The sequence below is a fragment of the Sus scrofa genome, chromosome 15 (assembly GCF_054392235.1).
Source record: "Sus scrofa isolate SSC_HxYL_T2T_F1_AM1 chromosome 15, Sscrofa_HxYL_maternal_Yorkshire_Landrace_v2.0, whole genome shotgun sequence".
NCBI lineage: Eukaryota > Metazoa > Chordata > Mammalia > Artiodactyla > Suidae > Sus > Sus scrofa.
Genome location: NC_139397.1, coordinates 138,177,673 through 138,249,761, shown reverse-complemented (window position 1 = coordinate 138,249,761; position 72,089 = coordinate 138,177,673). Strand labels below are relative to the sequence as shown.

The 72,089-nt window shown below is 38.4% G+C and overlaps 2 long non-coding RNA genes across 2 annotated transcripts; both read left to right on the top strand.

Annotated features, from left to right (window-relative positions):
• Window positions 1-18,215: 18,215 nt before the first annotated feature.
• On the top strand, window positions 18,216-32,058 carry LOC146396156 (uncharacterized). Its single transcript, XR_014829430.1, has 3 exons — window positions 18,216-18,326; window positions 27,350-27,389; window positions 31,979-32,058. It is a non-coding gene; the product is annotated as an uncharacterized LOC146396156 (long non-coding RNA).
• A 527-nt stretch (window positions 32,059-32,585) lies between these two features.
• LOC146396155 (uncharacterized) lies at window positions 32,586-51,990 on the top strand. Its single transcript, XR_014829429.1, has 3 exons — window positions 32,586-34,042; window positions 48,620-48,940; window positions 50,875-51,990. It is a non-coding gene; the product is annotated as an uncharacterized LOC146396155 (long non-coding RNA).
• Window positions 51,991-72,089: the final 20,099 nt, after the last annotated feature.

The window sequence follows — 72,089 nt, the reverse complement described above, 5'->3', positions numbered from 1 at the left end:
TGGACTAGTTGGTCCAAAGAATGAGAATTTAGGCTTCTTTTATACTAAAAAGGGAGGGAATGTGGCTGGTTGTTGCAAACTTCTTGGTATCAGAATCCTTTGTTCTTGCAGCTGGTCACAATGTTCCTAAAAACTTCCAACAAGGCAAATGTTGTTCTTTGCTCTGCAACTTTTAATTTCTATATGAATGGAAGTTTAAGGTCATGACCTTGAGAATGGGCTATTGTGTATAGTTCAGGCTATAGGCAATATCTTTTTATAACGGTGTAGAACTCATGTGATGCACAGACCACAGAGCACAAAGGTTAGAAATAAAAGACTAGATCCATTAAGAAGTCAGGTTTGTTCTTCTCTGTCACAATGGGTTTGTTAGGATTAAATGGTCCTTTGTGTATATGTGACATGTTTAGAGAAAACTCACAAAACGATGCTTAACGCATTTTAAGTATCCTGTGAATGTTAGCTTTTTGTATGATTATTATTATCGTTCTCAATGAACACTAATTTCCTTTTCCCGCCTTTACTCTTGGGCCTTGCTTTCACTTTCTGCATTTCCTGTTTTTAATTTTCTCTCAGTGTTGGATTAAAATCTAGGCACTCATTGCAGGAACCTCAAAAATCTTGGCTAATATAACCCTCGTATATCCTGGAGATATTGCCTCACCGTGGCTCAGCAGGGTCCTGACAAAGACTCCTCATGGGGCCAAGCTGTTATTCTTTTTGAGGCTCCATTTTCACTTTTTCAGAATTCCCAAGGCTTGGTCTCAGAGGTGGCTGGATCTTATATATTTTTATAACTGCTTGATTCTATTTTTTCTGAAATGGAAGATAGGAGATAAAAAGACATATGGTAAAGACACTACAGCTGACATGTAGAACAGGAAAAATAAGTAATTTGGGGTAGTTATTGGCATTCTGGATGGAAGCTAAGTTTTTGACCTCCAAGATTTCATAGGTCAAGCTTCCACCCCCAGAGTCTCATGAATAAACACAGGTAGTTCTGTAAGAAAACTTACTTGATTTATTCAGCTTCTGGTTGTCTCACTTCTGGGTTATTCATTCAGAACTGCTTCTAGATAAAACTGACAGCTTCAATTACCCAAACCCCAGATCTGTGTATTGATGCCTATAAATTTGAGTAATTTGAGGGGCAGCTCTTTGAGTCAAACCCAGAATATATTGTGATCGTATAAGAGTCTCAAATGTTTTTATATTTTACCCCCAATTCCCCTTGTACAATAGCTACGTTATCATTACACAGTTCCAAAATTCAACTGTTGAGAGCTTAAATACTGGTAAGTAAATCATGCCCAATCAACAATGAAAAGTCAAGCCAGATCTTTCATGGGACTTTATGTTAGCACTGGTAGATATGACCTCTGGGGACAGGAGACAAAAATACTATTTGGAAAAAATAAACTTAGAATAACATCAGGAAGGAAATCTATATAAATAATGCCTCTTACTAAATACATTTTTCTGTGCTTTACAGTACATTAGCTAAGGATTCTTTCATAGAATTGGATAAAGTGACTCATTGATTCATATTTTTTTTTCAGTATTTAGTGTAGATTAAGTATTCTGGGGCCATAAAAATACTTTTTTTAAAATATTAAACCTAATTCAATGGTCAGGATAATTTTCTCTACTGTGTTGAAAATCAACCTCGTGCATGCCTAAAGTCAGAATTTATGACATCTCAGATAAATATGGAAACATAGACGAAAAATAGAGTTACCATATGATTCAGCAATACCACTTCTGTGTATATATTTGGAGAAAATACTAACTTGAAAAGATACATGCACCCCAATGTTCACAGCAGCACTATTTACAATAGGAAATACATGAAATCAAACTATATTCCAGTCACAGATGAATGGATAAAAAAAATGTGAGATATATGTATATTATTTATGTATTTATATGTATATAATGGAATATCACTCAAATATAAAAGATAATGAAATAATGCCATTTGTAACAACACGGGTGGACCTAGAGATTATCACACTAGTAAAGTAGTCAGAGAAGGACAAACATCATGTGGTATCATCTACACGTGGAATCTAAAAATATGATACAAATGAATTTACTTACAAAACAGAAAAAGACTTCCAGAGACAGAAACCAAACTTATGATTACCAAGGGGGAAAATGGGGAGGGGGGACAAATTTGGAATTTGGAATTAACAGATTCAGACTACTATATATAAAATACATAAACAACACTTACTGTATAAGACTGGGAACTATATTAAATATCTTGTAATAACCTATAAAAGACAAGAATCTGAAAAAGAACATACATATATGCATAAATGAATCACTTTGCTGTACACCTGAAACATTGTAAATCAACTACACTTCAATAAAAAATAAATGCAAAAAAAACTAAGCTTCTTTATGTGTATATAAAATAATAACAGAAATAAGTATTTTTATATTTTTGTTATCTGAAGTTATACAGAGAATAGAGGCAAGTGTTTTCCATGTGTAAAATGTATCTACACTCAAATAGAAGTATTTATTTTTTGTTTTTAACCTCTTCCTAATAAAATCTTATGTAATGATTTGTCTTATATAATAGTGCATAATAGTGCTAAAGCTTATCTCCCTGTTAAGACAATTTTTAAAAGTTTCAGTTTCACAGCAACATTGAGGGGAAAGCACAAAGACTTCCCATGTACATCCTGCCTTCAGATGTGCATAGCTTCTCCCATTATCAACATCTCCAATCAGAGTGGCACACTTATTACAATAGATGACTCTGCACTGATACTTAACGTTGTTCTATGGGTTAGGACAACTGTAGAAGGGCAAGTAGTCACTATTACAGTACCATACAGAATATTTTTACTGCCCTAAAAATCCTCCGTGCTCTTCCTGTTCATCCCCCAATTCCCATGCTCAGCCCTGGCCAGCAGTTTTGTCTTTTTCAATGTCTTATAGTTGAAATCATAGAGTATGCCTTTTCATCTCGGTTTCTTTCACGTAGTAATATGCATCTAATGTTCCTCCGTGTGTTTTCATGGCCTAATAGCTCATTTCCTTTTGGTGCCGAATAACATCCTATTGTCTGGATGTCCCATGGTTTATATAGTCTCTCACTGAAGGACGTCTTGGTTGCCTCCAAGTTTTGACAATTATGAATAAAGCTGCTATAAACATCTGTGTGCAGTTTTTGTGTAGATGAAAGTTCTCAACTCCCTCGAGTAAATATTAAGGACACAATTGCTAGATCATATAGCAAGGGTGTGTTCAGTAAGAAACTGCCAAGCTGTCTCCCAAAGTGACTGAACGATTTTGCATCCCCACCAACAGTGAATGAGAGTTCTCGATCCACATCCTTGCCAGCATTTGGTATTGTAAGTGTTTTGGATTTTGGCCATTTTAATAGATGTGTACTGGTATCTCATTGTTTAAATTTTGAATTTCCCTCATGGTATAAGATGTGGAATATCCTTTAATATGCTTTCTTACCATTTATATTTTATTTACTTATTTATTTATTTTTGCATTTTTAAGGCTGCACCCTTGGTACATGGAAGTCCCCAGGCTAGGGGTCAAATTGGAGCTACAGTTGCCAGCCTACGTCACAGCCACAGCAACTTGGGGTCCAAACTGTCTGTGATGGCAACGCCGGATCACCAACCACTGAGCAAGGCCAGGGATTCAGCCTGCATCCTCATGAACACTAGTCCGATTCGTTTCTGCTGTGCCACAATGGGAACTCCCCATTTATACGTTTTCTTTGGTGAGGTGTTTCTTAAGGTTTTTTGCCCATGTTCAAATCGAGTTTTTTATTTTCTTATTGTTGACTTTTAAGAGATCTTTGTATATTTTGAATAATGGTTCTCTATCATATTTGTCTTTTTTATTTTTATTTTTATTTTGTCTTTTTGAGGGCTGCACCCATGGCATATGGAGGTTCCCAGGCTAGGGGTCTAATCAGAGCTGTAGCCACCAGCTTAGGCCACAGCCACAGCAACAAGGGATCCGAGCTGTGTCTGCAACCTACACCACAGCTCATGGCAACGCCAGATCCTTAACTCACTGAGGCCAGGGATCAAACCCACAACCTCATGGCTCCTAGTGGGGTCTGTTTCTGCTGTGCCACGATGGGAACTCCTATTTGTGTCTTTCACAAGTATGTTCTCATAGTCCCTGGCTTGTCTTTTCATTCACTCGACATCGTTTTTCACGGAGCAGTAGATTTTAATTTTAATGAAGTCTACCTTATCAGTTATTTCTTTCATGGATCAACCTTTGGTGTTGGATCTAAAATAGCATCACCATCCCTACAGTCGTCTAAGTTTTCTCCTATTTTATCTTCTGGGAATTTTATGGTTTTGCATTTTATGTTTAGGTTTGTAATTCATTTTGAGTTTATTTTTATGATGGGCGTATGATCTGTGCCTAGATTTTTTTTTTTAAATATGGATCTCCAGTTGTTCCAGCACCATTTGTTGAAAAGGCTGTCTTTGTTCCATTGTATTGCCTTTATTTATTTGTCAAAGATTGTTGGCTATATTTATGTGACTCTATTTCTAGTTTCTCTATTATGTCTCATTGATCTATTTGCCTATTATTTTGCAAGAGTACCTCTTATTTTATTAAAAAAACACATTTTTGGCTTCATACCCTTCCTCCCCTTATTCTCCTTCAAAAAGGCAAACAATTTGTGTGTGGTGAAATTTCCTTTGCTGTGGAAAACTAAAGTTCTATTAAAAAGTAAACTAGAGAAGATGAAAAAATGTATTTTGGGGGGCTATCTTTTATTCCTGAAAGGAACATGATTTTATTAAGGGCTCCACAATCAAGGTTGATAAAAAGTGAAACGCCAGAGATTAATTTACCTGACAATTCAGTCTGGAAAGTATATAAATCTTTTTCTTTTCTCTAGGAAGCTGTATAACTCAATATGTTTGGGAATATTAAAAGCTATAAAGATCAATGGAATAAGAAGACATGTCATAGATTGGAAGATAATATTTTTAAAAGGCACATCTGATAAAGGACTGTTTTCCAAAATAATACAAATCTTAAAACTCAATAATGAGGAAGAGACAACTTGATTGAAAAATGGGCAAAAAAATCTGACAGACACCTCGCATCAGCAGAGATGTACAGATGGCAATTAAACATGTAAAGAGATGTCCAACCTTATGTCATCAGAGAAATGCAAATTAAAACAACAGTGAGATACACTACACACCTATTAGAATGGCCAAAATCTGAAACAGTGACAACATTAAATGCTGGCAAGGATGCAGATGGAGAGGAACGCTCATTTATTGCTGGTGGAGATGCAAAATAACGCAGTCACTTTGGAAGACAGTTTGGCAGTTTCAAATACAACTAAACATACTCTTATACAATCTGGCAATTATCTTCCTTGGCATTTACCCAAAGGAGTAGAAAACTTATGTTCACACAAAACATGCACATGATATTTATAGCAGTTTTATTCATAATTGTCAAAACTTGGAAGCACCCAACCTGTCCTTCAGTAGGTGAATGGATAAACTACAGTACATTCAGTTAATGGTATATTATTCAATGCTAAAAAAAAGCTATCGAGTTATGAAAAGACACAGAGAAACTTTAAATGTATATTATTAAGTGAAAGAAGTCAATCTGAAAAGGCTCTATACTGTATGATTCCAACTAAATGATATCCTGGCAAAGGCAAAGCTATGGAGACAGTAAAAAGCTCAGTGGTTACCAAGGGTTTGGGAGGAAGATGACTAGGCAGAGCACAAGATTTTTAGGACAATGACACTACTACATAATTGTGGATACCTGTCATTATACATTTGTACAAGTCCATGGAGTGTGCAGCACTATGTGTGAACACTAATGTAAACTGTGGATTTGGGGTGATAATGATGTATCAGTAATGTAGGTTCATACATCAAAACAAATGTACGACCACAGTACAGGATGCGGATGGTGGGAGAGGCTGTATGTGGGGTGGGATAGTGGGTAGATGGGAACCCTGTACTTTCCCCTCAGTTTGGCCGTGTACCTAAAACTACTTTTTTAAAAAAAGTTTACTAATTAAACAAAACAAAACTACTAAACTTACTCTAAAATCCTCTCTTGTTGAGAAAAAACATTATAATGAATTCTATTAATAGTAAAAACCCCCAACATTCTCTTTAGTGAACTATAATTTGGCTGGTATTATGCTATAAACTTAGGATGTGGAATTAAAAATGATCCTAACATAGCAAAAGAGATTTACAGGTAGCAAAATAGCTTTTAATCTGTATTCTTCCTCCTCCCGTTCTATTTCTCTTTTTTCTTCTCTGCTACTTACAGGATAAAGCTAAACTTTCAGGGCTTTAAAAATGAGAATATGCATGTTTGCATTTTCTACTAAGAAATGAGCCCATCCAAAATCTCGAGAGAAAAAAAATCTGCTTGTTGATTTTTTAACCAGATATACATGTAAATATGCATATTTCTCAGAAGGCTCATGTTTTGTGGTTTTTGTATTTCTAAAATAAAATGAAATATTGAGAATGGATGCAAATAGCTCATCTAATGAGCAACCCTGTCCTCTCTTGAGTAGTGTGAGGATACTCCAGGAAGGGACCAATTACCTTGGAGTAACATCACTCTGAAAGGATGGGCAGTATTTGAGTGCATATGTGCTAGTGTTTTTCAGGAGAGGGGAATATATGTGGCCTGCATCTAACGTGTCTTATACCAAAGGATAGGAATATGTGTTTTAGAGTTTTCAACTGTTTCACACACTGCAAGTTATGACCCATTAATGGCTCATAAGATCAACTGTATATTGCAACTAGATTTTTCAAAAAGGTAGAATAGAAAATGTCAGAGACATGACACATAGGAAAGGTAAATCCTATTACATGAAACTTTAGTTGTAGGCTTATTTCTTGAGTTAAGGTTTAAATTATGTTTTTAAATTATGGCTTGAAAGCAAAATAGATTGGGAACCACTATTTTAGACCACCTGTCTCTCCCCTTGGCCATTAAGAATAAAAAGTAATAACAATTTTAATGTCTTAAATTTACCTGGTTGCTTTTCCCTCCTAAGCACTCTCAGCACTTCATGAATGATATGCTCTCATTTATGGTGACAGTGGTCTTGTGAACTACGCAGACAGCAGCTGCCACAGATGGGAAATGGAAGCCCATGAGAGATCATCCAAGGGCTGCAAGTGAGCTGGCCAAAAGCCTTTAATGGATGTGCATGAGAACAAGGGTAGAGACCGAGCTAATCACCCCACCTTCTTAATTTCATGCAGCTCTCTCCACCACCTGTCCAAAGTATGCATCCAACGTTATAAATACATCCAAACATCTGGTACACGAGAGAAATGTCTAAGCCCTACTGGAAGCCAGAGAGAAGCCTGGAGATTCAGGTGTGCATTAAATACACACTAGGTTTGGATTATGTTGTATTAGATCTTAGAATGAGCTTTCCTTGTGAATCCTCTGAGGTCTAAGGACAATCACTGGTGCTTAAGTGGGTGTTATCCTCATGGAAGTTTTATTTAACAAAAGAGGAGAAAGACAATTGTGTGGGATTCATGGACTCTGGATTGGATTATCTGACTGGGCCTCCAGGGGCTGCTCAGCAAAAACCAGAAGATGTTTCAGACAAGAAGAGCCTCACCCTTAAGGATGATCATTCCTCAAATCCCTCAGTAGCCCTTTGCCTTTAATTCTGTGAACATTAGGTTGATTCCACAAATGGATCATTTGCTCCTTCAGGTTCATGGCTCATATTTCATTCATAGCACCCTCACTGGACAAACTCTGAAATATCTTTAAATAAAGTAGTGGGTGTTTCCTGGTAAAAGAACACCCAGGGGAGTTCCCACTGTGGCTCAGGAACCATGAGGTTGCTGGTTTGATCCCTGGCCTTGCTCAGTGGGTTAAGGATCTGGCATTGCTGTGAGTGGTGGTGTAAATTGCAGACATGGCTCGGATCCTGGCGTTGCTGTGGCTGTGGCACAGGCCGGAGTCTACAGCTCCAATTAGACCCCTAGCCTGGGAACCTCTATATGCCACTGGAGTGGCCCTAGAAAAGGCAAAGAGACCAAAAAGAAAAGAACACCCGGGATCAATAAACAACTGGAACTCCATGATAAGTGCTGAAGAGAAGAGAGAAGCAAAGCAAGGGAATGATAGCACAATCAACTGACATTCATAGAGTGCTTCTTACATTCCAGACACTTGACATGTCAAGAGTCTGAGCGTCTGGTTCCACAGTAGGGAGGGGGTTCCCCACACCAACATGCAATGCTCAGACACCAGCCAGGTGTCCTGCAATTCAACTCGATTCTGACACTATCTACTTGGATACAGTGTCAGAACCCATGTTAAGGGCCCAGTCGCATGAGACTGCCTCCCTCCCCCATTTCAGTTGCCAGTGCAGTTATCATGGGTGCTTCTGACCTACTGGCTATAGATTAGAGGTTCCAGTGACTTCCTCTTTGTGTTTGATTAATTTGATAGAGTGGCTCACAGAATTCAGAGAAAACATTTAACTTACCAAGTTACTGGTTAATTATAAAAGGATATAACTCAGGAAGAGCCAGATGGAAGAGATAACTAGGGCAAAGGGTTGGGGGTTCCTTGCTCTCTCCAGGCACACCACTCTCCCTGTATCTCCACAAGTTCAACAACCTGCAAGCTCTCTGAATCCCACCCTTTTGGGTTTTGTGCAGTCTTTATTACGTAAGCATGGTTGATGAAATCGCTGCAGCCCCTTCCCCCTCCCTGGAGGTTGAGGGGTGGGACTCAAAATTTCCAAACTTCTAAACACATAGTTGGTTCCCTTGGCAACTAGGCACCATCCATAGGTGGCCTAGGGGTACCCTCAAAATCACTTTCATCTCTCTCACCATTTAGGCGATTCCAAGGGTTTTTAGGAGCTTTGTGCTAGAAATGGGGGTAAAGACCAAATACATATTTCTTATTATAAACTGTAATATCACACATGCATTATCTCCCCACACCCTTTTCTATGGGTAGTACCATTATCTCTACTTACAGAGAAGGAAATTGAGTCTCAGAAGAGTGAAGTAATTCACCCAAACTCACACAGTAGCACAGTGGCCAAGCTGGGATTCCAGGGGTATCTGGCTTCAGAGCTGAGCATTTACTTTCTTCTTTGTGCAAAAGTCAGGCCAATGACCACATTCTGTCCACCCAACAGGCAGCATCACATCAGGTCCTGCAAAAGATCTACTATTCATCAACACGTGACTTAGGGCAATTGCCTTCTCTTTTTGAGAACTATTTCTCCTATTAAAGGAAAATGATGATAACTCCATAGTTGACTTGTGAGAATTCATTTGAGTGAGGAAGCATAGTCAGTGCCGGGCACACAGACAAGTCTTGTTTTTCCTAGACAGAGTGTTCCTCAACCTCAAGTGTGGCAGTCAGTAGTTACAGACTGTGGACCAAAGTCCAGCCTCAATCGGTGACTTGTTGGGGGGAGATGTGGATTGAGTGCTGCTCTAGCTCATCCCTGGTAGCAGTAGATCCTTAGACGTCTACCTTGGACTTGACAAGTCTTTCAATTGCTGTTGAGGACTCCTAAGCCTGGGCACATGCTTTCTGAAGACACCGTCACCTGATCACTCTGTTACAGGATCCCATGGCACTGTCTACAGGATTGAGTCAGACTATGGTGGGTCCTCCTTTGACTGCTGCTACTTTCCTGGTGTAATTGTGCATCATCCCTCCCCCTCCAGACACCTTCAGAAAACACTGGAGCTGGGGACTTGGCTCTAATGCACATTGAATAAAAACTGTCTCCGTTTCATCCATCTGTACTGTCCAGGAACATTCACCATTGGCTTCTTCTTTTTTTTTTTTTTTTTGTTTTGGGCCATACCTGTGGCATGCAGAATTTCCTGGACCAGGAATCAAGCCTGAGCCACAACAGTGACCTGAAACACAGCAGTGACAATGCCAGATCCTTAACTACTAGGTCATTGGGGAGCCCCCACTTTGGCTTTATGATGCCCCAGACACACATGTTTTTTCTCTGTTCCTTGAATTCTCCAAGTTCTATGCTCCTAGCATTTGCACCTACTCTCCCTTTCATAAGAAGTCTCTTTCCTTGGTGTTTTGTGCTTCTGCCTTCTTGTCATCCTATAGATTCCATCAGAGATGCCTTCCTAACAACCCCATCTGTGGGGCCAGTGTCTCTTACCCGTTACTCTCAAACAATTTATCCTCTTTTACTTCTTTCTTTTCCTTCACTCATATTTGAAATTGCAGCATAGACTTCATGAACCCAGGGATTCTTGTCTGTTTTGCTCACAGTTTGAATGCCTGGAGCAGTGTTTGGCAACTGAAGTTTGTTGAGTGAGTGAGTGAATGACTGAATGTATTAGTTTACCTAGACATTACTTATTTTTCTTCCCCTGTTGGATGTCAGCCTTCTTTGAGCAGGATCTTATCTGTCCAGTTTACTCCTGTCCCCTAGGACCTAAAACAGTGCTGCACACAAGGTAGAAACATAATAAATATTTTTAATGACTCAATTAACCTTGGACTCTAAAACCTAGTAGGCTCACTGCTCACACTATCAAGGTGCAGGGTGAAAGTACAAAAGGACGCTCACATACCATGTGTCTAAATATTCATAAATCAAGCTAATATATTAAGATATGTTTTATCCTTCTCCTTGATTGACAATCCTTTTTAATGATCCAGGAAAAATAGAATTTTGGACTCTAGGGCTCCTTACAGTTCCAAAATTATGTACGAGTTGAGATTCCATGTGGCCAATGACACTTGTGGCCCACACGTCTCCAACCCTCTGCTACAATTTAGAACTTGAGGATATTAAATAAACATATATTTTTTTTAGTCCATATATTCAACCCTCTTGTAAACAGTTTCCTGTTGGATGTAGCTTGGGCTTATTCGTCTGCCAAGAGAGGAGTGGACCCATGGATAAAGCCCTACAGAGGCCCTGGTGGTGGACTTGAGGGATTGTGTAAGCTGCAAACTCCAGAATCATGGACCATGGTGCGTGTGGGGGTGGTTCCAGGCTGTGGGTGGGTACAATCCCTTCGCTCCATTGACTCCCCACCCTAGGTACAGGGGCACAGCTGGAAGAGGGGCAGAGCAAAGCCAGTTAAAATTCATGGCCTTGCTGTGTAGGCAGGAATGTGTGTGAGGCTGAATGATTAACAGATCTGGATTTAAACAGGTACAGAGGAGTGGAGGGAGGGAAGAAAGCAGAGAGGTTATCTGGGATGGTGGGTGGTGAATTTCGCTGCTGTGCCAGTCTCCCTGTGTGTTTACGATCCCTGTCTGCTGCTGGAAGACAAATGGTGAGGGAACACCATCACTCAAAGCAGACAGAGGCAAGAGGACAGGTTTTGAGCTCAAGGTGATAGGCAAGTGCTGGAGCATAATTTCATTAACATTATCCAAATCATACCAAATAGATGAGTAATGCTGGTGAATCACCTAAATTTATTTCTCAGTGAAGTGAAACTGATGCTAAAAAGAGTTGTCTCCATGATACTCAGTAAAAACTTAAGGAAATAAAATCCATGTGAGGAAGAATAACCTTTGCTATTGAATGTGAAACTGAGAAGAAGTATCCACAATGAACTCTTGGAGGCCCACGATGCTTATTAGTTTAGAGGATTTTATACATATGTAAATTCAATATCTTAATTCAATTTGACAGTTTTGTTTTTTCAAGCACTTTTCAGGTGCAGACACATGCTGGACACTGGATATCCAGCAATTTCGGAGCCCAGTCCTCAAGAAACCCATGATTTTGAGATGATCTAAAGAGAGATCTGTTGCATGCTCTTCTAGATTCTTGCCTCCTTCCTTTGCTATTTATTAGGTATTTTATAAATAAAGTCTTGAAAGCATTGAAACTTTGCCTCTTAAAAGCTTTTAGGTGAAAATGAATTGATGGTAGGCTTAGTTAGAAGAAATAATTTAATTTTTTAAATCAAATTTCACCAATGCAAATATCGAGCCTCTTTCATTTTCATTAATTTGACGTAAAGCGTCTTAAAAAATGCATTAAGGTTCCTCAATGTTTCACTTTGATAGTAATTTATGTTCCTCCTCTCCTTTAACCTCTATCTTTCAGGCTTTCTTTTCACTCTTTATTTTCATTTTACCTCAGAGCAGAGTTACAAGTCATCACCTTTCTCAGTAACAGGGTTTTCTGTAGTCAATAATTATGTGATTTTTAAAAATGATAAGTCCCTCTAATTGCTTTAGCTAATAAAGTGGCATGGAATGGATAAGCCTGAATAATGCTGCTTAATTGCCTTTGCTAAAGATAGAGTTGGCTGGTATTAGTTATAGTCTTTTAACTTTAAAAACACAATACAAATGTTAGAGAAAAGGATTAAAAACTCTTGAGGAAAATGGTACTTAAATTCTCTCCTTATTTGTAGGGAAGAAACACAAAAGAACCTCAGACACAACTCAGTTGTATAACTTTATAAACTTCAAAAAATATTTTTTCCTAAATACAATAAAGCACAGCCACAAAAAATACATCAATTGGATATAATCAAAATTAAGAAAATTATGCTACCAAAAAAATAAAAGAGAATCCATAAAAGAAAATATTTTGTTAGTGACGTATCTGATAAGGGACTTTTATCTCAAGATTATCTTAGAGCTCAACAATAAACATTAAAAAATGGGTAAAAGAAACAACATGGCTTGTTAGTGCATGAAAAAATAGTCTTCATTAGCCACCAGAAAAACATAAATCAAAACCACAATGAGACATCCCTTTATACCCACTCAGACGGCTATGGGAGTTGGGGAGGATGTAGAGAGACTGGAGCCCTCATACACTGCTGATGAAAATGTCAAAAGGGGCCACCCTTTGGGGAAACAGCTGGGCCATTCCTCAAATGACTAAATGTAGAATTAGATGTGACCCAGCAAGTCCACTTCTAGGTATTTATCCAAGAGAAATGAAACACATGTCCACTCAAATGTGCATGAATATTCATAGCAGCATTGTATACAGCGGCCCAAAAGTGGAAACAACATGAACATCCATCAGTTGCTGAATGGATAAAAAAGGTAGTTTGTCCACACAATATTATTTGGTAATAAAAAGGAATGAAGTACTGATGTATGTTACAACATAGGTGAACTTTGAAAGCATGATACTGAGTAAAAGAAGCCAGTCAAAAAAGGCCACGTATTATACGGTTCCATTTATATGACATGTCCAGAATAGGCAGTGGCATAGAGTAGTGGTTGCTTAGGGCTGGGGTCATTGGGAGAAGGGCAGAGGCTACTGATGGGTATAGAGTTTCTTAGAATGATGAAGATGCTCTAGTATTAGATACTGGTGATGACTACACAACTCTGTGAAAATGCTAAAAAATGTTGAAATACACATTTAAATAAATTAATTATATGGTATTTGAAATATATCTCAAAAAGCTGTCATAAGACAATTGTTTGCTAGCAAAATTTTGTGATCTTTATTTTTGTTTCAAAACCTCCTTAGTGTTTTCTAAGTTAAATGTTCAACTAGATCATTTAAGAGAGAGTTTTGCTATTTCTCCTACATTATATAATTTCATCCTTTGCCTTCCTTTCAATAGCAGCATTCAACCAAATCTCTTTTTAACAAATTTATTTTATAATAAACTCCATAGAGTAATTGTAACTTTAGAGTGACATCTTTTTTTCTTTACACCACCTGAGTATTTAATGTGAGTGATTAATCTGTTTGGTTCTTAGCAGTTCTGAGAAAGATTCAATTTGAACTCACCCAAATTCTTCTCATCTGCTCCATCACTCCCTGATTCAAGCTTCATTATTATTATTTTTTGTCTATATAAATAGCCTCCTAATAGGCCTCCCCACATCCTCTCTGGGCTTTGTCTATTCTGCACACTGAAACTAGAATTTTTACGTAATGCAAACGTAAAAATCATGCCATATCCCAGGTATAAAACTCTTCAGTGTCTCTTGATTATTTTTAAAATTAAAAGTGAAAGTCTTCTGGGAGGTCTCCAAGGCTCTTCAAGCTTGGGTCTTACCTACCTTTCCAGCCCCATTGCCCACTACTCTCCTGCTCATCCACATCAGCCACATGGGCCCCTTTCTGTTCACAGAAACACATGCTTATGCTATGGAGCTGCTGCAGTTATGGTCCCTGCTCATAGATCCCTGTTCCCCACTCACACTTCCAGGTCACTGGTTATCCTCTACTCATGTATCAGATCTCAGCTCCATCTAGACTTGGTTCCCTGGCACTGTGCTCCTTTCTGCCATAGTTCTTACCTTAATTTGCAATTGCATGTTCATTACCAAAGGGATAGCAGGTGGTGTGAGTCAGAGTCTGTGCTTGCATTCATCCTACCACACCACCTCCCAAGTACATCAGAACATGTCCAACAGAAGACCACAGAGAAGGCTGTGAATGGCTCTGTGTTAGGAAGAAAGAGAAAGTCCTTCAAAGGAGACATTTTTACAGAGTTCAGGAGAGGGGTTTTGCTCTGCCAACAATGAGGGTGGGAGATCATGTGCACACAGAAGATAATGTGTTTAGGGAAAAGCAGGAGTCCAGTGTGTCTGCCTTCTGGATACTGGGGCAAGAAGTGAGTGCTGAGTGAAGCAGAAAACAAGGCAAGGTGACAGAGGGATGGTCAGGCTGGCCCCACGTACAAACGTCCTGGTGGGTCATGGAAAGTCCCTGAGAATTTCCACAGGAAAATGATTTGAATAGGGCTTTCTGCTAATAGGACCTTAGGAGAAGGGCAGAGAATGGGCCAAAGGGAAAGAGACTCAAAGCAGAGTGACTGGTCCTAACAGGGGAACAGTCCAGAACCATGAGGCCACATTCTGAGGCCCCAGTGCAGGGGCTCTTTGAAGCTTCAAAGAGCAGGTCAGACCTCTGGGCAGATATCCAAGTGCCTTTTAGTCACCCTATGAATAAAAGAAGGGGAAATATCTCCTTCCTAGTAGGTTTTGAGAAATGTCTACCTTGCTTCTGAAAAGGGTTATATTTGCAGACAAGCGTTAAATTATAGAGTTTGATTCCTTTTGTCATCTTAGATTTATAAAAGCACTGTAAAATAAAGTGAGAGAATTAGTATTAAAACTACACAAAGATTCGTTCATAAGCAGCCTTATCGGCGGTCATTAGAATGATGACCTTAAATATATAACTTTAAACTCTATATAAATCTAATTATATATAATTAGTTTAAAAGATTCAAATCATGAGGTAAAGCATGAAATGTTTTTTCCAATCTACTAATCGCCACTAGACTTTGTATAACCCATGTTTTCCACTGGGTGGAAGGTACTTCTAAGTTCAAATTAGTATGATTCCACAGTTTAAAATCATATTCAATTATTAAAAATCTATTTTCAGATATTACAACTTAGTTCTACTTAACTTACAACCCTTCCCCTGTTTTCCCAGCACAGGCTAGATTGTGGTTCCAACAGCCAGCCAGGGAGCCAGAGCTGATAAGCAGTCTTTCATTTCCCCTGCACCCCTTTCCCCCTGTTTCCCCCCCCCATTTTTCTTCTTTGGTTTTGGGGAAGGGAGGGGCTACAGGGATGGTGCTCACCACTGACACGACTCACCATCATGTGCCTACAGAATCCTTATGGATTAGTGCAGGTCCCTAATGACTGCGACAGAGGGACTTGGTTCTGAGCAAGGTCCCTGGGTTTTGATGGCTGTATGCCAAGCTCAGCCATCCCTTTCCTTTGGCACCCAAGTTGACCTCTCATCTCAGCTCCTGCTTCACTCCCTTCTTTAACTTAGGTTGTGGTGTTGACTTGATTTGGAGTCACATCCTCAAGTTGACTCCATTTGGTCCACAATCTGGAAACTGGAGCTGTTTTCAATGAACTGGGAATAGACAAAGTCTATTCCTGGATCCCTCTCGGACAGGCTGTTCCCAGCCCTTCTTGCCCTATGCTCTCCTTTCTCATCACACCAGGGCCAGAGATGTCAGACTGCTGTTGAGTTAATTTTCAACCTAGTAACCAAATAAAGAAGGCACCCTTCTTGCAGACACAAGTGTCTATTAGAAATGATAATCCTGGGAACTTCCCTCCCTGACACTTGGTAAAGGGGTACCCTACCTCTTCTGCAAGGGAAAGGCTCACTTCATGAGCCATTGATATTGCTGTATCAGTAAGAATTGTCTTGTAACTTTCATGAAAAATCTGTCAATCTTGGTCAACATCCCTTACTCCAAGGCATATGGGAAACACAAACTTAGAATGGAGAGCCTGTTTTGAACTAGATTTTTCGGATTTTAGTAACTTTACTCACTATGGACAACATCTCTACCTCATCCTGCCATTTTCAGTCACCTCAGGGGAGCAGATAAATGTCCTAATCAGTGTCTTACACTACCAGTAGGTACTCCCTCTCCTGCCTCCTTAGAGATGTAATTTATTTTATCTAAGGCTAATCTTTCCAAATTGCTCTTTTGAATAGGTGGATTCCTGAAGATATTTCCAGAACTAGAACTAGAGGTCTTGTTCTATCTGTTAGTGCTTCTCTCTCATGTCTTCAACTGGCAGCTTTCCTGCAGCTTAAAGTATATTCAGGGAGTCCCTGCTGTGGTGCAGTAGGTTAATGATCTTGCAAGTCTCTGTGGCATTGCTGATTAGATCCAAGGCCTGGGAGCTGTGGGTTGATGATCCAGCATTTTCATAGCTGTGTCATAGGTCACAGATGTGGGTTCAGATTTAATCTCTGGCCCTGGCCTGGAGCACTGCTGCAACAGAAGGGAAAGAAAGAAAGAAAGAAAGAAAGAAAGAAAGAAAGAAAGAAAGCCAGCGAAGAGAGAGAGAGAGGGAGGGAGGGAGGGAGGGAGGGAGGAAGGAAGGAAGAAAGAAAATGCAAGTCATTTTCAGCTTTAAAAGGAGAAAAAAGGAAAATGAGAAAGTCCCTTTCTTGACCCTGCATCTCCCTCTTCCTGCTTCACTATTTTATTCCTTCCCAGCACAGCAAAGTTCCTAGCAATGAGAAACTATTTTTGGCCTTCATTTTTTGTCTCATTCACTTTTCGTTTTTAATTTTTTTATTTTTTGCTTTTTAGGGCCACACCTGTGGCATATGTAAGTTCCTAGGCTAGGGGTCAAATCAGAGCTACAGCTGGCGACCTACACCACAACCACAGCACCAAGGGATCCAAGCCCCGTCTGCACCCTACACCACAGCTCACGTCAATGCCAGGTCCTTAACCCACTGAGTGTGGCCAGGGATTGAACCCACATCTTAATGGATTATAGTTGGATTTGTTTTTGCTGAGCCACAAGGGGAACTCCCTCATTTACTCTTTAATATACTTTACAATTATATCAGAAATATATTGTCATTGATAAATTTGATATACACAGGAAAAGCATGAAGAAGGAAATGAAAATTTCCCAGACTCCCATCATCATAGGTAATCAATCCTCTCTACCATTTAAAAATATGAGACTCTCATCCTGAGTGCAGTAAGTCAGAAAGAGAAAAACAAATACCATATGATATCACTTATATCTGGAATCTAATATATGGCACAAATGAAACTTTCCACAGAAAAGAAAATCATAGACTTGGAGAATAGACTTGTGGTTGCCAAGGGGGAGGGGAAGGGAGTGGGATGCATTGGAAGCTTGGGGTTAATAGATGCAGACTATTGCCTTTGGAATGGACAAGCAATGAGATCCTTCTATACAGCACTGGGAGCTATATCTAGTCACTTATGATGGAGCATGATAACGTGAGAAAATAGAATGTATTTCCATGTAAGTGTAAATGGGTTACCATGCTGTACAGTAGAATAAAAAAGTGTATTGGGGAAGTAACAATTAATTACAATTTAAAAAAATGAAAACATTTCCTTTTAGTCTTTCAGTGGTCATCTTCCAGGTGTCAGCCTTTTCATGAAGTCTTTCTTTTTAGTCATTTCTTCTGAGCTTTGGGTTGACCCAGCACACATTCTGCTTACACACATGCTGAACCCATCTAGTGCCCCTCCATATCCCGACCAGTTTGTAAATTGGCTTAGAGGAGGAACGCTGCTGACCTTGTCTTTCTATCTGCAACATTTAACAAAATGCCTGAAACACAGTATATGCTTACGTTTTTAAAATGTCAAGGATATGTCTATGTATAAAACAAATTCAAAACTTTATTCATTGTGAAATACCAAGGCAGGAAGGACAAATCGTGTCATTTTGAGGACCAATTCTGATCCATTTGTGAAGGCTTTCCATGACAGTTGAGAGCGATTTGTTCCCGTGTCTGAAAGATATCAGCAGCCTCTAAGCCCAGGGAGATGGAGGTATCAAATAGTATCAAAGTATAGCTGAATATTATTTTTAAAGATAGAAAATTTTGTTACTTTTGAGTGGGTGCTCTCACTGTAGCTAGGCAAAGTGTGACTCTGTAAAGGACCTACTTCAATGACTAGATGAGCTATTTGAATTCAGCATCTATCAGGATTGGTCTTTGCATAGAGGGCACCTGGTTTGTAGAGAAGTAGGTGTTTGTGTGTTTTCTCCAATACTGAAAATTCCTTTTGAGAATCTTATATATATTGTCACTGCACAGATTTTTCTTTTGTACATAGTAGAAACGTCAGTGCTATCCCAGCTCCTTCTTGAATTACAACAGATTCTAAATGAAGAAAATTAGAATTAATGAGGTCTGTTGTATGTCATTTATTTACAGAATTTTGTGTTTTTCTGATTTGTTGAACATCTGTCACTGTGTCTAGTGTTTGTTTTCTTTGTGAGTGTCTGTCTTGTGTTGTCTGTTTTGGAGTAAAAACTAGAAAGGGTTACAGACATCATCATTTTAACTACCTCAATGGTCACTGGATGCAATTAAGACCAGAGGTTAAACACTGGGGTCTGAAGTAAAGCTACCGGATGTAAAATTCCACTCTACCAGGTATCATGTTGGGCAAGTTTTTAAGCCTCTCTAAATCACGTTTTTATCTGTTTTTTTTTTCTTTTAAAGCTAAAAAGTAATGATTAAACGAGATGAGAAAAATAAAGTTTTTTTTTTCTTTTAAAAGAATCACAGTGCCTGGTATTTAGTAAACATTAGCTATATTTGTGATAGTGGCATAGGATCAACTCATTATGATAATGTACATATGAGCACCTTATAAATATTATACAGTGATTATGGAATAGTAATAAAACAGTGATTCTCAACCAGGGTTGATTTTGCCTGTCAGGGGACATTTGGCAATGTGGAGAAATTTCAGTTGTCATAATTGGGAAGGTGCTAATGTTATCTACCAGACAGAATCTGAGGATGCTGATAAATAGCCTACATTTGCACAGGAGAGCCCCCAATAACAGGGAATTATCCTGCCCCAAATGTCAAGAGTGCCAAAGTTGAGAAACTCTGTAGCAAAGGTGCAAGATGGCTTATAGGAGGCACTTCAGGAATCCTGAAATATACAAATGTATCTAAATCAAAGGGTTTCATTTTTCTTGGTTAATATTAAAGGTTAACAGAATATTACTTCCTATGTGTAGTTATTTCTTGATAATAAGTGCTACCCAAGATTGTGCTCCAATGACCCAGAAGATGTTGTCCAATTGCTGTATGGGTATGAAATACACTTCTCAGCCATTCTAGTGGATTTACACACAGGAAACAAAGTTTTAAAATTAAATCACTGGGCATAGGAAGTCTGACTTTGCATCACTAATTTCTAGTGACTTTTTGGTAATTGCCACATTAACCACTTTTATTGGAACTAAAAAGAAGGAAGTTATTTGATTATATGCTTATTTTTTCCCTTTACTGGTGCCAAGTAACAGAAAAGTAGAATTATGTTTCTTTAAAGTATGATCCAAAGACATCTGGCTCAGGATCACCAAACATTCCAGGGTTGGGGGAATTCCTGTGTTCTACATGAAATGGACTCAATCAGCATCTTTGGCAAGGGGGTGGGGTGGGGTGGAGTGGGGAGGGCAGGGAATCTATGTTCCCAAAAGATTCCAAGTGATTCAAAGCATTCTAGTGTTTAAGAGACAGTGGAGTACAATATATAATAGATGCCAAAGTGTTGCAGGCAGAGCAGTGGTCTGTGTCATCTTATTTTTTGCATCAGATGGTCTTTGAGCCTGGATTAGAATGTGTAGATCCCTAGAGCTCTTTGGTTTGGCATTTTCTCTTATTTTTGCCCTGGCCAAAAGGCAAAATATTTTGTACCTGAAGATACTAGTTCCACTTTCAATAAAGGTAGCTGCTCTTTGAGCCCTTGGAATGGAACAGCCGTGGACAAAGGCAAGTTGATTCCATGTTTATAATGTCCTGTGAGGCTGAGTCCATGACAAATTCATTCTTGCTCCTCTTAGAGTTGCCTGAGTTTGTAAAGCAGAGAACCATTAACTATATTCCAGCCCTCCAAGGGAGGTAAAATTTAATGTTATTTATGTGTCCCTTAGGAACACATAAATATCTGCTTTATAAATTTGCTTTATATCTAAAAGCAAATTTCTCTTCCTTCTTCATACACCAATTCTTAAGTTAAAATAACATCACACCTTTGGTTCTTATTTTACGAATTGGTATACCTTTCCAAGTGCCAATGTAAAGTCTACTGATGCTAATTGCTAATGGGAATTAACATGTTTTGAGAATCGAGTGGGAGGGGAGAGCAAATTAATTCAACCCTAATTTACATTCCTCTGCCAAGTTTGAATTGGGACCAATTTGTAAACTGAATTATCTCTCTAGCCTTGATAGAGTTTATAATAATGCTGAAAGTTTCTTAACTCATGGCAGTGCCTTTTTAATAAAGACACATTCACAGCTGCAGTCTTCCTGCTCTGTGACATATTGCTAATAATTGGGCTAATAAGATTTTAAAGTTAATTAAAAGGAGGGGAAAACCCATAAAAACTGATGCAGCTCAAACTGGGTAGTGTATAATAGGCTGACCAAGCAAAACGGCAAAGACAGAAGAGGATAAAACTTGTTCATTTGTGATTTACCAATGATGCTCCCCCCTTTTTTGGACAAAACGTTATCACATTTGCATTTCTTTTAAAACAATTGAAAACCACTTAACAAGGATTGTTCGATGCCTATTATCTAGTTTATTTTTACAGAATCCCCTAAGATAGTCAGGAGGTGACACATAGATAACTTGTCATTTTGTAAAATTGATGGCCCATAGAGTCTGAGGCATATCCAACATTACATCATAGGCTGAAGGGAACCTGAATGCTCTAGCTTGGCTCTGATGGTCCAGTGGCAATGCTCACAGCACCTCTTAACACAAGGGCTGCAGGACAAAGCTGGTGAACATTCATATGATACTGTCTGATTTTTCAAAGGCCTTTCAAGCCTCCTCATTACAAGCTTGTCTTGTCTTTTCTATATGTCCTTTTTCAAAGAACAATTCTTCCTACAGCTACGTACAGAGTAGTAACCCTGATTTCCCTGGTGTGCTAAGTTCCAGGTGATCCACAACATAAAAGAGGTGCTTGCAATGTAGGCTTATTTAAAAATGGCACATGGAAGGGGGATAGCAGAAGGGACAGATCCCAATCGTATCCTTCCATCGCTAGATGGTAAAATTCGTGCCTCTGCCTGGTTTTTGAGCTGATTTGAATGGCTGCTGGTCTTCAAGTTCCTTAGGATACAATCTTCTAGTGCACTTTAACCCAGTATATGATTTGGAATTTTTTTTTTTTTGGTCTTTTTTTAGGGCTGTACCCACGGCATATGGAGGTTCCCAGGCTAGGGGTCTAATCAGAACTTTAGCCGCCAGCCTGTACCATAGCCACAGCAACGCCAGATCGGAGCTGCATCTGTGACCTACACCACAGCTCAGGGCAATGGTGGAGCCTTAACCCACTGAGCAAGGTCAAGGAATGAACCCACAACCTCATGGTTCCTTGTAAGATTCGCTAACCACTGAGCCACGACAGGAACTCCCTGATTTGGAATTTTGAAGTGTTTTTTTTTTTTTTTTTCCAGGATATTTCTAGATAATTCTTTTGAGCACTACTCCCAGATTACCCTCACATAAAATGCACTAGACTCTGTTCTGAAGGTTTCTAGTTTGGATATCCTTTATAACCAGCATTATCAAAAGAAACACATGTATAACATTCCAGTATGAGCTTAAATTGAATTTAGATCACCTATCTTTTGAAAACCTGTCTTCAATTCCTGTCCCTTTTGCCCTCATTCTGTGACTGTGACATTGTTGGTGGATCGATAATAGATATTTGCATGATAATCCATACCTACCTCTTACTTATCACATATATATTCTATTTTCCAGCAATGTATTTTGATTTGAACAGATTTGGCTGCCATCCTAGGGACACACCAGTCATGGTAAAGACAACTTCGTTGTCCATTCTTCCTTTGTATAGGAATATTTGAGATACAACCTCTAACTTTTAGCTTGGCTTAGGGCTACTTTGCATAAAGCTTCCCCTACAGCTAGAGATTGTCGTGAGACTAAATTCTGATCAATGTAGTATAAGTTGAAGCAGGCTGTTCAACTTCTGGAAAGTGTCCTTAAAGGGAAGCAACATTCCTTTCTCCTCTCATTTTCTTCCTGCCAGCTGGAATGTGGATGTGATTGCTGGGGCTGGAGTGACCATCTTAGAGGGAATCTAGGGAATCAAACCACGAACTGAGGAACAATAGAGAGAAGAAACCTGGATTCTTGGCACCACTGAGCCCAGCCCTGGGCCATCCAATGCCACTTTTTGGAGAGAAAGAAATACATATGATTTTTTTTTTTGGCTTTTCTGTTACTGCCAGTCAAATTGAATACTAAGTAATTCATTAGTATTCTCCACTTCTCAAAAATTCCTTTACAAACCTGCTTTCTAATATTTGGAATTCTTTCTAAATGGTTTAAAGTCCATCATCTCAGTTTGTTAAAATAATGACTGAACATGAGACCCCAAGGCATTATAATACATTGACTTAAATATTCCCTAAAGGATGAAGGACTAACACCAGAACTGTTTCAGGGACCATGGTCACTATAGGGCTTCCCATATCAAAATTTTCTTTCTTAAGCCTGAGGCAAGAAAGAAAATGCATCAGAAATGTGTCCAGTTCCAGCTAGCTCTGCTTTATGGGACTCTAGATTGATCTCTTCATATGATGGAGAATGAAGAAAAGACAGAGCAAAAGTGTTGAAGTCTTTTTCAAGTTTAGTCAAATCACATAAGAGTTCTACCCTTGATTAGCAAATTTCAGATGGTTACTAAGTATTGTTATTGAGTATCTCTCTCATTCAAGAGTCCATGCAATTAGACAAAGGGTCTGTTTTCAAAGAAGCAGAAATCTAGTCAAAGAAGGCCTTAGCTTAGGTTCTCCAAAAAGCAAGCCCTGAGATAAGGATTTAGTTGCTGGTAGTTTATTTGTGAGATGATCCAGGAAATATGGGGAGAAGGGAAGGGAGGTAACCAAACAGGTCAATGTTCCAGGCAACTAGGGCACAATCATGAGGAACCTTGTGGAGCATGCCTCAGGACCTTCCTACCAAGGGTGGGGAAGCTGAGGTATTGATCTACGAACTTTCATCCTTCATTGATTGGCAATTGCTTGTGATGATGTTAACTTATTGGTGTTTCTGGCCCATCCTGTGCATGGGTGAGAACCCTGCCAGGGACAGGAATAGAGGCAGGTGTTGGAGCTAAGAGAACATCAGCACATGTGGGAACTGTGCATCAAGTTGAAAGCCACCTCTGGGACCACCCAAGGGGCTATGATGAAGACACCAACAACATTTGAAACAGTCCATCCCTTGCACTGCTTGAGTGACACATTTAGTCCACTCTGCCAAATCATGACAAGAGAGTTGCTGCTATAAGACTGCATGATAAATACTTGATAGCATAACCTTAGAATCTCTAAGGAAAGGCAGATCACCGCGGGTCATATGGTAATGGTGACGGAGGAGTTTATGTGTGATGTGAGCATCACTTTAGCTTTGAAGGCTGGCCAGGATTTAAATGAGGCAAGGGGGTAGGGATACCAGGAATGAGGCATATCATAAGTAGGGTCTTGGATATAAAAATGGGAAAGGTACAGTCTGGGAGTTGGTGGCTGAAATCAAAGGTCTAGCGTGGGAGGTAAATTTAGGAAAGTATTAAGGGATGTTTTTTCAGGGACCTTAAAGTTAAGACTAAGTGTTCTGGCTTGACTTCCTGCCAAGACATTCTTTTCTATTTAATGGGACTAAATTTATATATAATTAAAATTTCTAGCTCCAATTTAATGGAAAATATTACATGCTCTTACAGAGGTAATTTTGAAGCAACTGCTCTCACCCTTTTTTATTCTATGATGGTTGACATTAAAAAAAATGATGTTAGCCTTCAGCACATACTTCTTAGAGAGGATATTTCTAGCTCCCCCCTACGTGTTAACTCCACACTTTCATCTCAGGCTCAGAGATGCCTATCAGAGTGCAAGTGCACAATAATAAAAACATTAGCATGATTGACAACAATCTACTTAGTTAAAAAGAAAATACTCTGTAAAAGTTGATCCTTTAATTCTTATGAATTAACAAATTATTCATGATATATTTCAAAACTAGTTGTGACACAACAGTCTCTAACACGATGGATGACACATATTGCTTTAAGGTCGAGGTTGAAAATGGTTGACTTGCAGGCAGAGGCCACAGGCAGACTTTTTATGACTGTCCCAAAGTGTTGGCCTCAAAGCACTGGGGGCAGGAGCTGCCTTTAAACAAAGTCAATGACAAAAAGTTTTTCCATAAAAACCAATAGTCAAAAGGAGAATCAGGAGTTCCTGTTGCGGCGCAATGGTTAACAAATCCGACTAGGAACCATGAGGTTGCGGGTTCGATCCCTGGCCTTGCTCAGTGGGTCCAATGGGTCAAGGATCTGCCGTTGCTGTGAGCTGTGGTATAAGGTCAGAGACATGACTCAGATCCTGTGTTGCTGTGGCTCTGGCTGAGGCCGGCAGCTACAGCTCTGATTAGACCCCTAGCCTGGAAATCTCCATATGCTGCAGGTGCAGCCCTAGAAAAGACAAAAAAAAAAAAAAAAAGAATAAAAATGAAGGGAATTTTGTCAACCATGATGCAAATATCATTACACTCCAACTTTCCCACATGGAATCTGGATCTGGGTTCTGTTCTCTCTAGTTTATCCCTCCAGGCCTCATTTGCTCTCTTGCTTTACTATAATGGTCTAAAGGCATTTGAAAACAAAATGCCACCTTTGAAGCCTATAAAGAACACTTGCCTCCTGGAGGCTCCCAAAGCCATTGGTGGTTGGCCTTGGAGTTTGAGAGCCTGTACTCTTTTGAAATTCTTAGGCAATCAAGAGGTAATCTCAATTAGAGCATCTCTAACTGCAGCCATCTTCCTACCTTAGTGAAGACTATTTTCTATCTCCCTACTCCTTTCATCAAATTAACCATTCTGTTTCTTCTACTTGTAGTTAGAACCACCTTTTCCCTCTCTATGAGTAAAATGAGTATCTCCAAGGCCCCAATGATATGTGAATCCCAGCTGAGGTCACCTTAAGATAAGACCAATTTTATTGATTGATAAACAATGGTATCTATAGCTTCCATTCATTTACCAAACAACAGCTATTTATTGAGTAGCTGCTGCTGACCAAGTGTGGTTTTAGGTGCTGAGGGTAGAACAATGCACTCTGCAGAATTCTCTGCCCTCAGTAAACTATCTTCTGGTTGGAGAAATACCATCACAGACAAGTAAATAATGTGTCAAATGGTGAAGTTACTAGGAAGCGGAAAACGAAGTAGGGTGAAGTGTGGATGGGGTGGGATGCTGTTTCATAGAGAATGAGGGAAAGTCTTTCTGAAGGGGTCATAAACCAGGGCCTAAAGGGTCACAGGAGAAAGGTATGCAGAGATTGAAAGAAGAGTATCTCAGGCATAGGAACAGTAAATTTAGTAATTTTAGTAAGTTTAGCCTCAGAATTAGGAGTGCTTTCTTTTTTGTTTATTTGTTTTGTTTTCCTTGTTTGTTTTTTAGAATGAGCAAGGAAGCCAGTGTGGATAGAGCTCAGTCAAAAGTTAATAAAAATTAGATTGGAAAAGTGGCTTGAAGTCAGATCATGCAATGCTTGTAGGCAGGAAAATGATTTTGAACTGAATTCTGAATAATGGGTTCTTAGAGAAGTGACGTGATTGGAATTATTACTCCAAAGAATTACTCACACTAACACAGGGGATACAGTCTGTAGTCGGATGACAGAGGACACCAGGAGATTAATCAGAAAGCTCTTGCAATATGGTGGCTTGATTAGGATGATAGCAATGGAAGTGCTGAGAAGTGGGTTGATTCAAGTTAGAGGAAGAGCTGATGGTTTTGTGCTGTTAGGCTGAAGGAAAACAAGGGTTTTATTGCTCATTTCATGAATCTGTTCCATATTTCACATCATGCTGTAGGTCATTGTGTGTGTGTGTGTGTGTGTGTGTGTTTAATGGGGAGGGGACAGTAGAAAATGTGACAGGTTGGAGTATTGTCTACTCCTCAGCACCTGGCTGACACATTAAGTCTTGGCTCCATAAGAGCCAGACCCCCTGTCAGAACTGAAATTTACTTGATAGCCTTTGTGAATTTAGCAAATCAGATCAATTACAAAAAATTAGTTAAAGTGTTTGTGTTTTGAGGAGAACAATTTTTTTCTCTCATTTGGTTTATCACGGATCTGGAGAACTTTTCATTTGGTTGTGTTAAGTCTTTGATTTCCGCAAGGAGAAAACATGCATATATAGGAAATGACTGGTTTTGATCACTTAACCTGCTCATCTAGGTAATCCCTCCTTAGTGTTTAACCATGTTTGTCCTTGGAAACTGAGTCCTTTAAGCAAAAATTCATACAAGATATTGCTGTTCAATTCAAATGTCTAGTTTTTTCTCTTTTTTTCTTTTTCCATTTCTTTCCTTTCTGGAGAGTTCTTTTTTTTTTCTTTTTTTCATTTTTCTTTTCATGACCACACCTGTGGCATATGGAAGTTGCCGGGCTAGGGGGTGAGTCAGAGTGGCAGTTACAAGCCTACGCCACAGCCACAGCAATGTGGGATCTGAGCTACGTCTGCGACCTACCCCACAGCTCATGGCAACACTGGATCCTTAACCCAGTGAGTGAGGCCGGGGATAGAACCCACATCCTCATGGATGCTAGTCAGGCACTTAGCCTGCTGAGCCACAGCAGGAACTCACTTTTCTTTCTCTTTCCTTCTTTTTAAATTTTATCCGAGTATAGTTTACTTACAATGTTGTATTAGTTTCACGTGTAGAGCAAAGTGAAACAATTATTCATATACACGTATCCATTTTTTTCCATATAGATTATCACAGACTATTGAATGGATTTCCTTATGTTATACAGTAAGTCCTTATTAATTATCTACTTTGTATATAGTAATGTGTTTATGTTATTCCCTTCCTCCTAATTTATCAGTCCATCTGCCATGGTTTCCCCTATAATAATCATAGGTTTGACTTCAAAATCTGTCGGTGGAGACCATTTTTAGATAGTGGTTCCAAGTCTAAGGTAGAGAACAAGAGATTTTCTCTGTCACTCATGCTAATGAGATTCACAGAAATAATTTAGTCTTGAAAGTGGATGGGTTTTCAAGAAGCATGGATCAAATGGGCACTTTAGGAAAGGTATCACTTTAAACTCTCTTGAGAGCACAGGTAAAACTCTTCAAAGTGGCTCTTGCTGAACTCAGTGAACCTTGAATTTGAAGATGAAGATAGTTATACATATTATCCCTGTACTGTAATTTATAATCCATTTATTTGGTCTCCTTGCTTTGAAGTTTGTCTTTTTTATCCTAAGTTATCACTTTGTCCCACTGACAGGAGTACTCTGAGGAGTTAAGAGATCTGTAGCTTGTTATCAATTAAAATTTATAGAGTCTTTAATAATTTTTATAAATGGCAATTATGTTCATTTTGATTACGCCCTTTGGGAAAAGAGCATACAAGAAATCAGATTGTCCAGGTTCTTCTAAGACTGTAGATTAAGTTGTAGCCTCAGCGCATCTTTGCAAATTATATTAATGCTTCTTGGCCCCCCTACCTGGGAGAGTGGTACTTTAGCCCACTCATAAAAAAAATAATGAAACAATAAGCCCCCACAAAAATTTAAAATGGATATTGCCAGTAGTTCTGAGCTATGATCATGGGGTGCTGAGCAAATCTTATTGTTTTCCAAGTGTGCCATGAAGGAAGAAACGTCAGGAAGCTTTTTGCAGTGAGCCCACTCTATCAAGTAGGCAGAAAAAATAAAGACATTGTGTTGCAGAAGCAAATCAAGCTGTAATTTCTTGCTCTTTAGAAACATCAATTCAACCTTTCTTTCCCTTTAGGTGAACCACTTTCCCTTCTCTACTTACCTTCAAATGTTCTGTAATTATCATCCTTCATGTGATTAGGCAGCTGTGCAATATTCATATTTCTAATATGAAATGTGCAAATATTTCTAATATGAAATGTGCCCATGAAAGTTTAACACTTTCACCCCCATCCCTGATACTTTACTAGCTTCAGCTGAAAAACTGGCATTGCCAAGGGAAAAATACATGCCAGTATATTGACTGTCAAGGCTGGTGAGCCAACCCAGATACACAGGGTCTTTATACAGAGTGCAAGTCCAGGTGTGAGCACCTTAGAAGAGGATGGTGAATCATGAGGGAGAGGCTGCCACCACCCAGATTCTTCTCTAAGTCCTAAAGGAGGGCTGAGAGAATATTGTCCATAGAGGATGTTGGCTGGTAGAAAATAGTCACTCATATTGCTGAAGGCAGAATCAAAGCCTCCCCATTGTTATTTTTTTTAATTTTAATTTTTATTATAGTTGACTTGCACTATTGTGTCCGTTTCTTCTGTACAGCATAGTGACCCAGTCATGCATATGTACATGTTCTTTGTCTCATACTCTCTTCCATCGTGTTCTACCCACAGAGATTGGATATAGCTCCCTGTGCTGTACAGTAGGACCTTGTTGTTTATCCATTCTAAATGTAATACTTGGTATCTCAAATCCCCTGTCATTTAGTATGCTTACAAGTTTTTAAATAAGCAATACAACTTAATAAAAGGATGGAAGGCACCCCTCTCAACTCAGATTTGAAGAAACATGAACCAGTCTGGCCAGTTTCCCATTATAATGTGTTATAATTAGATGACCAATTTATCAGAACTTTACAAAATCAGAGTTTTAGTTCAGAGGCTGAGAGGAGGAAAATATTTCCAGGATTTGGATGACTGATTTCATTTTCTTTGCTGAATTTTATTTCAGTCCTGGGTCCAGGTGAAAAAAGTCATGTTCTCATATTGCCCTTCCAGGTAAAGAGCCCTACGTTTCGCTTCAGTATAAAGCAAACCCACTGGGAACCAAGGTTACATGGCTTGATGTATTTCCTGGGTGTTTGCTTAATTCTGGGCCTCTGTGACCTGTGGGCAGGCAGAGAATACAGACTCACCTACACTTCACTTTTAGCAATTATTTTTATTGACTTCTTATGACAATTTTCCTTTTTTTTAAAAAAAAGTAAATCTAAAGGTACTTTTTACTTAGTATTGTGAGAGCATATGAATATTTTATGCTAAATGCCACCTTGAAGAAGGAAAAGAAGATGGAAAGCCATAATAAAATTAGATAATTGCTATGGAAAGAGTGTTTAATCTAAGGCTTGAAACTTTTTCCAGCTTGTATTCTGTCTGTGATATGAAGTATTACTTTCTGCAATTCTTCTGGGCATTTCCAGGCATTTTATCAAGATTGGTGGGTTGATTAACCAGCCCTCTTGGCATATTAGGGATGCAGGAAGCATGTACTTAGTCTAAGAATGGGCAGGAAAACATTGTGACACAGGTCTAGGATTTGTAAACCCTGCTAATGCGATAAAAAATCAGAACCCACAAAATAAAGAAGGCTTCTTACCCTGGCATTGTTGAGAGTATTCCTGCTTTCAAATTCAAAAACAAGAAGATCTTATTAACAAACCAAAGTGGAAGCTAGGCGCTCATGTGTTCTAAGTTAATTCCAACCAAATCTTACAGTAGCAAGGTTATAATATGGAATATCCAAATATAGTTTTAGATGCAAATTTTATTCTAGGATAAGACATTATTTTAAATTAATCTCAGTGTGACTATATAATAATATTAAAATGTAAAACACAACTGGAAAGTGATATGATTAAATTTTAAGAATTAAATAATACACATTTAGCCATTTCTACTAGGAAAGCATATACCAGCTTGCTCTCGGCCCCACTCCAAGCCCATTCACTAGTGAGTCTTCTTGTGAAGACATTTGCTGAAACCATTTTCTAGATTTTATCTTTTCTAGACTTTCTCTGTAAGTCCTTTGGTGGGTCTTTCTTTCTGCATAGAATGAATGCATTCATCAGACTGAAGCCAAACTCCGGGAAATACAAAAAAAAAAAAAAAAAAAAGTATATAGCATAGACTCTGCCCTCCTGAGGTTTACATTCTGGTTGGAGATTCAAGACAAATGCACAAGAAACATTTTAAGTGATGTGTGATTGGGGTCAATCCCTTAGGGGCAGTGTGATTGAAATGTTTGGGGGATATTTTTTTGAAGAAGTTAGGATTTGATGAATGGACAAGATTTAAAAAGGAGGAGACAAGACAAGATGGCTTGAGGGTATTGCATTAATGAAAGTGGAAATAAGGGAGTCAATTGAGAATGTACTCATTCAGCAATTATTTATTGAGTGCCTGCCAGAAAAATATGCAGTAAATATGATGAAGCTTCATATGATGAAGCTTACATTCCAGTGCGATGAGGTAGACAATAAAAAGAAAAAAGCAAAATATTTTAGATTGTGAATGTGCAAGTAATGAAGTGAACAAGGTGAAGCGATAAAAACAAGGAGGTGGGGGTGGAAGAATGAATAGTCAGAGTAACTCAAAATTCTAATGTGCACGTGAATCTCCCAGAGGTCATGTTAAAAGTTAGATTCTAATTCAGAAATTTCGGGGGCAGATCTGAGAGTCTGCATTTTCAGAAAAGTCCTAATGGTTGCTAGTGCTAATGGTGCAAAGCCTACATCTAAAGCAAGGATTTAGATGGTATGATTTATGAATCTTGGGGAATAAGAATCCTGGTAGGGGAGGGTGAGGAGGAGAAATGAAAGAGAAGGTTAAAACAAAGATTGGGGCCTTACTGAGGTAAACCTAGATTGTCAAGATTAGGCTTAAGGAGTTAGGAGTTTAGCGGCAGGGCCAGTGTTGAAAATGCCTAATGTGGCAAGCACATACAGGATGGAGTCAAACATGGCTTACCCATCATCAAGTCAAGACACATAGAAAACGAGGCCATCACCATAGAGTGGAGAAAAGTGGACTTCTGCTCAGGGAAGATCTGTGTTCAAAGGACAAAAGACTCAATACATAGGAGTACAGTGACCTGAGCATGCCAAGATGAGCCCCCCGTTGATGGCAAGGAAGGAGTGAGGAGGAGAAACAACTGAACCAAAAGTCTTTTTGATTTAGAATTTTGTGGGTGTTTGGTTACACCTTGTGAGCAAGAGGGATGGTTTTAGGGGTGGGGGATCTTAAAAATTCCACAGGCACCTGAACACACATGATTGGTACTCCAGTGAGTGTTCTGCCCAGGAGTTAAAATTGCTGGAGTCAAATCCTCAGAGTTTAAATTGTGTAAATAATTCATTTCAGGGAAAGAGTATGGGAAAAAAGAAGAGCAGATTACCAAAGATTTCAGGGAATATTTACAGCCTGTGGGAGAAAAAAGAGGGGCACACGAAGAAGGCAGAAAGGGCTGGTGAGAAATACAGGAGGTTCAAAATATTGTCAGGAGTAATACATGTCTGATACAGGCACGGATGCTGTAGTCACTGTCATTACGCATTGGCTGATTTTGAAAACAGGTCCTTCATTCTACCACTTTGTCCCTGCCTCCTTCAAACTCTCCTTAGATCACAGTTGTTGGTTCAAGCATTTCCATCTCCATGGACGAGGAGTGAGAAGAAAGCGAAGGTGACCAAGAAGAGGCCACGGTCTGGACTGATGCAGAATCTGAACTTAACACAGCTGCTAGGGCCCTGAAGCCCAGGCAGGGTTCTCTGCAGGGTGCACTGCTGATATGCACCAAAGGGGAGGGTGAGAGAGAGAAGAGTTTTCCTTTTGTCTTTGCTTGTATTTTAGAGGAAAGATGAGTAAAGAGGCTCAGGGAATTATGAGACTAAATTGCTTCTGTAAGCAGTAAGCATAGAATGAGGACTTGAGCTTTCTCCACTTTCTGAGTTGTGATCTTCTTATTGCAGCTAAGGCAAATAGTGAATAGAGTTAAACACGGAGGGTATATATAGCACCCCTCACCCCTTCAGTTTTGCATTCATTGACTTTAGTCCTTAGCCTTTCTAGACTCAGGACATAAGGTGACATTTTTACATTCACTGTCCTCCACATGTCATGAATGCAGGAAAACCTTCAGAGAATGTTTTGAACAGCTCCATATTGCAATACTAGGTGGCAGTCTAACACTGCCTTTGGGTATTTAGAACTCCTGTGTATGCTAACAATGGTATTTTAACAAAATCTTTTAGAGATTTTTAAGAGAATAACTTCAAAAGGAAGCTTTATAGAAATAAGAAAATGAAGGTGTGTGATATATTTGTAAACTACCTTTCCCCAAACCCGTATTTTTAATTACAAATTACACATTCAATTGAATGCAATACTAAAAACTCAAGACTTCACCAAAAAATAAAAAACATCAACAGACATTTCCTAGGAGAAATAAAATGGCAATGAACATATGCAAGACAACCTCTAAAAAGAAAAAAAAATTCAATTAAAGGAAAACATTTTTTATTACCTCCCAATTGGACAGAAATTATTTTCAAAGTTCTATCCCAAAGAAAAATTGGAGATGAAGTCAGAGATTGTATGTATAAACCTAGCCCTTGATGTTTTTATTTATTAAAATCTAAAGATTAATGCTTAGAAGATGGTTGTTTTTGAAAAGGAATATTATGCATTCTTAATTTATGGGACTTTATATTTTACTGAGAAATGGAATTATATTAATTAGGCCCAATTAATGTAAAATACAGATGTGTAATGTCTAAAAACACACAGAAAAGAATTACAAGTTAACCTTTGTTGGAAGGGCAGAGTTTGTTATGCAGCTTTCAGTCTTCAGGAGAATTGATCATATGTACAAAAATAAAAGTGTATACATATAAATATGTGTAACTATTTCAGTGCTTGGGTTCACAGTGAAGGAGCAGAATTATAATCAAATGTATTGCTGGTGGCTCCTCTCAGCTGCAGATGGTTCACTCAACTGAAGCAGGGTCAAGGCTTAGAAATTCAGTCCCTTCCTTGAGATGTGTTCTGGAATCACGTGAGTACAAGTGTGGGATCTCAATGCCACACTCAGGGCTGCTGTCAGCTCATGGATTTCCCAGTGGCAACAAAGAAGGGAAGAATTCAGTAAATCAAGAAGAAAGTTACATCTTTCTCTTGAGTGGTTTTTTTTTTTTTCTTTTGTCTTTTTAGGACCACACCTGTAGCATATGGAAGTTTCCAGGCGAGGGGTTGAGTCAGAGCTGTAGCTGCCAACCTGCACCACAGCCACAGCAATATAAGATCCTAGCTGTGTCTGTGACATGCACTACCGCTCATGGCAATGCCAGATCCTTAACCCACTGAGCCAGGCCAGGGATCCAACCCCCCATCCTCATGGATACTAGTCGGATTTGTTATGCTGAGCCACGATGGGAACTCCCTCTTTTGAGTGATTATTAAAATATCATCCTCTGTTAATATTTTGCCACATGGACAGAAGTATTAATATCTTTCTTAACACAGTCTTTCCTATTCAGCATGTTGTGTTTGTCAAAAGTAAGAGATTTTAATTCTTGGTTTGCTCTTTGTTTTATGTAATGTTAAGGAATAAACGAGACTATTGAATTTTCTGACTGAAGAGGCTGCTCGTTGCATTCTGCGAGAAATATATGAATTGGATGTTCAAGGTATTTATTCACTAACTTAATTAATCAATTCAATTACTTGTTGCCTTTATTGTGGAAATCATAGATGAAAATGAAGGGAACCTTTGGCAAAATGATCTGATACTCTGGAAACTGTAAAATATAGGGAACATAAACAATCCAGTCTTAGAATTCAGCAGCCAATAAGAATTTTGAAAACGTTTTACTTTTCAGATGAACATATTTTTGAAATATGAGCCACATATGGTCCCAAATTAAAAACATAATCTCCACAATCAAAATTCTGGTGCTTTCATCTCACATGCCTGAAGTATGACTTGCTAAAAACCTGGTTGAGAGGTAACTTCTGCAATGATCCTTCTTTTAGCAACTTATGTATTTTTCAGTGAATAACAGAAAAGCAACACCAAGATGCTCATTAATAGTATTTTTCTAGATTCTGTTCTTTGGCAAGGAACAGTGTGAGACCTCTGAGTTCTTTCTTAAAATGAACATTGATTCAGAATACATATCAGGAACCATGAGAAGATTTTTTGTACCACAGAGATATTTAGGCATACCCTAATTTCCAGGCTTCCAGCCTGCTGATGAGGTCCTACCCTTTGTGTAAAACAACAATGATGCTGGCCTATTATCATTATTTCCATGGAGAATCATATACTATTCCATGGGGGAGGCAATAGTGGCAATTGTCCCCCCGAGTCCTCTCATTTCACAGATGAGCTTGCACATTTGAGTGGTTTTTCCAGTATAGGTCAAAACCTACTCTAATGAGACTGATGAAACAACAGATTTTTATTACAATGGAACACAAAGGAAGCTTTAATATTATTCATTATTTAAAAAATTTGCATGTTTGAAACAAATGTTTAGTCTGCCCCTTATTTGTACAATTAATAAGGTGGGGGTGGGGAGAAGGAGATAGATGGATTTGCGCAAATGCAGATTTTGAGGGAAGCTGGAACACTGGAGGACATGTTTAGATTTCTTTTGCAATTGTATTTCAGTGCAATTTGGGAACATCTTAATAAATATGCTCCTGTTTTGGAAAGGGTTGCAAAATTTCTCTTTTGTTTGGATTTTCTTACTTACTTAAACTTTGTGTCAAAGATACCATTGCATGAAGGACGTGGGTTATCTGTTGTTCAGGGTTATTTCTTGCCTATGAGTCTACTTTTTCAGAAGCATGGGAGATGAGCTCCATTTGACTTCCTAACTTCAGAAGCTGTGAAAACCTGAAGGATCCACTTGATCCAGCCCTCTCAGTTTACAGCTGAGAAAACCAAAGCCTGGGGATGCCAAGTTCTGTCCAAGGTCGACAGCAGAGCTGAGACAAGGACCAGGGTCTCTTGCCTGCCTGAAGCAGGGTGATTTTTCCCTTACTACATCACTCTTCCCTTGCAGGCATTTCCTCTCCTCAGCAATTTGATGGATATGCTACTCATCCTTCTCATAGAAACTCACTGTCCCTTTCCAGGGTGACTGAAACCTTCTTCCATCCTTCCTACCTTCTTCCAACAGGTGGTCACAAAGCATTCCCATCTCTCACTGGGCACAGTTGCCCAGAACCCACCTGTGATTGTTAGCAACAGTTCCTGGTCATTAGCCTTTCCCTAGGAAAATCTGGGACAGAAGCTCCAAAAATTACCTAGCACAAGGGTCCAGATGGGAACAGGGATGCCCTCAATGCATGTAGTGGGAAAATAAGAAAATAAGTAAGAGCATAAGATCAGGATGCTTGCTTCAGGTTTTGGCTCTGCCACTTGAGTAAGCTAATCTCTCTGCCTCTATTTCTTTATCTATAAAATAGGGATGATAGTGGTATCTCCCTAATAGGATTGTTATGAGGATTCAATGAATTAATACATATGCAATATTTCGAATAGCAGCTAATACATAGTAAGTGCTCAGTTGATGGTGCCCAAAATTATTATTATGAGTTTTCATATGTAAACAGGGTCATATTTATTTTTGGTCAAGATAGTAGACTGAGGAATGACAGGGTTATTTCCATGAATGATTTTATCTGTCACACCTGTAGGAATCTTTCAGTTCACAGAGCGAGATTTTCTTTTCTGATGTGCCCCAGGGCCTTTGCATATACCATTCTTTTTGATTACAAGGTTTTTAAAAAATTCATCCATATTTTATTTCATATTTTCTACTTTTGAGCTTTGATTAAATTTCATTATTTTTTAAAGTATAGTTGATTTACAATGTTGTGCCAATTGTGGCTGCACAGAAAACTGACTCAGTTATATGACTATAAGGTTTTTCTTTCTTCACTTCTATCATCTTATTAGATTCTATTTTTCCTTCAGATTTTAGAACCAGCATTAGTTCTCCAGGGGGCATCTTCTGCAACCCCCTAATATTGTACTATAGATGCTCAGAGCTCCTTTCTCATAGAACCATATTCAACCAATTATAACTGACATGATATTTATATTGCAAATATTTGATCAAAATCTACCTTTCCTACTAGACTGTACCCTGCCTTAATTAGCAAGGGATTTTATCTGCCTTTGCTGACCATTGACTCCCTGGTACCTGTACATTATTGTGCACATTGCAAGTGTTCAATAACTTTTTGTAAAATGAATAAAATAGATAAAAGAGTTTTTATCCAGATATCAAATTGATGAAAACTTGGGTGCAATACTGGGTTCTCAGGAAGGGCAGGTCAAACAGGTGGATGGAATGAGATGAACACTGTCACAGTTTTTTGTACCATCCACTGTCGGAAAAAAGGCTCTGAAGACAAAGTGGTCTTTAAACCCACAAAACCAGAATTCATGTCTCCTTTTGTAAAAATGAAAAATTAACTTTATGATTTCATAGTATTTAAGAGCATGAAGCATTACAAAATTATGCTTTTAAGTGCACAGTCCAGTATGTTTTTATAAATATATACCTCCCCATGACCAGCATTGCAATTGAATGAGCTACTTTGGTCCGTTGTCATAATCAGGTTGGTGTTCTTTCTCAGTGGTCTTTCTACTTCTTCTCATGTTCCATTCTGATCTGTTTTCCTCCAGCAACCAGACTGATTCAATTATTACATGACATGAATTATTTGATTCTACTGTTTAAAAGCATCCAGTGATTCCCAACCATAATAGGATAAACTCAAATTCCTCACCAAGTGTTAAAAATCCTGTGCAATCTGGCCCCTGTCCTGCTCCCAGCCTGTCCTAAACCTTTCCCTCCCTAGCATACTTCTTGCAACACAGATATCCTTCTTCAGTTCCTTGACTCTTTTTTCTTTTGTGAGAAGCAGGTGATGACCTCCTAAAATAACCATGTCCTAATCCCTGGAAAAACTATGACTCTGTAACCTTATATGGCAAAAGAGATCTTACAGATGTAATTAAGTTAACAATTTTTCCTTGGGGTGATTATCCGAGATTATCTGGGTGGATCCAACATAATTTCAGTGTAAGCAATGAAAAAGGGAGGCAGGAGAAGGAAATGTGAAGGTGGAAGAGTAGCCAAGGCGCTATCATTGCTGGTTTCAGGGTGAAGGCAACCGCAAGCCAAGGAATGTGGGAAGCCTCTAGAAGACGGCAAAGGCAAGGAATGGATTTTCTTCTAGAGCCTCCAGAGAGAATGCAGCCCTGCTAACATCTTCATTTTAGCTGCATGAGATTCATTTCAGACTTCTGACACCTGAACTATAAGATAATACATTTGTATTGTCTTAAGCCTTCGAGTTTGTGGTTGTTCTTACAGCAGCAATAGGAAATTAATACAAGGTCTCTGCTTACAATCTCATCTTTACAGGGATATCTTCCTCCAGCAACCATTTCTAACATTAAAACCCTTATCTCCTCTCTCACTCCCAGTCCTATTCCCACAGACTCTATTTCAGTCCCTCGTTTTCTCCTTTCATAGTCTAACTCACCACTGGTGATCATCTCTTACTTATTCTTTGTCATTCTCAATAGAATGTGTGTTCTCTGGGGGCAGGGATAATATCTCATTCACCACTATATCTCAGGAACTAGGAAGGCACCTGTAATTCTATAATTATGTGCTTAAGTATTTATAAGATCCTGGTCTGTGCTGTCCAGTGTAGTAGCCACTAGGTGTATACAGCTATTGATCATTGGCAATGTGGCTAGTCCAAATGGAGATGGACTATAAATGGAAAACATCAGATTTTTTTCTATGCTAATTTATTTATTTCATTCCTTTTCTTATATTATCATCCATAGTGGTCTATCCCAAGAGACCGCATATTTTCCCCTGTACTATACAGTAGGACCCCATTGCTTGTCCATTCTAAATGTAGTAATTTGTATCAAATAACCCCAACCCCCCTGTCCATCCCACTTCCTCTTCCAACCATTTAGCAACCACAAGTCTTCTTTCTATGTCTGTAAGTCTGTTTCTGTTTTGTAGATAAGTTCATTTGTGCCATATTTTAGATTCCACATATGTGATATCATATGTTATTTGTCTTTCTTTTCCCAACTTACTTCACTTAGTATGAAAATCTCTAGTTGCTTCTGCAAATGACATTATCTCTTCTCTTTTGTGGCTGAGTAGTATTCCATTGTATATATGTACTACATCTTAATCCATTCATCTGTCAATGGACATTTAGGATGTTTCCTTGTCTTGACTTGTGAATAGTGCTTAAATGAACATAGGGGCACATGTGTCTTTTTGAATTATAGTTTTGGCCAGATATATGGCCAGGAGTGGGATGGCTGGATCATATGGTAGTTCTATATTTAGTTTTCTGAGGAACCTCCATGCTATTTTCCATTGTAGTTGTACTAGTTTACATTCACACTATCAGTGTAGGAAGATTCCCTTTTCTCCACATCATTTATAGCGTTTGTTTTTTGTAGACTTATTAATGATGGCCATTCTGACCAATGTGAGGTGAAATCTCATTGTGGTTTTAATTTGTATTTCTCTAATAATTAATGATGTTGAGCATCTTTTCATATGTTTTTTGCCTGTGTGTCTATCTTCTTTGGAAAAATGTCTGTTTAGATCTTCTGGCCATTTTTATTTATTTATTGTTTTTGGTATAAAGCTCCATGAGATGTTTGTGTATTTTGGAAATTAATCCCTTGTCAGTCATTTTGTTTGCAAAGATTTTCTCCCATTCTGTAGGTTGTCTTTTTGTTTTGTTTATGGTTTCCTTTGCTGTGCAAAAGCTTTTAAGCTTTATTGGGTCCCATTTGCTTATTTTTGGTTTTATTTTAGTTACTCCAGGAGGTGGGTCAAAAAGATATTGCTGTAGTTTATGTCAAAGAGTTTTCTGCCTCTATTTTCCTCTAAGAGTTTTATAATGCCTGGTCTTATGTTCAGGTCTTTAATCCATTTTGAGTTTATTTTTGTGTATGGTATTATAGAGTGTTCTAATTTCATTCTTTCACATGTAGCTATCCAGTTTTCTCAGTCCTACTTATTTAAGAGGTTGTCTTTTCTCCATTGTATGTTCTTGCCTCTTTTGTCATAGATTAGTTGACCATAGATGCATAGGTTCATTTCTGGGCTTTCTATGCTGCTACCCTGGCTTATATTTCTGTTTTTGTGCAAGTACTATTTTGATGACTGTAATTTTGTAGTAAAGTCTGAAGTTGAGGATCCTGATTTCTGCACCTCCAGTTTTTCTTTCTCAAAATTGCTTTTGCTATTTGGGGTCTTTTGTGTTTCCATACAAATTTAAATTTTTTCTCCTAGTTCTGTGAAAAATTCCACTGGTAATTTCATAGGGACTACACTGACTCTATAGATTGCCTTAGGTAGTATAGTCATTTTGACAATATCTATTCTTCTAATCCAAGAGCATGGTATATCTTTCCATCTATTTGTGTCATCTTAGTCTTCCTCCCTCAGTGTCTTATAATTTTCAGAGTACAGGTCTTTTGCCTCTTCAGGTAGGTTTATTCCTAGGTATTTTATTCTCATTGATGCAATGGTAAGTGGAATTGACTCCTTAATTGTTATTTCTGATCTTTTGTTGGAAAATATTGCTCTGTAATCTAAATCATCAAGTTAAATAGATATTCTGCTTTTGTCTGAGGCTACTTGTGCCCCTGATGTACACCCAAAGGCACTGGTACTGCACAGTGAGAGGTACCACAGTGGAATGAGCATGGATGTCCTGAGCGTTGATGTCTTGGGGAATCCTTATAGGGCTGAGATGACAATTGGTTAAACAGTGAGATGAGTAGCAGCTGGTGAGGAAAGGATGAAGTGGTTCTCCCAGTTGATGTGGAGGTTGAGGGTGAAGTGAAGCAAGAACAAAAAACTCTCAACAAAAATGCAGATATAAACTCAAAGCCAGTGTTTATTGATAAGACAAATTGATAGATCAATCTTGTCTCTAACCACTCTTCATTTCCTTCTGGCTTCAGGCTGCCTTTTGAGATGTGTGTGTGTGTGTGTGTGTGTGTGTGTGTGTGTGCGCGCGCGCATGCTCACATGCATGTGTACTAGTGGATCCTTTAAAACAACACTTGGAATCCTGTTGCCTATATAAAAGTTGGGGAAATGCAAAGATAGAGGATTATTCTCTATTTTGCCTGAATTTATCAAGAGATAGCTTGGCCCATCGTCCTTATTTTGTTAACTGGCAATTTACATGCACTGTATTATTTAATACTCATGTCATCCTTATAAAGTAGAGGTTGGTTATTACTATTTGATAGATGAGAAAACTGAGTTTTAAAGAGGTTACAAAGTTCATCCATAGTTTATTCAGTGGGTAAATGGCAGAGTCAGGATTTAGAGACCTGCTCTGTGTTGTTCCCACCACACTTTTCTGCCTCTCCAGTGAGTTTAAAGTCTGTTTCAACTTGATTCTACAATTTCTTTTTAGTGTCTGCTTTTTTCCCAGGGACCATGCTAGACTTAAAAGAACATATAAAGATGAATAAAGATGTGGTCCCTGCTGGCACCCCGGCCAGAAACATTTCCCCTCCCTGACACTCAAAGCAGCATGGAAGAAGGATAGTAACTATTAAATTACTTTCTTGGGGCAATTCATCCTGAGTAGCCCAGAGTTAAACATTTCTTATTTAACATTAGCAGATGGTGAATGAGGCAACAATGTCTACACTAGAAACAAAACAAAAGTAATAAAAAGAATTGGCACTTGAATAGAAAAGATGAACCACCATTCCTGCAGGTCCTTTGTCTCAATCATTCAGTAGAATGAAAAAAATCACTTCATAAATCAGACGAAGCTGGTCTCATTCTGCCATTCACAAACATGGAATTGCTTGCTTCGACTGATAAATGGATGTTTTTGCCAGAGCACTGTCACAGAGGCTGATATAACTTACGGTGCAATTATTACTTATGTCCTAGAAAGGACTTATTTATTTTAGCTTATATCATCTTTTCATTCTTGAAATGTGTTCTTTATGTATTTGCTTTTGAAAACTGGAGGAGATGCCAATATAGAAAGAAGCTTTTCTATTACTGTAACTGAAATTATAATTTCGAGAGTGAGTGATATGAAACACTGCATTGATTCTTTGCATTTTATCACAAGAGGCTGAAGCCAAAGGAAAATAGCAACTTCATTTTTATAAAATTAAGGCTAACCTGAAATTACAGTTGGACCCTAAGCAGTGCTAAAATCAGAGTGTGTAGAAACCCTAAATTTGTTTGTCTACAAATTGGTTCATTACATCTTAGTAGTTAGGTTTCAAAGAGGATAGACACAATTTATCTTCATGTAAAAATATATGAATATATACATACTCAACACATATATACATGTGCTCACATATACATTAAAGCTTGTTTGACAAAACAAATTATGTTTAAATCTTCTTTAAAACAGTAAGAAGCTGAGTCTCCAATTTTTGCTCTGTGTATCATATAATCTCAATTAATACCTCTGGGGAAAGAGCTGAATTGCAGAAATAGTATGTAACGTGGTAATTGGGCACAACTCCAAGTCTTTTAAGTTTCCCAAGAGTTTTGGTGAAAGTTGAAAATAAATGTCCAAGCTATTCAGTTTTATTTTCCGTTAATTTTTATATTTTTACCATGTGTATTGAGAATCTTTTTCTTCTTCCTCGATTATGGCATGTCTACTTTTAAAAAGGAAATCAGAGCTGTAACTTTTCATTGGGTAATCATTCTTCTTTTGATATGCAGCCTGGGATGGCCCAAAGTAATCTGATTCTCAGAGTCAATTGCAAATTATCAAAATGAGCACCAAGTTCCTGCATCCACCCGGCTTGTAGCCAAATTGGCAGATTTGTAATAATTTGAAACTTGAAGAATTTTTTGATGCTTTTGCATCAAAAATACAAAATACACAATACGTAACACAAATACATAATACATCCTACACATTCTGGAAGAAACTACTCTCCATTTTTTTATAAATGATAAATAAGTATAATTCTTTAGTAAAATTCAGGCTTTCCCCCCTCCTCCCTCATTTAAAAATTAGGATATGGTTTGTAAAGTCATATTTATAGCTCTTTCCCTATTTTCCCACATTTATCACTACCACCTGTTCACCTACTGCTCCATCCCCAGCCCTACTTAGCCACCAGCCAAACACCAGTTCTTCTCTTCTTTTTTTGTCTTTTTTTTGTCATTTTAGGTCCCCACCCATGGCATATGGAGGTTCCCAGGCTAGGGGTTGAATATGAGCTGTAGCTGCTGGCCTATACCACAGCAACATGGACCCAAGCCATGTCTGCAACCTACATCACAGCTCACGGCAACACTGGATCCTTAACCCCCTGAGCAAGGCCAGGTATCGAACCCGCATTCTCATAGATGCTTTTCAGGTTTGTTAACCGCTGAGCCATCGTGGGAACTCCAAAACATAATTTCTAGACTTAGTTGTGAATTTATCTTTTTTCCTTACTTACCTGAGATTTCTATCTGGCAATTTTAATAGGTTTTAGGTAGAAACTTAAAGAAAAGAAGGGGAAAGTTGCTGTTGCTTTTTATTTGTAACCTAGGCTAAGCCATGTCACACGCACTCTGCAAGTTCACGTGACTAGATATTACCTTGTGTCCTTTGGCTTCCTTTCCCCTTATTTTTTTATATCCTTCCTATGTACCCCCAAATGGAATATTATGGAGACAACAATGGAAAAAGAGAGGGCTTGACCCAAATCAAGACAACTGCGATTTTCTTTTTACGATGCCCTCTATATTTAAATTGGTTGTGTTGATGTTAATTTTAAAATCCAGCTAATTTAATGAAACATCTCTTCTCCCTTTTTCTAAACTCTCTCACTTCACGGCTACTTCAAAGACTGTCCTCCTCAGCTGTATGCTTGATCTTTCTCTCCAGCCTAGTCTGGTGAAGCCCTTTCCCCTTCATCCTCTCTCTTTCCTCTCGGATTCTGTGTCCTATTCCAATTATTTAACCTGTTACACATCATGAAAGCCTAGAATAGGTTGGTAAAAAAAGAAACTCCTGGGCAGGATGGGGAATAGGGAGATAAGCTGAGTGGCAAAGATAAAAAGCTTTTAGTGTTTGGGGCAAGGTTAGGAACTTCTGCACATTAATTGTGTCCCCATTACATCAAAATTGAGACCTTTAATTTTCCTTTGTCCCTGTAGAATTCTCTTTCCCCACTCCAAAACTTTCTTACATCAAGTTTTAGAATTCAAAACTATGACCTCCAATCTCAGATTAATTTATAGCATTTGAGCAGAAACACTGCTGATATATATATATATATATATATATATATATATATATATATATATATATACACCATAGCCTGTTGCATTATTACGGGTCCTGTAATGAGGCAAATTCACAACATGAATTGAATATACCCATTCTGTGGACAAAGTTCAAGAGGTAACCTTTTTAGAAAGCAGAGATTTTTCTTTGTAGAAAAGAAATGTAGCATCTTCTAGTACATGAGGGATATTCTATAAATATTGCATAATGCAAGTTAATGATAAACCCACACTTTTGGGTAATCCTAACAGGCCTAATTGAAAAATTATTTTCAAAACCTAGGGTTAAAAATCTTCTGAAAATGAGAATGATGCTTATCTTTTACAATTTAATTATTGGTGAAACTATGCTTGGAGAGAATACAGTCACACACAAAGAAATAAAAATAAGGGCTAAATATGTTTTTTTTTAAATACAGAAAATTTATGAATTGTATAAAATCTGAGACACTGTCAATTGAAAACTGTACCATTATATCATAATACACACACACATAAATAAAATATGATGCTTATCAGTTATGAATTTATTTTATATGTCTTGAGAGATTTCCTTAAAACTTAAATTTGAAATGTATTTTTAAAAATCATGCTTCAGGAGTTCCCGTTGTGGCTCAGGGAACCTGACTAGTATCCATGAGGATGAGGGTTCGATCCCTGGCTCTCTCAGCGGGTTAAGTATCTGGTGTTGCCATCAGTTCTGGCATAGGCCAGCAGCTATTGCTCCAGTTGGACCCTTGGCCTGAGAACTTCCATATACCATGAGTGCAGCCCTAAAAAAGCAAACAACAACAAACCATGCTTCAGTCTTCTGTACCTGACAAAAAAGAGTGAAGTAAAGTGGTGAAGATAATCCCAATGTGTGTTCACATCCAGCCTCTGGCTCTTTGGGGGTCACTGTTGGCTCAGAGCTGCTGGGTTTGTGATTTTTCACTCACTGTCATCCACTGTACCATCCAGGGCATTGATAATGCAACATTTCTTAACAAAGTGCTCCCAGATTCTCTCTGGAGTTTTCTTTGAAACAGCTGATCCTTCTATGCAGGTTTTGATGCCTGTGTTTTCTTGATTGTACCAGAAGATGTCAATAGAATTTTTCTGGATAGTAACCAGGACTTATATTTCTTCCTCAAATGAACCTTAAGTGGTTTGTTGACTGAAACATTGAAGAATTATGATTGTCCATGTGAGTGACTAGGAATAACAACCCGTTCAAACATGCATAGGTAATCATGCTACTTTTCAATTCCACCCAGCTGTCAGCAATTGTGAGATGCACTCTGATTTTATAGAGTAAGATATGAAAAACTGTTCATCTCAGAATTGAGAAATGATGGACATTTTATTAGATGCCAGACATCATGTTAGATTGATTATTCTACAGAAAGGAATTACTGAACTAATTACTCATTTTACCATTATCTATCATTAAACATGGCCTTATTTAAAAGTTCATTGACCATGACATTTTCAGCCATCTTACTTTTTTATTGATTCCAGATCTTCAGGATATTATGGGACATTGGAATATTCTGTGCTAAGATTTCAGCCCTGTCCCTTTATTAAGAAGTCGTTCAAGCACCCAATAATAGACAATACTCAGGTCCATTCCCTAGGAGCTGATTCTTAACCTTGGGGTACAGGCAACTTGCAGCAGGGTGAGTGGCATGGATTTTAAAGGCTGACACTCTTGGGTTCAAATCTTGGTTCCGTCTGCCATAGCTGGCAAACCTTGAGAGAGTTTCTTAATTTTTCTTCCCTTTCTACACAAAGAAGTATATTAAAAATTATTTGCAAGATTATTTTAAAGATTGGAAATGTTGAAACCTGGTGGGTATTTAACAAAGTGTTAGTTATTGTCATATTGTTATCTGTGGGCTACCTTTATCTGGGTATCAGGATGATGGTTTCAACTGCCATTTGGGTGTATTTAGTTAAGTATCTTTAACTTTCTATTGCAAGTGGTGTTTGATTTGTGATTTCATGAAGACTAAAACTTAGCTAAACAAATGAGAGTAAACAGTGTCGAGTTTTGAGAATGACATATCAAAATTTACACATATACATGAACTTCAGATGGTGTTATGGACCAATTATAATGCAGTTTTGGTACACCAACTTTCAGTTTCTCTTCATCAGACTGGGTTGGTTGAACCCTCAGACAGGAAATAGCTGTATTTTACACCTGGTCCTGCCATGAATATCCTTCTCTCAGTGTCTGACTCAGTAGCATCTTCTTCTCCAATGCAGTGACTCTGTGTTGATCCCTGTCAATCTCTTTGATGGACTGGCCATTTTCTTCTATCATTGGTCATGTTACCAATGGGTGAGAGTTTTTGTTTTCTGGTATGTATGCAAATCATGGTTCTTGAACATGTCAAGATTTATCACCCATGTTTCTATTGTGCTAATGCTCCTAGACCTATCCATTACTGCCTAGTTTCTTTAATGCATACATGGTCTGCCAACCTCTCCATTAAAATGAATGCTGCAAACTGCCTTCAGTTACCAAGCTATAGGGGCTTTTATAAGACTACCTCTTTTTATTGCTTTTTGCTCAGAAATCTTTTCTTCCATGCTTTCTTCCTTCTTCCCATTCTTAGAAGTCCCCATTGGCTGCAGCAGCTAAGGTCAAGCTCAGCTTGTCTCCTTGAGTTTTTGCTTCAAATTCACTTACATGTGGATTACATTTATATAGAGGTTCTCTTTGAAGAATGTCATATTAGAGAAAAAAGTTGTCTCCACAAGTCCCAGGGATAGGATAGTGCCCATTAACTATTAATTCAGTTAATTCTAATCAAGAAGCAGGATTACATGGTGAAAGGAAGGTGGGGATTGGACTTAGGTAACCTGGGTTTAAATTTTTACTTCCACTTTCTGAGGGTGTGCCCTTAGATATTTCACATATCGCTGAATCTCAGTCTTCTCAATTATAAAATGGAGATAACCTTATTTTCCCAGGAAAATGTGAATATTAGCTAAGAGGCTATCCGTAAAGTGCTTTACACAAGAGAAGCCCCCAGATAAATTATGAAGTATGCCATCATCTTGCACTTGACGAACAGCTTGTCATTGAGATTTCCCCTTTGGAGGTCATCTCACTGCCCTAGGACTGGTCAACTTTCTAGATACTCCCATTACTGGTGGACAAGGAAATTTGCTCTTAATAGTGTGAGAGATGCAACCATAGTATATATATATTTTTTTTCAAAGCCAAACCCTATGAAATCTTAACCACCCATTCTCATGTGTTTGAAATTATCATTTTTTTATTCCGTCAAGGGGACACTTATAAAACATTAGTTCGAATATTTTATCTATGCTTCATGAAGGCCAGCATTTTACCTCAGGGACTAGACCCACAATCATCAGATTCCCTCCCATCACTAGAGCTAGATGTTCTGATTAAAGGAGATTTAATTTTCATTGTTTCTGTTTAAAGCACAGCACGCTGCCAACATGGGACTCCTTTCTGACCCACTTGTGCTTGAGATCGCCACCACAGAAAGTGTTCATTCAAGGAGCTGTTAAAAAGATGAACAGAAATGGATGAATTTACATTTTCTCTTACTTTCTCCTTATAAAGATGGAAGAAAGACATCAGGGAAAAAAACTGCCTTTAAAGGATAAAACATTACATCAGATATATGAAAATGCTGGTACTTAGGAATTCATATTACATAGTTCACTTCCTGCCAAGCATTATTCCAGCAGTCATTTATTCTGTCAAGACCCTCTCCACTGTAACACATAAAGACCGTGGCAAAAACATAGCATTTATAGTACCAGGAGCTTCACTTTTTAGAACTAATTTTGCTGATACATAATTGCTGGTATAAATGTTGGCACTTCCTTAACTAAAGTTGTGATAACAAGCATTGCTATAATGAAAACAAATGAGATTAATGATCTTTTCCAGGTTTTTATCTGGCAGTAACTGCGAGATTGAAATTCCTTTTGCTTTGCCTCAGACAGGGTTATTTCCCACTCCCCCCACCCCAAGTCTAAATGAAGTAATACAGAATTTACCTTTTTGGTCTTTTTAAGAATACTACAAATCTCTCAGTAGCACCGTAGTGTATATTCATGTTGAAAAGAACTGTGTAAATGTAATTTTAACAAAAAGGACTTTAAAATTCAATGAAAAGAAAAAGGCATAGATTTCTTCTTGCACAATGAGCATTATTTAATGTAAATAATAAACTGGTAAAAAAAATGAATCTCTTTCTGTAAATATGGTATGCATGAGAGTCGGATTAATCTGGAGTTTTACTGTCAAAGCATAAAGTTATTTTAGAAGTGTATCTTGGCTGACAAGTCTTTTTTTTTTTGTAGCAACATAGAGGACATAGATGATAAAATGACAGTGTATAGCTCATGTCATAGCTTAATTAAATAATAGCACTTTGTATATTATACTGTGGCTTATTTGCAGTAATTCATGTATTACTGCAGCTAATTCAGGTATTAGATATTAGCCTCAAACTAAACAGTACAATTTACTACCTAAAGGCTTTATTTAACTAACATTTTAATCAAGTAATAGAGAGATCATAATGAAGGGATTTTCTCCTGTGCTAAGAAATGATATAGTCCCTGGGTTTCTTTCAAGAACATATCATGAGGTTACACATATTTTCATTACTGTTTTCATGAATAGTGTTGAGTAAATATTTCTACTAATATGTTGCTGTTTTAGGATTTCCTAAGGTGTATGTAGTCTCACAAGGTAAATAATTAAATGATCTGCCTTCTTGGGTAGCACAAAGCAGTGCTTGATATAGGTTTGATTATTTCACTTGTCTCTTTGATAATCCATAACTGTCTTCTGTAATTATTTTCATCATCCAACCAAGCAAAGATAAAAGATGGAACATGCTTCTTTTGCTTACTCCCAAGGAAACTCCATTATCCTTGAAAGGTCACGTGACGGCAGAAAGCCCAATCTGGGTCGAAAGGAGCAATCCACAAGGACGAGTTTAGTGTAAGCTGAAAATGAAGTTGTTACCAGACAGCAAACTGTGGTCCTCACTTCTTATGAATATTTGAATGAGTGACTAAAAACAGCTCAGTAAACTCTAAGCAACTGTGACAGCTGAAACTGCCTTGAAACCAGGAGTCCTCCAGGACCGTGATGAAAAGATTACCGGTTACCTTCTTCCTCATCCTGCCATGGGTCTGCAGAGGGACAGTATCAAATCTATTTTACTCAAAGAGAAGGTATAAAAAAATCTGATTTATCTCTGCACTTTCAGAACCGAAACAACTCCAAAATCTCTTGAGTTATTTTGAATTCATTAAAATGCAATGATTTCTAATTTTCAAGGCAAGAAAATGGCCATGTTTTTTGCACACCTTGAAATATTGATGTTGCTGTTGTTTTGACTCATAGAAAATTGGCCCTACTCAATCTTTCATGAATATGTTTTAGCTTCTTCCATGTGGGAAGAAAGACAATGAGGAGAGTCCCCTAAAGCCAGAGTTCTCAGAGTAATTCTTCCAAGAGCTCTAACAAAGAGTAGCAGGTACATGGCCTGACTTATCTATGCCACATGGGTTATTGTTTTGCTGTCAGCTATGTAGATATTTTGTTGAAGCAGAAAATACAGATAGATTTTTCATACAGAAGAGCTGTAGAAAATATTTGTAGAGGATGCATTTCAAAAGAAAATTAAAAATATATTCATTTTTATTTGACGTCCTTGGCAGGACGTCCAAAGAGGACTATTTCAATGATCATCTCCAATTTACTGAGAAATAAGATAGTACATACTTTTTAAGTTGGTGCCTTTAACTGAAGGGAAAGGGTCATTTCGTTCCTCTAAGTGTTTGTAGTAAGTTCTTCTTAAATCCACTCAATTTTGTGCATTTTGATAGATAGTATAAATAAAAAGAACCCTCTTATAGTCCATCAATTCCTTGTACAGGAAGAAAGTAGGCAGTGTGTGTATCTAATGCGGAAATTCTGCATTCAAATCTAGTAACTAACTGAAGATAAAAATCAAACTGAAGGAGAATCTCAATGTCGGTGCCATTCATTCAGTGGTTATTTATAAAACTCCTGTGAAACATGATGTTTCAGACAGAAAGTCTTCAGAAAGTTTCAGAAGTAGGGGTGATGGCCTTAACTGCTGGAGAGTTTGAGAATCTTTTCCGAAACACTGGGGACCACAGTGACTATTCAAGAGGCCACTGCTGGGACCTCCCTCCTCCTTGTGGGTAATGAGAACCCTAGCTCCATCTCAATTATTAAATTATAATTCTAGCTCCTTGGAATATCTGGACAATGGCAGTCAGACCACAGTTGTTTGCTACCTCTTTTATCTTGGGCCACATATGGATTTAAGATTGATATTTGAGGAATTCTCTGGTGGCACAGAGGACTAAGAATCCAGCATTGTCCCTGCATAAGCTTTGGTTACGTGCTGTGGTGCGGGTTCGATCCCTGCCCCGGGAACTTCCTTATGCCTTGGATGTGGCCAAAAAAAAAAAAAAGATTGGTATTCAGTATTTCCAGATTTTCAATTCTGCAGTAAAAATGTCAAGAGGCATGCAGGGAGCCATTCTGGTTTGTGCTCATATGGTGGAGAGGAGATCCTTTAGAGAAGAAGGAAGTAGGCAGAAGAAGGAAGGTTGGTCACATCCACATTAGAAACCTAGTCACTCAAAATGAATAGGAGTGTAGTTATTCTGAAGCAGCATAAGGAGATAGAAACTGATTTTAATATTCTGAGTTAGTCAGATCTAATGCCAGTCTCAAAATTTCCCTAAACCCCATGGGACCGTGGGAGGAATGTTGAATCAGAGGTCAAAGGTGTTGCTTGCTATGTGGCTAGCACACTCTGCTAGAAGGTCACTCATGCACATTGGGCTGTGTTCTCAGCTGTGCTGTGTAGTGAGACTGGGCCCACTGTTACAAAGGCAGTTCTGGGAACAGGTGAACACTGCTTTTAGAGTCAGAGGGTCTGGGTTTGCTTTTGTGAGCCATCACTTACTAGAGGTACAAGTTTCCCAAACTATCCAGGTCTCCATTTAGGAGAGTGTATAGTCCCCTTCTGGAAGCGTTTCTTTTGGAAAACAAAAGAGGTCATGGGCATGCAAATGCTGATAAATTTTCCTTCTCTCTCTCTCTCAATAACATCTTTCTTTCACAGTTTTAAATTCTGCCAAGTAGTCATCGACCGTCGATCAAGTCTTTGAATATTTGAATAGAAGTGGGATTAAGTGTGTAACTACTATCTCAAGGATATGTGTTACACACAGCACATGTGAAAGATTTAAAATTTAGTGTCAGAGATGCCTGAGAACTATCAAGAAGAATAGAAGGTGAAGAAAACCAGGGTCAGTTGATGTCACCAAATATGATATCTTTGATACTTTCCAAATCTTACTTTTTACAGTCTGTGATGTAAAACTTTTATATCAATTGTAATATTTTAATTCCAAAGGTCATAACTGGGTCAGAGTTTGAAAACGGCCATTGTCTCCAAAGAGTTGTACAATCAGGCAATGAACAGTCATTGACATGTGTTCGTTTTCCATGTGTTAACAAATGAAAACAAAAACAAAGTCCTATAATCAAGTGCTCTTAAAAGTGACCCCAGAAGAATAGAGAATATTCCACTAGGAGTGCAATCAGCATCTAGCAGAAGTAGATGTTTATTTTATTTGAATACATGGAAAAAAATCTCCACCCACCACCAAAAAACTACTTCTGTTTTAAGCCCTGTTAAAATGATTCTCAAGTATAAGACCCAGAAATCCCACTTTTAGATATCTGACCAGAAGAAATACCATTGTAATAAAAATAATGAGGTTCATATGTTTAAGGCAGAACTTTATCTAAGAATAACTAATTGGAAATGACCCACTTTTCTCTCCATAGGAGAATAAATAACAGTACATACATATAAAATGTAGTATTGCCATTAAAGAGAACAAAGCAAATCTAAGTCTGCTGCTATGAGAAGCTGTTTATGATTTATTGTTAGGCAAAAAAAGCAAATTATTGAGCAGTATACTCAGTACATAATCATTTTAGACTAAAATATATTTTTGTGTACAAATATTTGTATATCTGTGTCATACAAATGTGTGTTTAAGCTAACATCAAAAAGTATTTGGAAAGATACATGTGTAGCTATGTATAGAAACTTTACTCCTGGAATTAAATTTTTAAAAATGTAATTCTCTCATAGTGTAACGTTGCCTCAAATATAATATGTTTGCAATTAAAAAATAAAATTGAAGTGTGAGTCTAGGTTTTGAAATGGCTTGGAAAATTGACACATTCCTTCTGGTCCTTTATTTTTCTCCTAGCAATTTAACACTGATATGCTTTAAAAACCTAAGGTCCATATGTATAAAGAATTAGTTGGAGTTCCTGTCGTGGCGCAGTGGTTAACGAATCTGACTAGGAACCATGAGATTGCAGGTTCAGTCCCTGCCCTTGCTCAGTGGGTTAACAATCCGGCGTTGCTGTGAGCTGTGGTGTAGGTTGCAGACGCGACTCGGATCCTGCGTTGCTGTGGCTCTGGCGTAGGCCGGTGGCTACAGCTCCGATTCGACCCCTAGCCTGGGAACCTCCATATGCCGCGGGAGCGGCCCAAGAAATAGCAAAAAGACAAAAAAAAAAAAAAAAAAAAAAAGAATTAGTTGTTCATATTGTCTTTGTTTTTCAGCTCTGAATCTAATTCTGACTCTTCCACTAGCTTTCTGTGTATCTCAGAAAAGTTGCTTCACCCTCAGCATCCTCATCCATAAAATAAAAGTGTTCGAAATACATGAAGGGGTTGGGCAGAGACATTTCCTTCCAGCTCTGAGATGCTCTGCTTCTGTTGAAACTAAACACATTTCATGGTCCTGTGCAGTGTAATGCGTTTCTCCAAATACTTCATCCGTTACAGTAAATAGCCCATCACTTTATTGAAGAAATGACCCACCATGATTTTGTAATACTTTCTTTTGTCCTGATTTTTCGTTGTGAATATCCTGAATGTTGTTCTGTGGACCAGGAAGATCTTTGGACCATCATAGTTCTTTGCATAAGAAAGGTTGAGAGATCTGGCTTCCCACGTAGAAAATGATGGCCAAGTGCCTTTCCATGTTCAAAGCAACATTACTGAGGTACACTCTGCTCTTCTCTAGGCTGATTGCATTTGAACCTTACCATCCTTTACCTACCACACGGAGGGGCTAGGAATGTAGTCGGCAAACTTTGTAGAACATTGTGTCACAAACCCTCATTCATTTCATTGTTCAACTGGTCCATAGCATATATTTGCCGCAAGTTGACCTTTTGCGAGAATGCATTCCAAATAAAGGCCACCATGATTTGTTTGACACGATTGAAGTTATTTTGCTTTCTCTGACCAGAGTGAAATCATGAATTATTCTTCTTCCCTGAAGAACCATGTAAACACTACAGGACTCTAAGGATTATTCACTGCGTGCAGAAGAGTGAGAGGCACAGAAGACATTGTGCCTGCCCTTGAAAGTATAAATTTGTATTGAAGGAGACAGAATGAAAACAAAATAAATCTACAAAAGTAGAACACAATGTGCCATTTAAAAAAAAACAGTAAAAGTAAGTGTTCTGAACAGAGAGATATGGAACTATTGAAGTGGCTTCTTGAGGTATGAGAGAAGCACTTTACCTGGAAACACATAAGGAAAAAAAGTCAGAGGTTTTTTATTATAATATTATAACAGAGGGATTTCTATTTTGTAAAGGTATCTTAGACCACATTGGATTAATCTGTACTTAGCAACCAAAATAAAGCAATCGTTTGTATATTTCCAGTGGATAAATACTAGATAGATGCTCAGACAGGCAGAAATTGAAGAGGTGTTCTTCATGGCAGTTTTCCCCCAAGTCTGCACAAGATCATCTGTTGGAATAAAAAAGGAAACACCAGATCCTTAAATATATACTATTTATTTTATCCTTTAAAAATTCCTACTTTTGTATTTGTTTTATAATGTTCATGATGTTATTAAATCTTACAAGTATATAATTTATAGATAAATAAACAGTCATGGTTGTGGCTGTTCAATTTTGCATTAACTCAATTATTTAGTGCATTTTGGTGAATAGTTTAAATGACATTTATAGAAATATTTTAGCCAAAGATTCTAGAAATTCATATTTTTGAGAAAAATAACTTCTAATGTAGTTTGTATTATAAATTATAGTCTTTTTATAAGAAATCTTACTAAAAGCAAATCTAGTGTTTCTTCTGAATTTCTTACATATCAGTAAAATTCTTCAGTCTGAAGAAGTTGGTAGAAAGATCAGTGATTAATAGATAGCTGGTGTTGCTTTCAAATGCTTCTGGCTTTTGAGCTAAGCCATTGAGATTTTCATGTGGGTAGAGTTTTGAAGGCAAGGAATTTCTCCTTTATTTTTATGGTTCGAATGTGATGCTTTGGGGATTTTTGTAATTTATTGGCAGTACAGTAACTGTGATAGGATGAGCAGCTCAAAACTTTCTGGATATTTTACTGTTACAACCGCTATAGAATCCACTTCCGAATCCAGTGCCCCTCCCCCACTCCATGTGGACTATGGTTACTGTGTCACCAGCATGTCTCTTTTATTTTCTGTCAGGTCCCTTCCCTCATCCTGCAGCAGGTGGGATACTCTTATTGAATTGCCACCTAATTATGCAAAGTTCCTCAAGCACCAGTATGACATTCGATTTTGATCAAGGGATTCTCTACTATGTGGCTTAAGGAAGGGGTGAAGGTTTCTATCCTTTTCAAGGATATTTGTAAAGAAAAAAGGGTAAGAAAGCATTTGGAAAAACTATTGCAGTAATAAGGTGGTACATCCTTTTGATTTATGATTTTTTCTCCATGAACTAAAAAATGAAAATAGTGTGGGATATATTTAATATTGGTATTAGTCAGGATTTTGACAGAGAGAGGGAGACTGAATGAGAGAGCGAGATGGGGGGGGAGGTTGGATTGATTTAAAGAATTGGCTCATATGATTGTAGAGACTGGCAAGTCCAAAATCATCGGGGTAAGTTGGCAGGCTGAAGTCCCAGGAAAAAGGCGATTTGCAGATGAATCTGGAAGGCCGTCTGCTGGCAGAATTTCCTTTTCTTCTTGGGAAGTCAGTCTTTTTTCTATTACTGTTTTCAATGGATTGGAGAGGGCGTACCCGCATCATGGAGGGTAGTCAACTTTACTCAGAGGCTACTGATTTAGGTATTCATCTCATCTCAGAAGAAACCTTCACAGAAACATCTAGACTAATACTTGACCACATAGTCGGGTACCATGACCTAACCAAGTTGACACATCAAATTAACCATCACAATACGCTAGCAGAGTCTTGGACTGCCTGCTGAAATACTCCTCTACTGCACATATTTTACAAAATGCCTCCTCATGCAGCCTCTGCACTGGACATGATTACAGTTCAGTGATGCCATGTTCCACAAAAGCATTGTGGTTATTTCCTTTTCAGAGAAGCCAGAAATAAACTTTGATTATGAAGGCACCAACTCACTCTCTAAAGCTCAGTTGTTAACCAGGTTCCGTTTAAAGACCCAGAAGGGGGAGTATATGATATGGATTAGTATGTTGGATCCTCACTCATGTGTGGAGTCAAGAAAAGAACAGCAGGTGACATGGGGCAGAGCATGTCTCACCTAAGCTGCTCCCCAGTGAACAAAGTAATTATTTTTACTTTGACCACATCCATACCTTTCCAAGGCAATTCATTTCTGTAAATGTTCATCCTTTTTAAATTGGAAAACATTTGATGGCTGCGAGAAATTACTATTAAAAGTCATAGCCAGCACTTACTTGCAAAATATCTTCAAGAGTTTAACTCTAAAATTGTATCTCCCAAAGAGCTCAGATTTCCTTTCCCTGAATTGGATGTGCCTGTAGGACAGATTTAGGGAAAGAGTATTTCTTCTATTTTCTTTAATGTTACTGGAATGTGATATCCCTCACCCTCAAGTTCATATTGCTGATACACTTGGAAGTGCCAGATGCCATCCATTCTTCCTCCGGGAGTAAGACAAGCTCCTCCCACCCCTCTTCAGTGGCCACCTCCCTGGTGTATATCAGAGTACAGACCGCTTGATCTCCAATTCTTCCTGAATTATCTCCTGGCAGCTTCTCATCTGAACCTCATGCTCTATCTCACCACTCCCAGCTCTGCAGGGGACACTACCCAGTTCCATCTGCTGCCATTCATAGCCTGGAACCCCTGGAAATGTTCCTTGTGGAGGGCTGCTTCCCCTTGGCCCGGAAGAGATGGGGGTGAAAATGGGGCAGGACCCACCCACTTATTACTGCTTAATTCTTTGCCCCCCAAGCTCTGCTATGCACGGAAGGGTCTAGGGCTCTCTCCTATGCTGTTTGGTCATGGTGAACTCAAAAGGAATGAAAACACAGTTGGGTAAATATGTGAAGGAAACTGAGGTCTCTCCAAACCAAAGCCAGTCTGTGGGTCCACCACCGTTCTTAGGTTTTCTGTCTCCCTTGGTAATCAGAGTTGTCTTCCTCTGGAAGAAAACCTCCCTTAATTTCATCTCTTTTGGAAATGCTTTTGCTAACCAATGATTTGTCTCACTCTAGGATTTCCTCCCTCATTAGCCTATATCCATCCCCAAGATAGAAATAATAAGTTTAATATCAAGTCAAAGAGGCTCCAGGAGGACCAGGTTCATGATCTTTGAGACTCTGAGTCTCACCCCAGAGTACCGGTATGTGTGGACATTTGCATTTTGTCTCTTTAAGAGTTTCCCACCAGCATGAGCTGCAGATCAGTCTCCTAATTCTTCTGGCATCTAGTGGGTAACCATTGGCAGGCGCACATACATACATGCACACATGCACGCCTATCGAGGACAAACAATTCACACAGATAGTGAAATATAAGTATATATGGAAATGACATTTTTCTAGCTGTTCCATACCCCAGCTCTGCCCACAAATGATGCCAAATTTTTACATATTATGCAGAATACACACAGTCACTCTTTTGCAATTTCACACCATACCTCTGGCTTTCCTGAGCTTAAGAACTGGCTGAAAGTTTGTGGCCACCACTGAACCATTTGCCTCTGGAGGACATCTCTTAGAACAAAAGATCCAGCTTGAAATTATCCTTGTTTCTAAGCTACACCAAATCAGATTTTTTAAAAAATTCATTGACATTCCATTTTCTTTTGTTAGCTGAAGAAATATGTATGAGACTATATAATTATTAAAATGCCATAATGGTGATGGTGAAACTCAGGATGCTTTTCACTGACACAGCAAAATGAGAGGCCATATTGAGATGGTCACAATTTTGTCTGAAATAGTTTAGGTTGCAGATTTTCTTTTTTTTTTTTTGTCTTTTTGCTATTTCTTGGGCTGCTCCCGTGGCATATGGAGGTTCCCAGGCTAGGGGTCCAATCGGAGCTGTAGCCACCGGCCTACGCCAGAGCCACAGCAACGCAGGATCCGAGCCGAGTCTGCAGCCTACACCTCAGCTCACGGCAACGCCAGATCCTTAACCCACTGAGCAAGGGCAGGGACCGAACCCGCAACCTCATGGTGCCTAGTTGGATTCGTTAACCACTGCGCCACGACGGGAACTCCTCAGATTTTCTTTATACAGGAAAATTAATAAAATATTTCACTAACTGCTAATTTTTTCCCTTGGAGGAAGGAATTATGTTTGTTTGGGGTAGTGCCTTGATAAACTGCTTGTAAGTGGAAGATTAGGGGTTTAGGAACAGATTGGAAGAAGGCAATAAAGACAGCAAAACTTTTCTTCCAAGAAATGAATCAGAGGGGAGAGAGGGTGATGGAGGGTAGATGTGATATTGTGGGGTAGGAAGGAAAAGGAGGGGTTACTGGGTCAAGTGATGAAAATTTGTTTCTCGAGTTGACAGCAATTATGAAAGGACTTCTTAAAGAGTAATGTCCAATTCTTTACTGTCTGCTGAGAATCTCTGTAGCATTATTCATTCTTTTCCAATAAATTTCTTTCTCCAAGAGCCGCCTTGTAGGATTCGGATGTTTGTATTGAAGGAGAAGAGTGCGCTGAAGAGAAGCCACTAAGAAAAGGGAAAAGGCAAAGTCACAGACACAAAGTACAGAGATGGAGAATTGAGTGGAAGCTGGAAATTAGAACCAGACATGACTAAGGAATAATGGAGACCCCTACAAATTCCAGATAGTGAGAATTTTGAATTTCCTACAGGATGTGAGATGGTGGTGGAAAATCATCTTATACAGATTTTAAGTGGCGGGATGATCCAGCATGAAACCAAGGTTATGCTTAGCAAGCACTGAATTTTTGTAACTTGGAATAAATTCTTCAGGAGGACTCATTTAAAAATGCAACGTAGGAATAAAGTAGGACAAAATAGATCTTTTAAGGCAATGGCTTGGGGGTACATTATTTCTCAGTTTCATCTTGGCGAATGACACAAAGATGTGCTCAAGTAATCATAAGTGGTTCTTTTCCAAAAATTCGCACCAAATTACCATTAATTACACTGGAGAGAAAACATCCCCCCCACCACCAGGAATCTGGAGCTCGGTTGCTTATAGACTGTGGCAGTTCTTTTCTTTTCTCCAGATCTTGAAAGTTCATGTTTTACCCTGAAGAGTCCTTAGATATCTGTATAGCATATAAACATCTTTTAGTTTTCAGATTAAAATTCCTCCACTCCTGCACATGGTATTTATGACTAAACTGACACGCTACAATTTCCCACTCCTTGTACACTCTCAATCCTTCTGGCCAGCTATGGATGGACCTAGAGATTATCATACTAAATAAAGTAAGTCAGACAGAGAAAGACAAATATTATATGATACCACTTTATCACTTATTTGTGAAATCTAAAAAATAGTACAAAGGAATCTATATACAAAACAGAAACAGATTCATGGACATAGAAAACAAATCTGTGATTACCAAGAGGGAAGGGAGTAGAGGTATAAATTTGGAGTATGGGATTAACAGATACAAACTGCTCTACTTAAAATAGATAAGCAATAAGTATTTACTATCCAGCATGGGGAACTATATTCAATACCTTACAATAACCTATAATGGAAATAATCTGAAAATATGTACATAACTGAATAACTTTGCTGTACACCTGAAACAAACATTACTGTAAATCAGCAATATACCAATTCTTAAAATCACTTATTTTTACCTAGTTATGTATTAACCATCTCCTTTGGTAGAATGTAAAGTTTAGGAGAATAGGGAATCTCTGTTTTATTTATTCATGTATCCAGAGCAGGATTTTAATACACATTTATTAAACACATGAATAATCTGTGGCTTACACACATACCTATGCTGTACTTTGCTCCCCAAGGATGTAAGTAAACTAGTCAGAAAAGACTTCAGTACTGGCGAGTCTTGGGGAAAAAAACCCAGCTCAACTCTTCTGTTCTAATCCTGAACCATTCTGTTATCTCTTTTGGACACAACTGGCCGATATGGATTCTTGGTGCAAATTAGGAGAAGCGCACTCACCAAACAAGTTGATTTCAAAAAGGTGTAGCTTTGTCACAACTCATGCCCGGGCTCACCGCTTGGTGAGATGAGCTAGGTCTGCACAGGCCCACCCAATGGTCTGGTCTTCCTCTGGACCTCTCCAGGTATCCCTGATGGTTTCTGCCTCCTCCTACCTCCAGCTTCCCCAAGTAAGGAGGAATCAGATTGGTTCACTCAGCTACCATGTGCGGTGTCATCTCTCTATTGGGCTGCCACTGGCTCAGGCTCCAATTATTGGCCCAGTCAAAGAAAGCCCCTTTGGTAGCATTACCTGATTTTCTCAGAAGACCATATTAGGCAGTGTAATTTACAGGCTGAGGCTACTGTGACACTCGTGATGAATGCATCTTTTTAATAACAAACCTCTGTTAATACATGGGAGAAACAACCATAGATGCCATCAAATTTCACCAATGATACTAATAAAAACATTGTCAAGGAGTTATTATCTCAAAGGGACTAGAAACTTTGGATTTTTTAGTATATTTTAGTATGAAATGCGTCTTTAATTGTTATTCATTTTTTGTTAACAAACCTTATATTGTGGTAGTGTCCCTACCTGACAACTGAGGAAAGTGAGGTCCAGAAAGGGTCAACCCTCCTAAAATCACACAACCATCAAACGACAGACACAGGATTTCAGAACTAGATTTTTATCTTCCCGTTTCAAGAACTGCCCAGCAGGGTGAGCTTGTAGAACATTGCGGTTTGGATGATAGAGCTTTCTTGTATCTACAAAGGTGTTTTTATTTTTATTTATTTATTTATTTTTTGTCTTTTTGCCATTTCTTGGGCCGCTCCCGCGGCATATGGAGGTTCCCAGGCTAGGGGTCTAATTGGAGCTGTACCTGCCAGCCTACGCCACAGCCACAGCAATGCAGGATCTGAGCCGCGTCTGCGACCACACCACAGCTCAGGACAACGCCGGATCGTTAACCCACTGAGCAAGGGCAGGGACCGAACCCGCAACCTCATGGTTCCCAGTCGGATTCATTAACCACTGCGCCACGACGGGAACTCCGAGGTGTTTTTATTTTAAAAACACCTGAACAACTACCAAAAATTACTTAAGGCCACAAACATGCATCCCATTAAAATATTCGCTTATTTTTATCCTTTAGTATTTAATGAATTCTTCATTGCGATGGGTCAAACTTGTAGTCTTCCAAAACCATTACATTTGTTAAAAAAAAAATCTTCTTAAAAATAGCCTTTTCAATCTGATGACATTTATTTATTCTATCACTATGCCGTTTTGTTCTCTTTTCTGCTCCAAATATTAGAGCTACAGTTAAACAGAAATACTCCCTAAGGTCTTCCTTAATCTTAGTTCTTAAAAAGAAAAATGAAGTAAATATGACTGATATATTTTTTAAAGATTTGCTGATAGATTCTCAGAAACACCATAGATATATCTTCTTATCCTGGGAATAAATTTCAGTTTCTCATTTAAAGCAATTTTTCCATGGGGTGCAGAATAATAAAAACCCAGGAAATTGTCCCAGTCCTATAGTTTTCAACTTCTCAAATAAACATAATATGCATCTCACATTCACAGTGTACACTCTCTATATATTTTTGTTTTTATTCATTTTTATTATTTAATTTGCTAATTAATTTGTTCCTTAGCAGAGTTCATATTTTCATTTAGTCCATTTTCCCATCAAGAATATTGTCCTTTTATCCCAGGGCTTGATCGTAATGAAAAACCTACTCCAGTGAGAAGGTTGACTGCATTCAAAGTGCTCCAGATTTACATGCCCAAGTTCTCCTAGCCTCTGCTTGACTTAAGGAAAGTTGTCAAGATAAAGGAGACAGTGTTTCTAAAATGCTTATAAATCTTCTGAAAGAAGAGCTGTGAAAATGCAGAATGCTATTGCTGATGTGTTAATGACGGTATTGAAGAAAGAACATGGTAATTTATAAATTTTTAATAAGCCCAGATAACATTGACAAAAGACAAGTAATATTTTCCTATAAAACTGTATAATATAATAATAATTCCTCGCAATTGCTGAACGTTAAGTTTTCATTTTTGGAAAGTCAAGGAAACTTCTGTGTTTTCAGGGTCCTCCTTTTTGGAAAATGTTTAGTTTAGGTTGCTCCATAAGCCAATCAACATATGCACGGATGCATCTTGTTTCCCTTTAGCTGATTTCTGTAGTTCCAAGTTCCTGGAGTGACAGTCAAATAGTGATGAATTCAGCGTCTGAGTGGGGGAGGAAACTAGTTTTGCTGAGAGTCTATGTTACACACTGTGTTACACACATGGGGGACATTGGTGTCCCCCATGATTCTTATGTTGAAGCCCTAACCTCCAGTGCTGCTGTTTGGGGATGCAGCCTCTATGGATATCAATAAGTTTAATCAAGGTCATAAGGGTGGACCCTAATCCAATAGAATGAGTGTCCTTATAAGAAGAGGTAACAGAGGGCTCTTTCTACTGCGCACACAGAGAAAAGGCCCTGTGGAAACACAGTGAAAAGGTGGCTGTCTAAAAGCCAGGAAGAGAGGTCTCACCAGACACTGAATCCTGCTGGACACTGATCTTTGACTCTTTAGCTTCTCTATCTGTAAGAAAATAAATGTTCTGTTGTTTAAGCCACCCAAACTATGGAATTTTGTTATGGCAGTCCTAGCTGACTATTACAGCTTGCTTTTGTCAATACTTGTCAAGACTAATGTGAGGTGTTCTAAGAACTTGGAGATGATAGAAACAAGACTATGTCTATGGCTCCAAGGTCAGCAACACTGGACTAAAACAACATCAGCAATGTCAGTGACACACATATTCTCTTTATTTGACATTCCAAAGCTCTACTAATAAATCTATGTATTTGTGTCCTTTGAATAGAGTCATAGAGTCTCAGAGTGGTTAGATAATACTCAAGCTCACATGTAGATGACAGGATTCAAACATGTGCTGTCTAAACCAAATCCCAAATCCTTAAACTTGTTCACACTGTAACTGGGTCAAAGGCACTTAACACCTATGGACAGAATGTGAATATCAGAAGAGTGATTAGTCAGTAATAAAGCACAAAAAATGAAAGTTATAAACACAAGAGCTGGCATCATTCATCTTGGGACTTCTGAGAGATATATCTACTCTTGATGCCAAATCAGTTTCTAAAACTACAAAGAGGAAAACCAGGTTTGGGTTTATAATGAATGAGAGTGAGCCTGCCTTCCATTTTACTTACGTTGTTTTGTGTGTGTCTTCATAAAGATTTATTTAAGACCAAAGATTGGTTTTGAACTTCAGGATTGTCCATAGCTGGAAGCAATATTGGGTAAGTAGTAAGTACTCAAATGCTGGTTGAATCCCATGAATCTGACAGCTCACAACATTAGGTCGACCGTAGAGCTTCCAAGATTGCTTTGGTTACTGCTCATAGATCTTTTGGACTCCTGCAGCTTGGCTTAATAATGTCAAAACTTACTATTCGATACAGAATATTCTGGGTTTCTGTAGGCAAACTGCAGGTAAGAAACGAGCAATTCTTGCCCCGAGACCTTTTGAAACCCAAAGGTTTTCATAAATTCCATTTCTCTGCAGCATCAAAATGTCACAAACTTATTAAAATTATAAAAAGGCAAGTTTTAAAAAATATAAATGTATCCATAGAGGTCTATTTTGACATCATGATTTTATCCCCTCTTTTATCAGCCCACACCTTGTAACTGACCCTGCTTCCTCACTCCCAGCCAGAATACAAAGTCCTACAGACTCTACCTCCCTCACACTCTTCATTTTTGAAGGTCAAGTGCATCTATTTCTTTTATTCATTAGGCTTTTAAGTAAATATGCCCAAGCCTTGATTGTGATTAGTAAAGTGAATCTTTAAAAGATATGCCAGAAATGTGCAAAGTATTCTCAAAAGTGGGAGGTTTACTATATCAGGAAAATTTGAGGATGGTACATATCCATCTTCATGAAAGCTTGGTGGTGTGGGCAGAAAGGAACAGTATCTGCTATTGTAGATTGGAGTCTAGTCTAGAATGTTAATATTGCAATGCTGATTTGCTATCGATTTATAGATTTGGAATTTGTGAGGCAAGCATTTGGGCAAATAATCTCCTCCTTAGATATTAGGTCTGACACTTTAATACACTGTCATTGTTGTGGATGAAGTTATGAATGCCAACAGTAGGTAAACTAAGAGGTGGAAGTGTCTATATGCAGATTTTTTTTTTTTTTTTTTTGTCTTTGCTATTTCTTTGGGCCGCTCCCGCAGCATATGGAGGTTCCCAGGCTAGGGGTCTAATTGGAGCTGTAGCCACTGGCCTACACCAGAGCCACAGCAACACGGGATCCGAGCCGCGTCTGCAACCTATACCATAGCTCACGGCAACACCGGATCGTTAACCCATTGAGCAAGGGCAGGGACCGAACCCGCAACCTCATGGTTCCTAGTCGGATTCGTTAACCACTGCGCCACGACGGGAACTCCTATATGCAGATTTTTGACAGAGGTTTTTTTTAACAGTCATTATAAATACCTGTCTCATATTCTCTTGGCCCATTTCTGAGTTCATTTGCAGTCACAGTGGATAGTTCCTGTACACAGTGACCATTTTCTGCTGGAGGATATTTCCAGCATGGTTGGAGTTGCCCATTTCTCTTGCAGGCAATGCCATTGATGAGGATGAGAGTCACTGTCCTCAAAGAGAAAATTATGCAACATGAACTCATGATACCTCAGTGGGTCCTAGAACATTGAGCCTCAGTTTCCTGTGGCTGCAACCCAGCCATTAATATATCTTTCATTGGGTTTTCTCTCTTGGATATTAGATAAAACAACAGAGATAACACAATGTCTGATATAGACTTTTGATCTGTTTCTAAAGGAAATCCTCATAAATGTCTTTGAACCAAAGCAATTGCTTTGCTTTGTTGCATCATTTTTTGTATACTTCTTTGGTACACCAAACACACCTTCCTCTTAAGACTGCCCATGAGAGTAGGAGCCACAACGATACTATGGGTGACTGTATGTCCATCACATAACAAAAGACTTAGTACACAGTAGATCCTTAATAAGTATGCTTCACATGGAAATTATATGTGTGTAAATATTACACATTTCAGTGGGTTTTATCATATTCACAAAGTTGCACAACCATCACAGTTACCTAATTCTAGGACATTTTCATCACTTCAAAAATAAACCCTGTACCAAAACTTCCTTCTTCTACTCATCTGGCAATCACTGATCTACTCTCTGTCTCTATGGATTTGCCTATTCTGGACATTTAATAAAAGTGGAATCAAATAATATGTGGTCTTTTGTGTTGGCTTCTCTTATGTAGCATAATATTTTCAAGGTTTGCGTTGTAGCATGTATTGGTACTTTATTCTTTTTCATAGCTGAGTAATATTCCCTTATATGGATATACAACCTCTTCATCAGTTGATGAACACTTGTATTGTTTCTACTTTTTGGTTATTATGCATAATGCTATTAGGAATATCCATGTATAAGCATTTGTGCTCTTTTACATTTTCATCAGCAATGTCTGTAGATTCCAGTTTTTCTCCATTTTTACTATTTGTTACTGCCTTCATTTTTATTATAGCCTTTTTGCTTCAGATTGAATTGACTCAAGAAGAATGGTCTTTGGAGGATGTTTTAGCATTCCTCTTTCCCTAGCAATTTGCTTTCCCATGAGACTTCTCTCATTTTGCAGTGACAAAAGTATCTGAAAAGAAACTCCATGAAGGAGCTGATATTGTTGATTTTTATGAAGTCTTTAATTGTCTTACAGCCATGGACATTTTCTTTTTTCTTATTTTCTAGTCATTGTTAAAGGTGTTTCTTTTTTATATATAATGATTTTTACTTTTTCCATTATAGCTCTGGTTTACTGTGTTCTGTCAATTTTCTACTGTGAGCATGGTGACCCAGTTACACATACATGTATACATTCTTTTTTCTCACATTATCATTCTCCATCGTAAGTGGCTAGACATAGTTCCCAGTGCTACACAGCAGGATCTCATTGCTAATCCATTCCAAAGGCAGTAGTCTGCATCTGTTAACCCCAAGAGTCATGGACATTTTCTATTGCAGTCCCCTTTTCAAATCTAACAACAAACGGGAAGTAGTTCAGCATAGTGTAGTGTGACGTTCTGACCCTGTCAAGTTGTGTGCCCATGGGAGGTCACTTTTCTTCTCTGGACCTCAAGTTTCTTATCTGTATAGTGACTAAGTCATGTTCAATGTTTTTTTGGGGGGGGGGCGGGAAATGCTAGAAAAACTCTCAGTTTACTTCTGGTTTTGAAATTCAATGCAAGATTTTTTCTCTTCATGTGCATCCTTCTCCTCATCACCTATCTCCCTCTCCTCCTCCTCTTCTCCTTTTCTTTCTCCTCTGCCTCTTTCTCCTCCTCCATGTCCCCCTTTTTTTTCTTTTACCTACTGCATACTCCTTCCACTTAGACATTGTCCTCCTGTGTGGCAACTGATGCTAATGGAAATTTTTGAGCCAACACCTCTCACTCCAGAAATGGAGCCCATTGAAATACTTCTTCCTGGGCACAGTGATCAGCTCAGGGAGCGGTATATGGCTCAAGCTAGGAAAATTAGAGCCCTTCCTGGGGTCTCTCAGCCTGAGCTCTCAGGGAGGATGCCATCTGCTGCTGGCACTACTGTGCTAAGGGAATATGTATCTGGCACTGCTGGTGGCTCTCATGTCCACAGCATGGATAATATCTGTCTTAGAAACAGAGAGAGTGCATCTTCTGAGGTCCTTCATCCATCTGGGCCTATGCCAGACTTATCCTTGTATTTTTCAGTTCTTTTCTTGTGCATAACTAATTTTAAGTTGATTTTCAGCCGCATCTCTAATCAGCAGATGTCTGACTAATATATACACATACATTTTTTTGAGTGCCCAGGGTATATATTCTAGAATAGATAAAGAATGATCAGCCTGCACTATCAAAGAATTTACAGGCTACTTTCATGATCAAGATGCAGAAATAAGAAAGCCAGATTTCCAATCAAACTTTTTTTTTTTTTTTTTTGAGGAAAGATACTTTGGCTGCCCACTTCCCTGATCAGCACCTTAATCAATGTATTATCTCTGAAATTCTGTAGTGTCGTAGCCCAGCATCTCACAGTTTTGGCATCTGATGTCCCTGAATGTCCTGCCACACATTAGCTGTATGATTTTAGACATGATTTCTCCATGTTCAGAGCCTCAGTTTTTGTTATTTATAAAATAGGATAATATTATTTAGTTCATGGGTTGTTTTAAAGACTAAATAACCAATTAAAGAGTTCCCTTTGTGGCTCAGTAGAAATGAATCTGATTAGCATCCATGAAAATGAAAGTTCCATCCCTGGCCTCACTCAGTGAGTTAAGGATCTGGTATTGCTGTGAGCTGTGGTGTAGGGCAGCAGCTATAGCTTTGATCTGACCCCTAGCCTAAGAACCTCAATATGCCTCAGGTGTGGCCCTAAAACAATAATAATAATTTAAAAAAAGACAAAAAACTAACAAATTTAGATGACACAGTTCCTGATACCAAATACATTTCATAAATTTGCTCCCTTTCTCTGGCTAGAAACTCCCTCTAGTCTTGAAAAATCAAACTAATTCAGAATTTTCATTTTAAAAATATAGTTACATGGGAGAAAGCTTTTTTTTTGAAATAGCAGTATAAAGCAGTTCTTAATAAACATATATTTATTTATTTGGCATAATGAATTCATAAACACATTTAAAAAACATAATAATTTAATGTTAGCCCAGGTATTGGAACAGTTTAAGAAAATGAGCAGGTAGAGATGGATATTCTCAGAATATAACTATTCCTTGTACAAAATGAAGGGGATAACTAGAAACTGAACTACGAAAATTTATGTCTTATGAATTGTGTTTCCTGAAAAGCGTGGATTTTCTGATCATGAGCTGCAGTTGCAACAATCTCCATACCACATTGGTAACAGAACCAACAAATCTATTTGTCATTGACCCCACGACTGGTTAACACATAAATAAGAAATGAAAATAATGTAGAAGCCAAAGGGCATCCTGGTGGATAACCCTCATATTGTTATTATTGTTTAATGGGCACACATGATAAATTAATGTCATGTTAATGGATAATCAGTTTATCTTCTATTGACCCAGGGCATGTATAAAGTGTTCATTTGACTTTAAGTTACATTTCTAGTTTTCCCAAACCTCAGTTACTCCTGGTTGCCCTTGCTTTCTGGGCCTGACCCTAACTGCAGGGTAACCAAAATTTTCTGTATTAGTAAAAAGCAACTGAAAATATTTAAAGTTATTTCCTAAAAATAATTATTCATTAATGTAAATGTATAAACTAAAAATCTGAAATGGAATGAGAGTTGCTATTGCAGTCTAAAACAATGGCAAGTTTGTAGAATAATCATCCTTTGAATCAATTATTTTTTTCTGATTAAATTATACTCATAAAGAAATGAATACAGTGCCCTTTAGAAATGCAATATAGTTATGAAAAAAGCCCACCCTTTCCCTGTACATTTTAATGATTAGCAAAGCTATCTCATGGTTTGGATGGAGGCCCAGGAAATGATCCAAATGGGATTATATTTTCTTAATCTATTAGGATAATGTACAACTTGCTTCCACTCTCCACCCTACCCCATCTAACTTGGCAAGTATTGTTAGCAGACCCTGAAATAGTGATATTCCAGAGACAGACTCACATACAGTTTATCATCTCCAGACGCTGTGCCTGTCATAGCCTGAAATCTTAAGAAGAAAGTATTGCTGACTAGAAGAGAATTCATGTGTTTTAGAATTTGATTGATTATAGGCACCCAGTTAATAGTCAGTGTGATCAGCATTATGCAAACATATAAAGTTCATGGCCCCAGTTGCACGCACATGCACATGCACACACAAACACACCCACACAAGCAACAACAGGTATTGAGTTTCAAATTCATAATCGCAATGCAGAAACACCAAAAGTGATTTAGAGGAATCATTCTGAATCTTCATGCTTAGCCCAATAAACACCAGAAAGGAGAGAGATGCTGGTTTACAGGAGCAGGAGGACCAAGGCAGGGAACCATCTGAACCACTTTCAGAATGAAAGAGGCCTGAGCACAAAAACGGCAAGTCCTGCACAGAGAAGACATCAAGATCCTGCTTACTCTAAGATGATTTTGCCTGGACATGACCAGGGCCGTTGAGAGACTCAGGGATATAAGCAAAAGTCTCCAGTCACAGCAGAGAAAGGAGATGCTGCTCTTTCTTTTCCCTACAGATGCTTATGGGTCCCAGTGGGCACCAAGGGGCCTTGGTTTCTGGGAGATGATGCCGCAAGCTAGGAAGGAACCTTTATTTGGTACCTCAGTTGAGGAGATTGCTGAGGCCACCTGAAGAGAAAGGCCCATCTGAGTGAGCCAGTTTTATTGCCAGAAATACAAAGAATCCAGGAGGGAGAGATCCTGCAGCTGCTCTCATGCAAATTTAGACCATTAGTGGTCCTGTGAAAGACTGTGGTAAATGGGTACTTAACAGCAACCATTGTGTTGTTAACTGTACTTTATCTTAGTTTATCTTGCAAAATATTCTGGCCAGAGCATTGACGGGCATATACATTTGACTGTCCAATAGGGCATTTACTGCCTCCTTTCCAGTGGGGCTTTGAATGGAGAATCCATTACTCCCTCTACACCGAGGCGGAAAAAACTCAGTATTATAAGCAAGTTATGGTTGAATTATGCAAAATAGAATTTTTTTGCCACTAACTTTGTATATATTAGAGGTAGCTGCAAAGAATAGGATGGGGATATGGATGAAGCAAGAATTTTCCCTTTTATGTTAAGTATTTCTGTCTTTTATTTACTTAAAATAAGAAAGCATTAGCTTGGATCAAGATTTTAAAATTAAGAAATGAGAATTCCCATTGTGGCTCAGTGGATTAAAGGCCCAATGTTGTGTCTGTGAGGATGCCAGTTCAATCCCTAGCCTCACTCAGTGGGTTAAGGATTTAGCATTACTGTAGGTTGTGGCATAGGTTGTAGATGCGACTGGGATCTGGTGTTGTCATGGCTGTGGTTTAGGCTGGCAGCTGAAGTTGTGTTTCAGCCCCTAGGCGTGGAACCTCCATATGCTGTCAAGTATGGTTGTGAAAAGGAAAAAAATAAAATAAAATGAAGCAATGGATAAAAATTAGCCCCACTGCAGGAATGAGAATTTTTCCTCACTCGTGATGGAGAAGCCTTACTGGAGAGGATCTCTGGAGCCAGGCTTCATGAAAACATGTTAAATGTGTGAACCTGCTGAATTTAGCAAAGAGGAATTGTTCAGAGTGGACTGAAGGAAGTTGCTTGGGAACCAACTTGGCATTTATTCACTTATCCATATAAATATTTATACAGCACCTACTCGGTGCCTGGCCCTGCGTTGGCAATGGGTTCTAGTGGAGAATAAGACATGATGCTACCTTCATGTAGCTTACAGTCAACAGAGTAGCAGATATACATTGAGCACAACTCGTGTGCCCATCAATGAGATATTCTGGGTGTGGTGTGCAGAAAAACAAAATGTCCTGTCTCCAACCAGCTTACAGTTTAATGGTGAAGTTGAATCAAAGCATTAATCATCATTCCAAGCTGTGGGTGATGAGTGCTATAATAGAGATATAGGTCAAGGACTGGAGCGCATAGAGACTTTTAAATTCATTCTTTGCATTAAGTTTTTATTTTTAGAGCACTTTCCTCTAGGAAACATTGATTTTATAAATATTAATTTCATCATAAAAGATCTTCAGTAAGCAATGGAGAGAATGTTTCAACTTTAACTTTTTTCTTTTTTTTTTCTTTCCACAAGGAGTTTCTTTTGTGACTCAGAGGTAATGAACCTGACTGGTATCCATGAGGACATGGGTTTGATCCCTACCCTTGCTCACTTGTTAAGGATCCAGCATTGCTGCGAGCTGTGGTGTAGGTCACAGCCGTGGCTCGGATCCCGCAAGGTTGCTGTGGTTGTGGTGTAGGCTGGCAGCTGCAGCTCCAGTTAGACTCCCAGCCTGGGAACTTCCATATGCTGTGGGTGTGGCCATAAAAAGCAAATAAATAAATAAATAAATAAATAGAATTGAAGTGTGTTGATTTACAATATCATGTTAGTTTTGATTCAGACATATATATGTGTGTGTGTGTATATATATATGCATATATATATACACACACAAACATACACACTCTGTTTTAGACTCTTTCCCCTTATAGATTATTACAAATTATTGAATATAGGTCCCTGTGCTATATAGTAGATCCTCATTGGTTATCTATTTTACTTACAGTAGTGTGAATATATTAATACCAACATCCTAACTTATCCCTTCCCCTACCCCCTTTCCCCTTTTGTAAACTTAAATTCGTGTTCGGTATCTGTGAGTCTCCCTCTGTTTTGGAAATGAGTTTGTGTGTGTGTGTGTGTATAATATATTGTTTATATTATGTTTATATATATATATCTATATCATCCCACTTACAATTGACATCATATGATGTTTGTCTTTCTCTGGATTACTTCACTTAGCATGATATCTCTAGGTCCATCCGTGTTGCTGCAAATAGAAACCCACAAGGGATTAATCTCCAAAATATACATATAGCTCAATATCAAACAAACAAAAACAACACAATCAAAAAATGGGCAGAGGATCTAAATAGACATTTCACCAAAGAAGACATACAGATAGCCAACAGGCACATGAAAAGATGCTCATCACTAATTATTAGAGAAATACAAATCAAAATCAAAATGAAGTATTACCTCACACCGGTCAAAATGGCCATTATCAAAAAGTCTGCAGATAATAAATGCTGGAGAGAGTTTTAGAGAAAAAGGAACCTTACACTGTTGGTGGGAATGTAAATTGGTACAGCCACTATGGAGAACAGTATGGAGGTTCCTTAACAAACTAAAAATAGAGCTACCATATGATTTAGCAATACCGCTCGGGTGTATATGCATAGAAAACTATAATTTGAAAAAATACATGCACTCCAATGCTCATTGCAGCACTGTTTACAGTAAGTAAATAAGTAAAGACATGGAAGCAACCTAAATGTCCATCAGCAGATGAATGGATAAAGAAGATATGGTACATATATATATACAATAGAACATTATTTAGCCTTTGTCTTGATTGAAGCATACCTCCACTCTGTTTATGCAATACTTTCCTATAAATAGGATTCCTGAGGTCTCCTTTTGTCTCTGAACTTGCAAACAGAGCTTAACTTACTTTCAGTGCTGGCTTTGCATGAGCTAGTGATTGCAGGCTGCTGAGACCCTCTAAATGAATGGATGCTGGTAGGACAAGGGTATGTTACAACTCATGGAGATTTGAGGCTCCTGCACTGCCTCCAGGACTCCTTGTCTGAAGCCTCTGCTTACATACCAACACTTCCTGTCCTGCCCATTACACACAGCCTATAAACAATTATCCACAGTTCCTGGACTGTCACTGGAACGACATTTCTGGAAACAACTTCATTTATATATTGAGTTTCGATAGTGCAAAGAAGCAGGATAATAGCGAGTCTTGAAGCTCTGTCTAAAATAAAGGAGTTCCCATCGTGGTGAAGCGGAAATGAATCTGACTAGTATCCATGAGGATGAGGGTTTGATCCCTGGCCTTGCTCAGTGGGTTAGGGATCCAGCATTGCCATGAGCTGTGGGGTAGTTTGCAGACGTGGCTCCAATCCCGAGGTGCTGTGGCTGTGGTGTAGGCTGGCAGCCGTAGCTCCGATTGGATCCCTAGCCTGGGAACTTCCATGCGCCATGGATAGAGCCCAAAAAAGCAAA